This window comes from Argentina anserina, chromosome 5 (genome assembly GCF_933775445.1).
Source record: "Argentina anserina chromosome 5, drPotAnse1.1, whole genome shotgun sequence".
NCBI classification, from domain to species: Eukaryota; Viridiplantae; Streptophyta; class Magnoliopsida; order Rosales; family Rosaceae; genus Argentina; species Argentina anserina.
In genome coordinates, this window is record NC_065876.1 from 9,692,326 (window position 1) to 9,755,486 (window position 63,161).

General features: G+C 36.8%; 4 protein-coding genes, 1 long non-coding RNA gene and 1 pseudogene across 5 annotated transcripts; 2 read left to right on the forward strand and 4 right to left on the reverse strand.

The window, feature by feature from the left end:
- Nucleotides 1-7,372, forward strand: part of LOC126794065 (nardilysin-like) — a 10,224-nt pseudogene extending 2,852 nt beyond the window's left edge.
- Nucleotides 7,373-8,021: 649 nt separating this feature from the next.
- On the reverse strand, nucleotides 8,022-11,804 carry LOC126794050 (monocopper oxidase-like protein SKU5). Its single transcript, XM_050520695.1, has 9 exons — nucleotides 11,481-11,804; nucleotides 11,108-11,217; nucleotides 10,745-11,015; nucleotides 10,503-10,641; nucleotides 9,744-10,110; nucleotides 9,246-9,611; nucleotides 9,074-9,152; nucleotides 8,473-8,672; nucleotides 8,022-8,383 (listed from the first exon to the last, which is right to left on the reverse strand). Exons 1-9 carry the CDS (start codon nucleotides 11,619-11,621, stop codon nucleotides 8,281-8,283), a joined length of 1,776 nt encoding a protein of 591 aa, XP_050376652.1. The 5' UTR covers nucleotides 11,622-11,804; the 3' UTR covers nucleotides 8,022-8,280.
- A 17,965-nt stretch (nucleotides 11,805-29,769) lies between these two features.
- Nucleotides 29,770-34,021, reverse strand: LOC126794066 (acid beta-fructofuranosidase 2, vacuolar-like). The gene is made up of 7 exons (XM_050520713.1): nucleotides 33,384-34,021; nucleotides 32,380-32,388; nucleotides 31,355-32,211; nucleotides 30,832-30,993; nucleotides 30,505-30,740; nucleotides 30,191-30,278; nucleotides 29,770-30,099 (listed from the first exon to the last, which is right to left on the reverse strand). The coding sequence occupies exons 1-7, from the start codon at nucleotides 33,817-33,819 to the stop codon at nucleotides 29,815-29,817; spliced, it is 2,073 nt and encodes a 690-aa protein (XP_050376670.1). The 5' UTR covers nucleotides 33,820-34,021; the 3' UTR covers nucleotides 29,770-29,814.
- A 9,138-nt stretch (nucleotides 34,022-43,159) lies between these two features.
- LOC126794057 (uncharacterized) lies at nucleotides 43,160-48,244 on the reverse strand. The gene is made up of 13 exons (XM_050520701.1): nucleotides 48,171-48,244; nucleotides 47,968-48,067; nucleotides 47,798-47,876; nucleotides 47,458-47,533; nucleotides 47,280-47,363; nucleotides 47,088-47,192; nucleotides 46,454-46,534; nucleotides 46,269-46,333; nucleotides 45,934-46,003; nucleotides 45,769-45,846; nucleotides 45,252-45,349; nucleotides 45,020-45,155; nucleotides 43,160-43,719 (listed from the first exon to the last, which is right to left on the reverse strand). Exons 1-13 carry the CDS (start codon nucleotides 48,219-48,221, stop codon nucleotides 43,573-43,575), a joined length of 1,170 nt encoding a protein of 389 aa, XP_050376658.1. The 5' UTR covers nucleotides 48,222-48,244; the 3' UTR covers nucleotides 43,160-43,572.
- A 2,705-nt stretch (nucleotides 48,245-50,949) lies between these two features.
- LOC126794067 (uncharacterized) lies at nucleotides 50,950-53,029 on the forward strand. Its single transcript, XR_007672116.1, has 3 exons — nucleotides 50,950-51,071; nucleotides 51,534-51,597; nucleotides 52,826-53,029. It is a non-coding gene; the product is annotated as an uncharacterized LOC126794067 (long non-coding RNA).
- A 133-nt stretch (nucleotides 53,030-53,162) lies between these two features.
- LOC126794058 (probable trehalose-phosphate phosphatase F) lies at nucleotides 53,163-58,782 on the reverse strand. Its single transcript, XM_050520702.1, has 14 exons — nucleotides 58,710-58,782; nucleotides 58,515-58,614; nucleotides 55,992-56,119; nucleotides 55,407-55,896; nucleotides 55,182-55,322; nucleotides 55,031-55,102; nucleotides 54,812-54,919; nucleotides 54,666-54,722; nucleotides 54,463-54,564; nucleotides 54,222-54,299; nucleotides 54,045-54,114; nucleotides 53,869-53,939; nucleotides 53,658-53,750; nucleotides 53,163-53,551 (listed from the first exon to the last, which is right to left on the reverse strand). Exons 4-14 carry the CDS (start codon nucleotides 55,698-55,700, stop codon nucleotides 53,489-53,491), a joined length of 1,149 nt encoding a protein of 382 aa, XP_050376659.1. The 5' UTR covers nucleotides 55,701-55,896; nucleotides 55,992-56,119; nucleotides 58,515-58,614; nucleotides 58,710-58,782; the 3' UTR covers nucleotides 53,163-53,488.
- Between the last annotated feature and the right edge of the window lie 4,379 nt (nucleotides 58,783-63,161).

The window sequence follows — 63,161 nt, forward strand, 5'->3', positions numbered from 1 at the left end:
ATCTTTTAATTTATTTAAGTGGTTTTGCTATTGCAGAATCTCTTGATGTTCTTGAGCAGTGGGTTTTGGAATTTTTTGGAGATGTCAAAAAAGGTCCTCAAGTAAAACTGGAGTTCAAGGCAGAAGGTCCAATTTAGAATGTGGGAAAACTATACAGGCTAGATGTAACGACCCCAAAATTTCGAGCTTAAAAACTCAAAATTCTAAAGTCGTTAAACACAAAATAATCTCAAATAAATTGAAATCGTTAAAGTGTAACAGCGGATCAATTCTGAGTTCTCAATACAACTCAGACAACCAATTATTACAACCCAAATTTATAATCCATACATAAAATGGAAATGTAATAATCCTCACAAATCACTCACAAATCTCACAAATAAAATTACACAAATTGTCGCACACAAATCCACGCTAAAACCTCACCACAGTAGGATATGAACGACTTCGAGCCTCTGTAGTCGTCACTCAACCTCCACTAATCAGCACCTGCGGAATTATCCCCTACACCATCGAATTGGTGCACCGGGATTGTAAACACAAACCCGGTAAGCTTATAGCTCGTATGAGTAAAATGACAATACAGTTCGCATATCAATATATACGAAAAATCAAAATCAACAATATAAATGCCCTCATGAGTCAATGGACGGCCCATCTGGTTGTCCCAAAGAAATATGAAATAAAACGCTCATGAGAAATTAAGTAACCCTTCTGGTTACCTAAATGCATTTATAATACGGGTACCAAGAACGCTGGTACACATCTGTTACCCCTCTCGTAATACACCGCTGATATTGGATAGCCACCCGCTACCCAACATCCAAAACAATCTGAGTACCCATGAGCAGATAACCACCTGTTACCTCACATGCAGTACTACGCTGATATTGGGTAACCACCCGCTACCCAACATCCAAAACAATCTGAGTACTCATGAGTAGATAACCACCCGTTACCTCACATGAAGTACTATGGCTGACAGACTAGAGCTCTAACTGTATCGTAACTTTCGCCCGGCCAAGGCTAGGTTCCGACTTGCCAAACATGTACAATAATCTCACATCATATTGTACTAAATCACGTCCAAAGACAAATTAACTTTTTAACAAACTCAATGTTAAACTCACGTACAATAATCACACATCATATTGTACGTTTCAAAATTATGCTCGATATAATCGCAATAAAACTCATAACAGTATATTATATAGGAAACTATATATATTCGTACTTATTTACCATTTATACAATATATATATATAGTTTACTATATCCTATACATGTCATATTTCACAAACACATGCTCAATACACAATTTCTCGTCATTGAAATGACCGTTTCTAATGAATTAATAACAGTACATAACATAATGAACTATATATATATATATATACTTATTACCATTTATACAGTATATGTAGTCCACTATATTGTATACATGTTCGTAATTCATTATTAAATACCCTTGCAAAATATTGAATCACCGCGAGGGTAGATTCGTAAATACGTGAGATTTTACTCACCTTATCGACTCGAGCGTAATTCCACAATTCCCGATGATAATTCCTTTCCTCGATTTAACGATCACCTTGAAAAGATAAGAAAAGCATTTAGAATCGTTTCGTAAACCTTTAAATGCCGAAACAGTAATAATCGGATACTGTTCAGCAATTTTCGGTTTTACGAAGTTACTGTTCAGGGTTACTGTTCACGGTTACTGTTCACGGTTACTGTACAAATATACCATTAATACGTATTTTTTGTACGTATAAGTATTATATACGTATTTCTATACGTATAAATACTATATACATATTTATGTACGTATAAATATTATATATGTATTCCTATACGTATAAATATTAATACGTATTTCTGTACGTATAAATATTATATACGTATTTCTGTACGTATAAATATTAATACGTATTTCTGTACGTATAAATATTATATACGTATTTCTGTACGTAATTCTGTACGTATAAATATTAATACGTATTTTTATACGTATACGTACTATTTAAATGTAAATACAATCTCAGTAAATAAAATTTACTAAATTACCCTTTTACAAATTACTTTTTACATTTACTGAAAGTAATTTATATTTACATTTACCGAAGGTAAAATTTAATTACATTTACCGTAGTAAATAAAATTTACATTTACCGTTACACAGTAAATTACCAAAATACCCTTCTGTCAAAACCGTTCACACCGCCGCACGTGGCGGTGCGTGTGGCACACGCGCCACATCCGGCAGGCCGCGCGTGGGGCCCACGCGCCGAGGCTAACCACGGCGCGTATCACGCCACCGCCACCACCAAACTTCTTCTCTCTTCCTCCGCTACCTCCACACGGCATCACACCATGCTTAGCCCCCTCAACACGCTCCCACGCGCCGCCTAAGGCGACCGTATCTCTCCTCCTTCCTCCTCCGTTTCTCCTCTTCCAATCCACCATCAAAACCTCCCAAAACATCAAATAGCCACACCAATCCATCAATATAGTAAAACCCTTACCTCGACGAAACTCTAGAACCATTGGTGAGTCGCCGGAGATGCACCCATGAAGGAGACAGTTTCTGCCGAATCTTGGGGTAGCTGGTGGAGTTCCGGCGCAGCGTGGGATGGCGTGTCGAGCTCGGGGTTGACCGCAGGAGGCCGTGCGACGCTCGTAGTGCCGGCGGTGTGGCTCACGGACGTGCGGTGGTGGAGATCGGGGAGGGAGAGCGAAAGTTTCGGGAGAGAGTGTCGAGAGGGAGAGAGGGAGAGAGAGAGGGAGGCGGAAATGAAAGGGTTTCCTGTTATGGAAATCCTAGTTAAACAAATTTCCTTTTTATACTAGTTTCCAAATCGGAAACTAACTTCCGACGTGAATAACTTTTACGTACGATGTCCGTTTCGAACGCGTCACATACTCACGAACTCGTATCGACGAGCTCTACAACTTTCATGAAGAAAGTTTTCGCAACCGAGTGACGGAATAAAAGTCGGTAAAACCGTTCGGAAACGTAACGTTTTTCGAATAATCGTTTCTAAAACGTTTCCGTTTTTCGTTTCAAAGTATCGCAACCATCACATTCGTTTTTAAAACAAACTTCACAACTTAAAAGAATTTATATTGAACCAAATATTATTTTGAAATTTAGGGTTATTACACTAGAGGCTGTTAATGATGTTCATATGCTCCACTTAGCATGGACACTTCCATGTCTTCGTCAACATTATTTGAAATGCCCAGATTATTTCTTAAGCCATCTTCTTGAGCATGGTAAAATGATGCATCATTAGATTTTCTTACATTAAAGATTGTCTCTGCAGAGTACAAACTTTTCATATTGGACAAACGGGAGCTTGAATGCTACATGTTTTGTCTAATACTAGTTCCATGGCATCTGTTTATGCTTTCTGCAGTTGAAACTTCCTTTTCATGTCTTGCTTATTTATTTTTATTTTTTTACAATGAGTTTAGTTCTTTTAATTCTTTTGGCTTGCTACACATTACCAAACTGAGCGTTGATGGAGTTGATTCTAATCATTAGGTGTTATGTTTTCCAGAGGGCAGGGGAAGTCTATTTTAAATTCCACTTTACAGTGCATTTCTTCTGGAAAGTTTTAGTTAGTGCTGAACATATCTAGTCAAGTGAATTTAAAATCAATGCTTATTACTTCTCATATGTTATACTTGATGGTTGTCTTCCAGATTTTTGAGATAATTGGGTTGGTGTATCAAGACATTAAATTATTGCATCAAGTATCACCCCAAGAATGGATATTCCGGGAACTCCAGGATGTTGGGAACATGAGCTTTAGATTTATGCAGGATCAGCCTCAGGATGATTATGCTGTAAAGCTTGGAGGTAAATTTTGTTAATTGAAAGTGCATGTCTTTCTCACATGTCTGCATTATAGATCATTATATTGAGTTATCTACATTTATTTCATGCCAACTCTCAAAATTTCTGTATTGCAGGAAATTTACTACGTTATTCAGCAGAACATATTATTTATGGGGACTACGTGTATGAGACTTGGGATGAGAAATTGATAAAATATGTTCTTGGTTTCTTCAGGCCAGAAAACATGAGGATTGATGTGATATCAAAGTTTTCATCTAAGTTAGAAGGTAAGTTTCCTATTATGCAATGAGAATATTAAGGATGTTTCTTGTACATCTTATTCCATCTTTTTGTTTGGCTGCTAGCAATCATATATTACATTTACAGTTTTAAAAAGTGGCTCTAGCAGGTACTTTCAATCTATTCTTATATTCTTCCTTTTTCTGACCAACAATATAACGATGATGTCTTTGCATTATCTAATCTGCTACGTACATACTTATTTGCAACAGTACGTATAAAAGTAGCTCAAGCACTAACATTTTCTTCAACTGTTTCAGATTTCCAGTGTGAACCTTGGTTTGGGTCACATTATACTGAAGAAGATATATCTCCATCTCTGATGAATTTGTGGAAGGATCCTCCAGAAGTTGACAAATCATTGCATCTCCCCCAAAAGAATATGTTCATTCCTGCTGATTTCTCCATCCGTTCAGATGTCTGTTGTCCTGATATTGCATATATACCTTCTCCAAGATGCATACTTGATGAACCATTGGTGAAGATCTGGTACAAGCTTGATAGTACTTTTAAACAACCACGGGTAAATGCATACTTCCGTATAAATCTGAAGGGTGGATATGATAGTGTGAATAGTTATGTTTTGACTAATCTGTATATAGATCTTCTTGAGGATGAACTGAGTGAGATTGTCTATCAGGTAAATATTTCATCTATCAGGTTAAGTTTTTGTTAAAGTACTCTTTTTTTGGGAGCACTGCTTGCATTTCAATCAATTTTGAATATCTCTGCACAGTCTGCAGTCTGTATCCAGGTTGGTTCATAATAAAGACTTGGATGCTATAGTGGTTAATAGATCTAGTAAACCGAGTAAATAGTTCCAGAAAATTTATCATGTAAATCCGGAAATATAAATGTGTTTGGTTATCTAAACTTTTGAAGAACAGGGTCGTCTTCTCTTCTATATCCATTATTCCGAGTTTTTGATTTCACAACAGACTTCCTTAATGTTTAGGATTTCAGTTGTATTATACAACTCATACTTGTAGCGACTCATGACCAAAATTAGTAATTCATTGGTTAATATTAGTCAGTTCCCAGCGACTTTTCTAGAAAAAAATGCTTTAGAAGCTATACAATGACTGAATCCTTTATTTTTCTGTGTGTAGGCCAATGTTGCTGGGCTGGGTACTCAGCTATCTGGATCAAACGACTTTATGGAGTTGAAGGTTTACGGTTTCAATGATAAACTTCCGGCTCTATTATCAAAATTTTTGACAGTAACCAGAAAGTTCTTGCCAAGATATGATCGTTTCGAGGTATGCTAGAATACATTATGTCAGCACTCTACTCTATGTATGGTTTGAGTTTTATCATGTATACACATGAGAATACCTAGTTGGTTTATGGCTTGGTATGACAACCTAACACATAACAGGTTATTAAAGAAAGAATGGAGCGAATGTTAAACAACACCAATATGGATCCTCAGAGTCATGCTTCATACTTGAGACGTCAAGTTTTGTACCATAGATACTATGATGTAGATAAAGAGTTGCAAGCTTTAAACAGTTTTATCTATTTCTGATATGAAGTCGTTTATTCCCGAGCTTTGTTCCCAGGTATACTACACATATGACCAGTTTGTCTGATTCTGACTTATCGACTCCCTTTTCATCCACTTTCATGGCTTACTGAAGAAACTAGAGATACTATCATCAAACATGAAGTTAATTAACTGTTATCTATGTTTTGGATAATTTTTGTAAATAATTAGATAAATTCAACTTAGTGTCTCCTTTATATGCACAGCTTTACATTGAAGGCCTTTGTCATGGAAATTTGTTAGAAGAAGAGGCAATTAGCCTCTCCAATATATTTAGAACGAACTTTACTGTAGAACCACTTCCGATCGGATTGAGGCATAAGGATCATTGTATGTGCCTTCCTCCTTCTGCTAGCCTCGTCAGAGAAGCCAGAGTAAGAACAATTCTGAAACAAACTCTGTAATTCAGGTAAATACAGTCGATACAATTTTCTTGGTTTTCCATCTATACATGTACTTTCTTGTTGATCTCCCATTTTTATGTTTTCACATTGCAGTTATATTTTCAAATTGAAATAGAGTCCACCAGATTGAGAGCATTGACAAAACTTTTTGAAAAAAATTGTCAGTGAACCCCTTTATGATCAACTAAGGTATTTGTTTAAGGCTGAAAGTATTTCTTGCATTTTGAATAGCTAAAGAATCTGTATCTGATAATACCAAATAGGCCAGATAATTATGTTTAGACATATATTCTTATATATGCTCGTGTATTTCTTAAAATAGGACAAAGGAGCAGCTTGGCTATGTTGTGTGGTATGGCCTGCGAGAAATACGTCGTGTATATGGCTTTGTTTTCTGTGTTCAATCATCTGAGTACAACCCAACCTACTTACTAGGGAGAGTTGACAACTTTATAAATGGTGTAGATCAGTTGTTGGTAAGTTCCTTATATCTATAAAAAAAAAAAAAGGAGCATGGCAGGTTCCTTCTAATTCTATATGCTGCTATTTAATAGTTTAAGGGACTGCATAAAATGTGATGATACTAGTTTAAGGTTTTCCCCAATTTGTTTACTAAGCTTTTTAACTGTTCTGTACTATGTACACTAACTACTCGCACCAATTTGACGTGCACACATTTGAGATTTCAGCATGTTTAGCTTTCTAAATCATGCATTCTCAAATTGTTTACACGATGATTGATTCTGCATTGTTGTTGCCATTTGCAGCATGGACTGGATGATGATTCCTTTGAGAATTATAAAGATGAACTGATGAAACCCTCGGGCATGAAACGTCTAGGCTTTGGAATGAGATTACTGGTAAAAGGTACTGTATACTTGTCAATTGTCATACATTCATCCCTGCTAGTCAGGTTAATCCAAGACTGTCATCCCTTAATGCTTGTGCTTCAACACTGATTAATAAATGTTTGATCCACAGGTATTTGTATGACTGTTGAAAAAAGGTAGCTGAAGAGCTCAAAAGCCTTCAGAAGGAGGACATCACTAACTTTTACAAAACGTATTTGCAACAATTATCTCCCAAGTGTCGGAGGCTTGCAATTCGCATTTGGGGCTGCAACACTAATTTCAAAGAAGCTGACGCACCACCGGAGTCTATACAAGTTATTCAGGACCTTGAAGCCTTTAAGATGTCTTCTGAGTTCTATCCTGGAAGGTTAACAAAATTTGAGGACTGTTGAGTCACTTGAGTGTTTGACATTGAGGGTCTCTCTTTAAAAAGGGAACTGTTGCCTCTCATTATAAACAAAGGGCTTTCGTAGCACTCCAAAACGAAAAGGCTTAATATCCAATTTGCTATTCTAGAATTTACTTTAGTGTGTCAATTTACTACTATAGTGTTTATTTCTGTCCATTAATTATTTTGCTATCATTTTGTCATATCAAAGTTTCACTTCTCCCTAAGAAGTAATTTAATTTGAAAATCCAAATAAACAAATTGGTCAATCTGGAAAACCCTATAGTAAATTTTGCTTAAGGTAAGTAAATTGACAAAATTAATACCTAATAAAACTAGGGTAGCAAATAGACATAAATAAAACCTAGGATAGCAAATTGACACCAAGGATATCATATGGTAGCAAATTGGCAATTATGCCAAAAGAAAAACAAATGCTTGGTTTTTATTTCTTGGTTCATGTCGCTGCATTGAATGACAATTTTGTTCATATATACAGGTCCCGGTGTACATTCTGGAGACAGTAAAAACATTTCAGTGTACTTGTTATCTTTTTGCCTGTATCCTTCATTTCTAGACCAAAATCTCCAGGACCACAAAACACAAACCTTGCCAAATTATCAGACCCCGTGACAGCAAAGCCCAAAACCTCATTTCAGAAATTCAAATTACAAAAATTGGATCAAAGGGTAGGAAGTTGCATGAATTGAATTGATGAATTGATTGATAGTCAAACAGTACATGGGTTCTTAGTAATAAAAGAATCATAAATCCCGATCAATTGAAGGAGCCGTGTGGCTCATTTGGAACATACAAAGAAGAAAAGAATGTCATACTGAAGATTTTTATCGACAAGCCTAATCTTACAAACCTAAACACTCAACCACAAACCTCTCACTAAGAACCTAGGCTCCAACAAACATAGACACTCAGAAAAACCGAACCCTTTAATGGAAAATGGGAATTAGAGAGCAGATGATCATCAGTAGAGTGAAGAACACCTTTGGTTGACCAATGGTGAGTGATGCTATCGAAGAGATATCTTCAGGCCTGAAAAAAGGAATCATATAGTTATTAGTTACAGTTACTTAATGCTTGAGAAGGTTTAGTACTAGAACATATGGTTGATGGGCACATACTTCTGCAATTTGCTTAGAGCACCACAAAATAAGGCATTGTCTGGTATGGGCAGCTCAGTTTTGTTAGTTGGTTCTGGATTGACAACCTTGATATAAGTTTCTTGGCCAAGATACCATGAGTCAAGATTTTCAGCTCTAATATTCCAGATTCCAACATTGTCCAAAGAAATCAAGATTGCTGTCCACGCCCCAGGATAAACCTAAATACATACACAATAAGGAGTGAGAGAGAATTCATTCCGATAGAGTAATACCGCAGAAAAGCAATATGGATCAAATTTGCAAGGCTTTGCTACTACTCTACAATTACCCTAGTTCAAATTTACAGTCTCTGTAATCACCTAGTGCTCAGCCATATCGTGCTTATTTGAGGCCATACGATGAGGAAAATCCCATGAAAAATTTGATCTGTGTGTTTTGATTTAAGGGTTTGCAAAACGTGCTTATTTGATAGCTGGATTGAGTAGAGGAAATTTTTGCCAACTGACAAGTATCCTAAAGATTATTACAATTAGGAAGTAAATGTTTACCTAACACACTAGATGAGGTTTGAGGGAGGAACCAACTAAGATTAAAGCAGTTAATTATGTAACAACCATACCTGTATTGTAGAACGGGCTATTCCATCCCACTTATTATATGTCCCCCTACTATTCTCTGTCCACTCACCATAGTCCATCCTGCAATTAATCATTGCATGTTAACAGCACTGAGAGGTATAGGTAACACTTCCACAAGCGTGTTCCATACAAGAAACTTCAAGAAGTACCTACCCCACAACAAAAAATGCATATCCATCCACATGGTAACTCTGCATCTTGGTTTCATTGTTCTGAAGTATGATTTCGATGAATCCTCTGAATGTTCCATTGATCACAGATGTTTCCATTCTGGGTGCTCCAGTAAGTGGTCTTTTTGGGAAGTCAAGCTTATAAACACCCTTCAATTTGTGCTGGTCAGCTAGTCGAATAGGTGTGGCGGGATTTACAAATGAGTTTCCACTTAGGGTTGCTCGGCGTTTCCCATTGATCATTACATGTGGCTTGTTTTTCAACACATAAACATCAGTTACATTGATGGAGCCATATCTAAAAGACCCCTGTGGATTAGGACGTGCACCACTGGCTGATACATTCCATCTGCAAAAGTTGGCAAAGTTTCAGAAAGAAGATTATATGGATGAATTAGTGAGGAAAATGTTCGAGACTGAGTAATCGATATACAATATAAACGATAGTAAATAGAATCTAAAAAACTAATAGAGATCACACCTGATGGATCTGGCCTGGTTCATCGAATAGGTTTTGTCAAATTCGTCACTTGGTGCTGGAGGGAGGGGACCAGCTGCCTTTCCTTTTGAGTTAGAATATCGCAGGATCCCGACTCCAGTAACTTTTTGCCAATGTGATGCGTTCACAAACCTAGCACTTGCTACAATATAGTAATCGCTACTTGCATTCTGATCTGTAGTTAACAGAAATGAATAAGATTGTCCGACATGTATATCTAAGCTCGTATAGTTCTGTTGCACAGTATATGATCCCTCCGACTCCGCTAGAAGCAGATTGTGGTTCTGAATCCTGAAATTTAGAGTAGTTGACACTCCAACGTTGTGTACGCGAAGACGGTAAGTTTTCCCTGGTAATAACAATTATTCCATTGTCATTGGAAGTTTGAGGAGTTCAAATACAATCAATGCAATCACAAATATTTCCTTGTATACAATGCATGCCGACATGTGAAATCAAATGGCAATTCCTTACGCATAGATATGAATTTCGAGCAAAGCTGCTGGACAGCTCAGTCATTTCAGTTTAATTAATTAATTTCCTTATCAAGAAATGGTTTGAAGGTGTTGCGTGTGGGCTGAATTTCTATGCTCTAATAAACTCGAAATGCTAGCATGAGAGAAAACCATATGCATCTGGCCTCGAGACATTCATATGATCAATGAGATGCACAGAACAAATCTAAAGTGTCACCGGAAGCATTCCCAGAATTACATACATAAACAGTTGGCTAACACTCACCTGGGTGTACATCAATAGTTTCATAATCAATGCCATCCGGGACAAGTGTGGTGTTGTATTGGTAAGGGCCCTTCCCATTGATGAGAACACCGTCTGGTATACCAAGGCCTTGCCCTGCATCAAGGGTCTTCCTCAAAGCCTACATTTCAAGAAGGAGTCATCACATCGAGCGTGTTACTCTACCAATATGATATATGTACTAATGTACTTAACAGGAGTTGAGAATTTCACCAAGTACTCACCGTATGGTTTCTTATGTACCAATCACCGATCATAATGGTTATATCCCCATCCGGTGTTGCGAAAGGAATGGGGATTACAGCCCGGTTGTTTATAATAAACCCGCCGTACCCTCCAGATGCTCTCTGGAAATTAAGAGATGGGAAGTAAAAGAAGCTCCCAATCTGATCCTTAACCTGAAAATTGTAAGTCCAATTCCACTTTGGGGGAATTGGACAATTGGTTCCAAGTACTCCATCCTGCCATGAACTACGCCGCTGCTGAATTCCAGCCCTATAAGACAAAATCCAGTGTTAGAAAGACAATCCATACATAACATCAATGTATCTGCTTGAATTCCATAAGCACATTACAACAGATCTTACCAAGTAAAGAGTAGATTCTCGTCCAATTTGTTCCGAACATTAACAAAGACATTGTTGTTAGTAGTCACATTAATAACAGGACCCGGAAACTTTCCATTAATGGCAATAACCTGCAAAGTGATGCAGATACAGAAACAATCACTAGAACCAACCTCAAAAAGTAGTCAAAAGCTCATTGCTTGATATCACTATAAGCTTAGAACAAGCACCATAAGCTCAGATTTCCAAGATACAAGTACATTCAGCGGATCTGAAGCTAAAGATTCACACTTTATGAAATCTAAAGCAAACTCATTTGTCACAAGTAGCTGAAAAACATGAAGAAACAAGCTAGAGAGAGAGAGAGAGAGAGAGAGAGCAGGTAGAACCAGACCTGTTGAGGAACACCAAGAGGAGAAGCAGTGATGTAAGAGACCACAAAATCGTGGTAAAAGGTTGGATCTTCAGCGTAACTCAAGCTCGCAAATAAGCAAATGTGGATGACAAACAGAGTGAAAAAGCTCTTGAAAGCCATCTCTCTGAAACGACTTTTACAATGTGGTGTTTTCACAAAAAAACTTCTAAAGCCCAGTTTCTTTTCCCTTCTTTTGTTTACATTATCAGAAAGAAAGAGAGCGGAAGAAAAGAGAAAGAGAACAGAACCAGAAGTCCAGAACAGAACTAGAACCCCTGAACTCTGAAGAAGTAGCTAGAGAGAGTGTGAGACAGAGAAACGACTCTATTTCTTTGTTACTTGTTTACTTGTTGTATTCTTGTAATGTGTGTTGGATAGTGCCATATTTTCTTGGCTTAATTAAGGGAAAAAAAATAGGCAGCAATGGTTGGTTGGGTTTTGAGGTCTGATCCTAAGCAAAGCTGAGCTAAGCTTTTGTCGGTGACCGGTCACCATTCATGGGTCATCTGAGAGAGAAAAGAATGCATTTTTAGAGACAGAAAGAGAAGAGTGACAGCCAATAGCCAGTTCATTCATACATACGAGCCATGGGAGCTACAGGAGAGAAGCATTACAGTCCCACGCGTATAGGGTTTGGTTTTATCTGACTAGTGACTACTACTCAACTGTTGTCGTCTGGATTTGGATGAAGAAGATAAAAGAGAGAAACCGAATTCAAAGAAGAAAACGATAAATAATAATAACAGTGTGGCAACGTTCAGATCTCTATGAAAGCGCCACATGATTGCCAGCCGCGAGGCACTGCCCCACAATAGGGGACCCCAAAAGAGCATAAATATATGGGTGGTTGGATTAGAAGAACAGCTTGTTACCGTTTGATGATTTCTTGATTCTGGGTTTGACGGGACTTGAACCCCTTTCAAGCTAGGCTGCATGGAATCGGCTGCGGGTACGTAGAAGCGAAGCGTTTGGAAACGCGGAAGTATTTTTTTTTGAATTTTTTTAGAAGCGGGTGCGTATTGGAAGCGTTAGAATAAATAAATATATATATATATATATTAAAAGTGGTCAAAATAGAAGATATTTACAAGAAAAAATATATACATTATGATATTATTAGAGTTATTATTAGAGTTCGTTAAAGAAAGTAAACATCATTCTAAATTTCTAATCCACCTATGAGTCAAAGGTCAGTACTTGTCTGGGTATAGAAACGGAAGAAACTATTTCGTCCTTTTTGTTTTATTTTTTTCAATGATGCAAAAGTGGGTCCATCTCATTACTCAAAATATAAATGAAACTACAATAAACCTCAATTCCAAAGCAGCAATAGTCATCCACCTTAGAATTTGAGCTTGGCGTTGTACCTGATGGTGTTGTCGACTTGTCGGTCCTCATGCGGATCCAGTGAGGGATGGGCATGTTCTGCCTCATCTTCTTCCCCAGCTTCTTCTTGATGATGAAGGTCTTGTGCAACGGCATTTTCGCAGAGGGAGGAGTTCTCTCGGCGACTTGGAGCAGCGGCTTTGCAGGACTATAATTCACTTTTACAGAAACCCTCCCCTCTTCATCTTTATCTTCTCTCCTGCTCTAATTCACTTTTCCAAGTCCTAGAGTCTCAGATTTAGAAGGTAAGAACATATGTTTTGATGTCATGGAGAGTTGAGAATAATTGGAATCGCAATCAAGGATTAGTAATCAAGAATTGGATTCGTGATCAAGACGATTTCGTTCTTGATTGTCAGAGGTTCTTTCCTCAAACCTTATATCAAACCCAGAGGTTCTTTCCTCCGATCGGATTTAGTGGTTGTGTTTTTTTTAAGGCAAATATGCCCACGCTTCCTCCATAACCGCCGTAATCAAGCTTCCGATTTGGAATCGGACGCTTCCGCTGCGATTCGAAAACTCGTTTTCACGGGAACGCGATTCCGCACGCTTCTTGGCGATTCCATCATAATTCCGCTTCGCTTCCGCTTCGAAAGCGCGAATCGTGGGTGAGTGAGCGCTTCCGTACTTCCTAGCTTTCAAGTACCTAATGGTCGTTTGGTTATGATCACAGTTATTTTTGCTGCCTATGATCACTTTTTTTAGGTTAACCAAGGACGGATTGTATGCACCACGGAGTGCAACCACCATCGCATATTTTATTAATATCGAGATGATCTGAGCTATTAATTTATCAAGATAATCCACAGCCATCAGATTTTTTTTTGTAAGTAAGCCTTTAACGGTGAATATTTTGTTGACTACACAACATTGAGATAAATAATTAAAATTTGTAAGTTTTTCACCCAACTTAATTTCGAAGTTTCAGAAAAAAAAACAACACTCGGAGAGAGAGAGAGAGAGAGAGAGAGAGAGAGAGAGAGAGAGGAGAGAAAGAGAGATCGCTCTTTCTTGGTGGCGGCGGCGGCGGTGGTGGCGGCACTGGTCCGACTACGCCTGATGCTGATGATGACCTTTGCCCTTGACGGTGTTTCTTGCGTGTGGTCGGCGGGTGTTTTGCTCGTGAGATCTGAGGTTAGGGGAGTTTGTGGTGATGGTTAGCTCGGCCGGTGTCGGTGTTGCGTGGTCGGAGGCGGCGTGCAAGGCTTGTGTTTGAAGGGGTAGGGGTGGGGATTGCTCATATTTGGATCAGATTCTTCCAATTTTGATCTGGGGAAGGCTTGATGAGGAGGTATGACTGTACTGGTTGCGGTAGTTGTCTGCTCGGCGAAACCAGCGGTAGTGGAGTGGATTGGAGAGGCGGGGATTACTGTGATTTCTCATTAATGAAAAACTGCCACTATTGTTTTTAACCTTCGAGACATGGATGTCCATCATATTTGCAGCACCTTCTCATATGTCATATGAACAATCTACATACATATCATTGTATGATCACTTTCCAGGTTCTTTCTCAGCCATAGCTGATGAGTGATGAAGGTTTGACTTTATGAGTCCCACGTGCCCAACCAATGATGATGGTAAATATTTACTTTATTGTTTTTATCTTGTTTTTCACAGTCCGTCTAATAGACAGAGACTAACAGAAGTTTTTAAAAAATGTCACGTGCCTTAGCACATGCTGCTGGTGCTTGCACACTACTGAAGCACTGAATACACTCTCTCGGAGTGCAGGCACCATTCAATATTTTATTAATATCGAGACAATCTTAGCCTTTGATTAAATCAAAACAAATATCATCACTTGTTAGCCGTCAGATTTCTTTTTCCTTTTTAAGGAAACCATCAGTTTTTTGACGGTCAACGTTTCTTCGTTGACTAAACAAACTCGAATATTTCATACGTTTCGAGGTCTCTCGTTTGGCATTTCCGGTTTTTTTTTGGGTGTGGCCGGACGTGTATTCTATCTTGAGATCTTTAAGATTTTTTTTCGTGAGATGAGAGGTTAGGGGAGCTAGCCGAGAGCCATACATCCTTTTTGAAGGTAGGAGGCCGAGAACCATGCCAGACTTCGTCGATTCGACGGCCTTATACGCCGTGATTTCTTCAATTCATCTTGGGTTAGAATCACAAATGGAATCGAAGTTGAGGGAGACGACGGAGCAGGCACCAAGATTGCACCTTCCATTGTAAATTGACGAATCCAGATAAATTAGGATTTGAAAATTAGGGGAAATCAGAAAAGGGTGGAGTCTTTTTGGGTTTGGATCTAGAATGGAGAATGAGGATTTAAGAATTGAAGAGATTAGTTGTTGGATTGTCATCTTATCAGTTCGTGATTGTGATCTCTTCTAGAAAATAGAAAGGAGGGAGAAGAGGAGTGTTCAATCTTTCTGGTTTGTAAACTGGGTTTTGATTTTATCAAATCAATTTCATCAAGTCAATTTTGTTCAATTTGGGTTTCATCAATGGTTAGATTGCTGGGTTTTCAAATTTTAACATATTAGATTCATCAATTCAATTCCATCAAGTGGATTTCATTCGATCATGAGTTTCGTCAAATCAGTTTGGTTATATGGTTTTGATTCTAACAATTTGTTGACTATGATTTTTCTGGAAAATAGAGGAGAGGAGAGGGGTGAAGCACACAGATGAGAGAAAAACAATTGCGCGCGTGGGCTTTTTGACATTTATGCAAACGGAGACTGGTTTGCACGCGCTGTTTTTTTTTATGGTGCCCGTAAAGCTGCTACTCTATTTGTAATAATTCTCACATATTGAATCTCTTTGCAAAAAGTGTCTTGAGTTTCACTTGTATATCACATATGGAACTAATGGAAGTCAAACTTTTGTTATCACGCATCTTTTTATTAGTTAATTTAACTTTCTTGAAATAGATTTCTCATAATTTATTTTTGAAAGTAAATTGAGAAAATTTGAGATAAACCCAATATCAAAGTTTCCTTCTGAAATTAAACTCACACCCAAATGTTTTTTCAATCTACACCCAAATTCTTTTTATACAAGTCTATTTTGATCATTTTAGTTTGCTTAATCTTAGCATCTATTTATAAATTTTTATTTTACATATCTAATTCAAACACTCCGATAATTTTTCATTACATTAAATTGCTGAAAGATTTGATTTCAAATTTTTCTTAAAAAAACTTTTTTATATCGTTAATATCAAAGTTTCAGAACACAAACACTATGTCGTTATCCATGCAATATGTATGTATATATATTTTCTCAAATCTTTTCATTTTCGTATCATTGTACATGAACTTTGTATGACAATAAACCTTTGTTCTAGGTTTCAACTTTTTATTTTTTTCACTCTCTACTGATACCTAATAGATAGAAGCATGCATATTAGTATAAATTACAAATTCAACCTATGAAAGAGATCTTTGTAATAATAGATACCTAAAAAACATGTTGATATAAAAATTCCTAGAAAATATGTAAACATCCATATAGATACATATCTAATCATTAGGTTGTAATTAAAAATAAAATAAAAACCTACTAACTAGATAGGGGAAAAAACTTATATATATACCTCAAACGTAGATTTCATTGTTGTTCATATGAAATCTACCTATGAAATAGAATGTTTAAATTATTTAAAAAATAGAAAGCTTGTGTCACCATTAAGTAATTTCAATATTGAATTGATTTAAATTTAAAAAGCTTCTGAAATCTAGATACGTAATTTAAGGAATGTTCCATTATTTCTAAATTTATGATGAGTAAAAGAAAAATTGCAATTATTAAAGGACTATGAAAATCTATAATTAAGGTAGTAAATGAGAGCATAATATGTTGATTGATTAATCATCTTTTAATAGTGGCATCTTGTAATTTAGATTTTAAAAAATGGCAATAATTCAATGTATAATGAAGAAAAAAACTATGTGGGTTTCTTTTAAAAAGAATTTTAAAAAATTTGTTGTATAGTGAAATACTCCAAGTAAATTTCATTAATAAGCTTAAGATTTCAATCGCTCTGAATAGCATCCCTTATAAATTCAAGAGCAACACCAAAATATGTTTGGTTTTCATCTTGCCCTAATGCATAATATATAATGTGCCTCTTGGTACAAGGGAAATTCAATAATGAGCATATTGTTGTAATACGATCTAATATCTTATATACTCATGGTCGATAACTCGATATATCACGACTAACATCCTCCAATGCTTTGATTAAAGCCATAAATTATTAAATATACAACAAGAAGATCAGATTTAATGATAATATTATAAAAACATAATACTCCTCCTCCTCTCTTTTCTCTCCCGTCGAGCCACCGTCAAGGTTTTCACCTAGCGTGGGATTTATGAGCCTTTGATTATTTATGGATCATATCAGAGGTGCCTTTGGGCATCAACATCCATCGTCCTCTTTCTCCTTTGTGGGGTGGCTTTTGTATTGTCAAATCCGGAGCCGGTTTCGGAGTTGATAGTGAGATTTCCTAGCTTTGATTTGCAATTATTGGTGGTGGATTTTGGCTCGGAGATTGATGTTGCCGATCAGCCGATCAATGCTTATAGGGTTGGCATTGGTTGTGCCAGTTCTTATGTGGCCAGTTTATATGGTTCGGGTGGGATGACGACGACCTCGTTATGGAGGTTGGTGGTGTCACACCTTCTGGATCTAGTGGTCCCGTCGCCGCAATGATGGAGGCTGCAGATAGAGGTTCCAAGATGCATTCTCCCTCCTCTTGTCTATGTAGTGGCTTGTGTCCAGCGAATCCCGGCGACATGGAGGTGGAGGAGGTTAGTGGCTATTCTAGAGTCAGATTCTACATATTGACTTTGGGCTTCCGGTCTTCCTTGCTACGGTTTCTAAACTGGTTTTGGGGTTCGGCCTTAGTGGTCTATTTTTGGTTCTTTGATTCAATTGTGGGCCAATTTAATTAATTTAGATCATGGGGATACCTCCTCTGCATACGGTGGTTCTGGAAATCTAATAAGTGCGCGTAGTCTTGCATTCAAGGCATTTGGTTACTTGGTTATTTTTGTGGATCACACCATGGTTGTCGACATTGGAACTGTTAGGGTTAGTTCGTTAGACTTAATTTGTTTCGCTTGGTTCTACTTTTGTGCCTACAAGGTGGTGTTTAATGTTCATGTTGACCTTCTACTCTTTAATAGATTGACGACTTAATCGTTTTATTAAAAATGATAATATTATGAATTTGTCAATTAATATAATATGTAGTTTGCATTATTGTTGTTTAATTAATTTTTTCTAATATTTCATTTCATTATTAAACTAATAATTTAACTATTCTCATCGTAATAGTTTATGCTTAGAATTTTTGATAACGAATTAAGGCATACGGAAATTTATATAAACGGATCATCTAAAGATAACCAAAAGAGTTCATGCAAATTCTAATATCCATGATGCTCATACGTTTAAAGTGTTCACAGCAAAAAGTACGTTTTGATTCGCGAAGGCTCGAAAATTTTGGCTACATAAATTGCTTAACCAGGAACAAAGATGAAAATAAAGTAAACTGTAGGGAAAATCTGATTCATTATCAAGAAAACAAACAAACAAAAAAATGTTCATTGGTTTTACCTCGAGATGGCATATAAGCTAGGGTAAGTGGATTTTGACTATGGAGTGAGAAGTAGAGTGGAATTACACTACTAGGGGAGTAGAGATCGCATGAATTGAAAAGAGGGTGGTTGGGGTGGACCTTGTGATTCATTATTAGAGCACTGCTAAAGGCCCTGCCCGTGGACTCGTGGAGCACCTTTTATCATCCCACTTCATAATTTCCCCCTCTTTTTTGTTTTGTTTAAGGGTCTCTTGCCTTGAATTGGAATCTAATTCGTGCTCCTCTCTTTTATTTGTTCATGTCCAAGTGATATATATTTTTTAATCATTGGTCATAATATATTAAGTTGAGTAAGTAGTACAAGAAACAACCCACCGAAGACCGACAATAAGAGAAATCTCTTAAGACTTTCAAATCCAGTGTATGTAACTAGACTCACAAACCTAAAATACACTCACATTCTAAATCAATGAAGTATCATAGCCATATAGTGTTATAAAATTAGAAACGGGTATTAAAAATCAACAACCAAAATCCATAACACTATACCTAACGCATTCAAGCCAATTTAGTTGGTGGAAACATAAGCTCCACCCTCTCTAGTGCCACAACCCTTGCACTATCTTCTTTTGCAGTATGCATAGACGCCTCCACCAAAGCGCAGTTATAAACCAAGAACAAAGTACGCCCAGGGCCAAAGCAAAGCCCACCATCATTAGTAGGCTACGATGGTGCCCCCAAGGACAAAGAAGCCTTAACTGATTTGGACACCACCAGGTCGCACATCCGTGTCACTAACCACAAGCAAACCACCGCCACTGATAGGCACCACATCCTCTGATTTGGACCTCGAGAACATAGGCCCTAACCCAGTAAGTCCTTCACCATCAACGAACCAGAAGTCGTGACCAGAACCTGGATCCGACCCGGCTTCTAGCCACCAGTCACAGACACCCATAAACGGATCTGAACGACCCAAAAACCCAGATCTCACATTCCCACCGAATAAGGTTATATAACCAGAAGAAACTGCTCCACCACCGTCTCGAAACCGGTCAACAGAGACAGGAGGAAAGTAGAAAGCAATGCCTCTCTTTCCAATCCAAATTTTGATACCAAGAGGAATCCGAATTGTTGGACCGCCTCCATGGGTTCCCATGGATCCAGGAGAACGCTCACCACAACCAAGTAATCGGTCGGCTACGTAGCAGAGCTGATAGAGGCAAAAAAAGATAGTTGATCGAGGAATGAATTCGATGGAATTCCAAATCTCATCATTTTCGCAGATGGAGAAAACAAGCGAGAGATAGGCAACGCTACTCTGATTTGGCGATACCGTTGATGGTACGAAGATTTTGCTCCATCGGATATGGAGTAAGAGGCGGCCATGGGGGAATGGCTGAGGTTTCGCTAACCCTACAAGAGAGCGCGGCATTTTTTATGTCCATGTCCAAGTGATATGTCAGAACTCAAAACCATCCATGTATACTAGTCATATGATGATCAGAGAGTAACATAACTCGTTCTAAAAAGAGTGTTTCTTTGTACGAATTAACCAAAGTTCGTGAAGATATTGGTGTGATTATTTGTCCATAATATTAAACCAAATATTGAGGATTGTCATAAATGATTTAGATGGCATAAAATTTTAGCTCAAATATAGTAATTATACTATTGATACAGAATCCTACTCTTTTTTCTCCAATTATTGCTTACCTAAATTTCTCAAATGATTAGAGCATCCGCACCGGCGAGCAGTGGAGGAGCTGGTGCTCGAGCAACGATGGGGACCGATCGAGCAAACCAATTTTTGATCTCGCACCGAACGAGAGATGCTCGCCCAGTCAACCGGAATGGCTTGCTCGCCCCTCCGCTCGAGCAAAGTTTGCTCCGGCGATTGCTCGACTGCCTGGCGGAGCCCACGATACGTGGGTGACGTCAGGCGCGGGTTGATTTTTTTTTTGTTTAGCGCGTGCAATGCACGCGCTAGTAAAAGATATAAAAAATTTAACGAGCCAATGAATGGCTGACACGTGGCTTACTGAATGAGCCAACGGTATAATAGATTTGGGCCTTCTATTTTGAATCAGAAATTTCGATCTAACGGTCAGAATTAATAGGCAACGGTTACTATTTGATCAGAACGGATATAAACTCAAAAAATAGTAAAAAAATCCCAAAATTTTTAAAACTCTCCCAAAAATTTTACTTATAAATACTACTTCAATATTTGATCAACTCACATCAATTTGTGCACAACAAATTTCACATCTTCCTCCATCTCCTCTCTCATTTTGTTTAGCATTTTTTTCCAAAATAATGGGCACCCATTGGCTTCCTTCTGAAGATTTACAAATGTGCATTTCTTTTATCCGTCATAGCATTGATGAATATGACGATAACAAATAAAAGAGGGACAAATTGTGAGAGACAATTCATGGCGATTATATGCAAAATTGGGTGCTAGCACCGGGTAAGAAATCTCTGAAGGAGCCGAGGACCCGAATCGCGCTCGTTTCTCACTACAACAAATTCAAGCTACTCTTGCAAAAATGGGGCGAATGTTTGGCGGCATCACGATAATGTATAGCTAGCGGCACTTCGCTAATGGACGAAGTAAGTACATTGTTTTATCATATATTATAATTTTTATTTAATTATATGAATTAAATTATGTAATTTATATCTAATTTATTTAAATATGTAGCATTGTTTACATTTATTATTTTAATATATCTAATTTTTTACATTATTTATTTTATTTTATTTGTTTAAATATGTAGCATTGCTTACATTATTTGTTTTAATATATCTAATTTGTTACATTATTTGTTTTATCTAATTTATTTAAATTATGTAATTAAATAAGTACCTAATATAAGTTTTTTACATCAGGAACGACAAGCTCAATCATGTTACTATAATGCAAAGAAGAAAAAGTTTACATACTTTGAATGTTGGGAAGTGGTTAAAGATCATCCATCTTTCGTTGCGGTGCTACCTACTACTTCATCTCCATATGCAAGTAGTTACCACGGTACTCCTTCCGCAACTGAATCATCTCCAACCATCAATTTGGATGACGACCAATTGAATGAGACACCTCAAAGCAACACGGCAGCTCCATCGAGTCCACCTAGACCAATGGGAACCAAGGCGGCAAAGGAAGCTAGGCGCCAAAAGAAACAGGGTAAGACTCATATTGAGCAACGGGTGGAGGTTTTGCATACCATTGCAAGTGACCAAACATCATGGCATTGAAGGATGAGTTATATGCTCAGATTCTTCACAATGGTATGAGTATAGAATGAGTGATATTATACGTTTTATAGAAAATTGGTCGAAAATCTTATCAGAAATTTGGTCCAATTATTTTACCGACAGTGACACGTGTCAATTCTCTACTAGTCGAAAATCTTATCGGAAATCTGCTCCAATTATTTTACCGAGAATGACACATGGCAGTAACACCTGTCAGTGATATATTAGTCGAAAATCTTATCGGAAATTTTGGATAATATCGAGTCGATAATGACACGTGGCACATTATTATTGGTTGTAAATATATCTGGTAAAAAAATTAATCATTTCACAACAAGACAAAAGTGAATTGCTCAAGCAAATTGTAAATGGGTGTGTGAAAAAATCGATTTGCTTGAGCAAAATATGAAATCGATTTGTTTGAAGCAAAATTTGTTTTTAGGACCACCTTTTGCTTGAGCAAACCATTTTATGGGTGTGGATATACATTCATTAATACCGTACCGGCCACTATGTGCTTTCTATTATGGTGAATATTCGTTGTTGCTCAACCATACAGGCATACACCCTAACACGTAGTTTCCCCACCATGTGGTTAATCCGTGCATTGATAGTTGATGGATTTTTTAAAACTAAAAGTCGGCTTAATTGTAGCTAAAGATTTGCATAATAGTAATATAGATTGTTAATATCCCTAGGTATCTAATTTATCACTAAAAACCAATAATGTGCATTTTTGTCACACACAACAATTATTTGAGAACCAAGCAAATCGAACGATATTATTACTAATACTGTGAAGTTGTGATAGTAAAAAGTTTTGTACCCACGTACAATCCTCACTCTCTCCCGCTCTGGCCTTCTCGTTATCTCCACAAAAGGGGAAGATATTGTAACCGGTAAGGCAATGTTAACAAGAAATGAGTAGTTTTGACAATCCTAACTTTGAGAATCTTCATGCTCACATCTAGCTAGGCTCGATGGAGATCGAGGAAAGGATTCCAGAGAGGAGGGACCAAGATCGAACGACCATTATAACGAGCTTCCTTCCTCCGATGACTAATATTAGACAAGAAAGCTTGAAATAAGCTTTAGCGTACGTGATTGTGTTGGAGGTATTCAATTTATCTTCAACTTGCGGAAGGAATGTTGTTATTTAATTACGTTTTGCTGGGGGAGGGTTGTCTAACTTGTCTTTGTCACATGATTGAATCATATTCATATAGTTGTCCATCGATCATGCATTTAGTCTAACAAATCCATATCTCAGTTATGTACCGAGAAACATAACAATGCTAGAGGTCGACTAGTTACTTATTGTGATGATGGTAGGATCGATCAAAGGGACAATGCCCCAACGACAACGAATGCATCAGAGTTGGCATGGTGTGTCTCGTATTACCAACTGAAGAGAGACAAGAGACAATGTGGTTTGGGTGGGGATGAATTACGACCTAATGGGCAAAAATGTGAAGTCCAGCTGGAACATTTGCTCTAAACTGGCCCTATGCCCCTAGCAATATTTTTACTTTTGTTTGGTACCATCAAATGGAAAAGAAGGTGGAACACTCAATCGATCAAGTGAGAACTTTCTTTCTGGTATGAATTAGATAATTGATTTTTTTATCCAAAAACAAAACGTAATATTATTGCTGATAAATTAGAAATTTAAATTGCTAAAGAGCATATTGGTGAGGTCATGAAGCCTCCTCCGGTGGCTGCTGCTACCAACACCACCGATCGAACTCGGAGCGCGGCATTATCTCGAATCGCCAAGTCATTTGGTGCTTAACTGTTCCAGAATAAGGGAGATGAGCTGGATGCAAGAGGGCAGAGGGATCAACAAGGCAAAACTGAAATGAAGCATCATCTTCCAGCGTGCCACTAAAGACTTTTGAACAAAACTTGCCAGCATCCAAACTCCAAAGAAAGAGAGAGGATGATAATATTTCTAATGTGAAAAGAGAGGATAAAAAGAGTCGGCTAATGGTAGATTATGTGCACAACTACACATTCAATGGAACTATAGAATCAGAGTTTTAATATACGTGGACACAATGAGCAAGTTTCAAAGATTCGTGATGCATTTCATCAATAGATATTAATTTTCTCCAATACCTTAAATCATACAATGATAGCATCAAGATTTACAAGGCTGATGAGTGATAACCCTTTGAAACTAATTATATATATCACTGACATAATCGATACATATTTAATGATGAATTAATTTTTATTACTCTTTTGAATTTCAGACACAAAATTAGTTCACCCTTTAAATTTTTATTTTAAACAGTTTTCTCCTTATATTTTGAATGAACATTAGATTAGGACAAAATTTAATTTTTCTCTCTGATTGTGATTATAATCGGTTAAGTTTCGGACAAAATTTATCAAAATAAGTCTTCAAATCATATATGCAAAATCAAAACATAATTCCTAGCAATTTTACAACAAAACTGAAGCTTTGAAAATAAGTTTCGTAATATCATTATCTATATAATTCATATAAAAATCTATATTTTGTCATAATATAAAGTTCATTCAAAGTATAAGGGGAAACTAATTAAAATAAAAATCGAAAGAGTGAACGATTTTACATCTAAAATTTAGAAGGATAAAGTGAAATTAATTATTTAATGACTTCAATAAGAAGCTGGTGAAAGATTTGGCATTAGCATGCTAGATGGATGAGAGAATAGCCAAATGGTATATTGATTGATTGTTTAATTACACAGAATTTGTTCTATATATAATCCAACAAATCACCCCCTCAAATCACGCCCGTGATTTCCTCCTTGAATCACGCTAACACTGCTTCTCAAGTTGGCGCATACACATTAAACATGCCCAACTTGCTAAGTAAGTCATAAAAGACATTCTTAGACACTCATTTTGTGAGCATATCGGCAAGTTGCTCTTCTGTATGAACAAAAGGAAAACTAATTATCTTCGTGTCTAGCTTCTCCTTTATAAAAGACGATCAACCTCCACATGTTTTATACGATCATGTTGCACATGATTATGTGAGATATCAATAGCTGCCTTGTTATTACAGTACCGTTTCATAACACACTTAGTCTTAATACCCAAATCTTGTAGCAAATTTCTAAGCCATAATAATTTGCACTCTCCCTGAGCCATACCTCTGTATTATGCTTCAGCACTAGATCGAGCTACCACTTTTTGTTTCTTACTCTTCCATGTAACAAGATTACCCCCAACAAAGGTAAAGTATATTGATGTGGATCTCCGATCTGTAATATTTTTAGCCCAGTCTGCATCTGTGAAGCCACAAACCTCAAGAATATTATTGTGATTAGAGAACATTACTCATCTCTCTAGAGCTGACTTCAAGTACCTCAAAATCCTTATAACAACATCTATGTGGTCCACACTAGGATTATGCATGAACTGACTCACTACACTTACTGCATACGCAACATCTGGTCTGGTATGTGATAAATAAATTAGGCGTCCAACTAGCCTCTGATAACGAGGTTTTTCAGTAGGCACTTGATCTGGATACTCTGCTAATCGATGGTTCTGCTCAATAGGAGTATCAATGGGAGTGCAATCCAACATACATGTCTCTGTTAGTAGATCAATGATGTACTTCCTTTGACACAGATAGATACCATCACTTCCATGGGCTACCTCAATGCCCAAGAAGTACTTGAGTGTACCTAGGTCCTTCATCTCAAACTCTGTGGCTAGCTGTTTCTATAATCTATCCACCTTAACAATATCATTCCCAGTAACTATCATATCATCAACATATATAATTAGGACTGTTACCTTCCCTTGTTGATGTTTGAGAAATAACGTGTAGTCTGAATTACTCTGTTTATAGCCAATTTTCCTCGTAAATTGTGAGAATCTTCCACACAAGCACGAGGTGACTGTTTAAGACCATATAAAGACTTTCGCAATCTGCATACAAAATTACTTGGAGAAGTGGCCATATATCCAGGCGGAAGATCCATGTACACTTTCTCTGTTAGTTCTCCATGAAGGAATGCATTCTTAACATCAAATTGTCTAAGTGACTAGTTTAAGCTAGGAGCAAAAGAGAGCAATACCCGAATAGTGTTTATCTTTGAAACAATGGCAAATGTCTCATCATAGTCTATGTCATATGTCTGGGTGAACCCCTTTGCCACTAGACGTGCTTTATACCGGCTCACTGGCCCATCTGGATTATGCTTCACTGTAAACACCCAACGACATCCCACAACCTTCTTGCCATGTGGTGGAGATATAAGCTCCTAAGTATCATTCTTTTGTAATGCCTCAATCTCTTCTTCCATTGCTTTCCTCCATTTTGGATCTTCCAATGCATCTTGCACTTTGTTAGGTACTAAAACAGTAGATATTTGATTCATAAATGACCATATGACTTAGACAATATTTTGGTATATATAAAATTTGCCACACGATACTTTGCTTTAGGCTGAAGGGTATGTTCATATTTTTTTGTTGGCTGACCCCGAGTAGACCTATTTGGCAAAACATATTGTCTACTATTAGCCTCACTAGTATTAGTCCCAATAAAATGACTAACCTCATATTAGTGATCTTCTATACCAGGAGAGCATTGGTTAGTTAGATAAACAACAATATGGGAGACATGAGAGATAGTTGTGTTGTCATCTTCTGGTTCCTGAATCTCCGAAGTGACTACACCAGAATCATCCAGTGGTGCCTGTGTAGTTGACATAATGGTAATCTCAACGAAGCCTGTCACCATATGTACTGGCTCACTTGTCTCCCCCTCTCCATGATATAACTCTTCAAAATATGAATTCTCCTCCTGAAAAGCAGTATCATAAGAGGTAAAATAGCCCATGTCCTAAAAAAAAGTAACATCCATAGTGACATAGTACTTCCTGGTAGGTGGATGATAGCACTGGTACCATTTCTGATATCCTTCATATCTAACAAACACACATTTAACTGCCCGGGTATCCAACTTAGACCTCTGATGTTGTGGAAGATGGACAAAAACAACACAACCGAAAACACGGGAATAAAGAGTAAGAAAAGAGGGTAATGAGACATGAGATGCAAGCACCTCATATGGAACTTTTCCCTGAATGACACGAGATGGAAGACGATTAATGAGGTGGGCGGAAGTTATGACAGCATCACCCCAAAGGTATTTAGGCATATGAGCACTAAAAAGAATACACCGAGCCATATTAAGTAAATGACGATTTTTCCTTTCAGAAACGTCATTCTGCTCATGTGTGTAAGGACACGTTGTTTGATGAACAATTTTGTGTGTGTTAAAGAACTCCTAAAAGACATGATTCACATATTCTCCCCCCCCCATTATTAGAATGAAGAACTCTAATTGTGAGATTATATTGGGTTTGGACAGTGGTATAGAAGGCTTGAAAGCCGAAAAAACCTCATCTTTGGTTTTAAGAAGAACAATCCATGAAAGACGTGTGCAATCATCAATAAATGACACATAATACCGCATTCCGGACATAGTAGACTCTTTGGAGGGTCCACAAACATCAGAATGAATTAATTCAAAATGAATAGTACTTTTATTAGAAGTACTAGGAGAATAAGTAGATCGATTACTCTTATCCAAACACATGTCTCACAACGTAAAGAAGACTCATCCACACTAATAAACAAAATAGGCATGTTTTTTTTCATAACACTAAAAGATGGATACCTTAAGCGACGATGCCATAACCAAACTTCACTTACCTTGTCAGAAGTGGAGATTAAAGCGGTCTGAGACTGTGCCCTTGGTTTCTCCCTTACATATGTCTGATCCAGATCAAACAACCTGCCCCTTAGATACCCCCGACCAATGAACTCCCCGGTGAGAAGATCCTGAAATATCACATACATAGGAAAAAAATGTCACAAAACACTTAGCGTCAGTGTTCAATTATAAGACAGAGATCAAATGATGAAATAAAACATGTACATATAGCACATTGTGAACCTCTATTGTGGGAGTAATACGAACTGACCTTTTTCCTAACACGGGGAATGCCTCACCATTAGCATGAGTAACATAGGGTACTGGTGGAGGAGACAATATGGTAAAAAAGATTTGTCAGAAGTCATATGATCAAACTCACCAGAATCAATAATCCATGTATCAAAACCAACAAAGTTAGAAATATGTAAAGCCATACCAATTTTACCACGACCAGCTATGGATGCGGTAGGTGTTGATCCTTCTGCTGTATGATGATCATGTCCAACCACACCATAGATATCCAGTTCCTGGATGAATTGAATAGTTGTCTTCGCCTTGGGACGATAATTAGGCCTCTTAGGCCTAAAGTGTGGATACAACTTCCAACAGGTCGCACGAGCATAGTTAGTATCATGACAATAAGAGAAAGGAGGGCGGGGTTGATTCCCGAAGCCTGGTGATGGGCCTTGCTGATGAAGTGGAGCCAAAGTGGCTAGCGAAAGGGATGGTGTTGGAGATCTAGCATGAACAATAAGGCTGGAAACTACAACTTGTGCCTGATGAAGACTCTCCTGCTGAGACTCATCCTTACGAATATATGTGAAAGCGGTGATTAGGCTAAGGGGTTCGATCTTTCTGAGCAATTCTCCTTTACTGTTATGCTTTGCATCAAGATATTTTCAGGAAATGGTGAACTCGCTCAAGCTCATTCTCTTTTTGGTACCAAACAATATCCTCCTGATTCTTGATCATACAAAGATGTTTCATATCAATCCCAGCCCAAATATTTTTCAATTTGGTGAAATATTGCGCCACCTGTTTCTCATCCTGTTGCATTGCCAAAACTGTGCACATTAACTCATGAACCTGTATGAAATCAGAGTCATTAGTATATAAGTCTTCTAGTGTTTGCCATATTGCCTGCACAGTGGTACATGCCTCGACCAGATCAATGATCTCGTCATTCATGGCTTTCTACAAGACTGACATGACAAGACCATCATCGTCGTCTCACTTAGTGTAGGCAACAATATCATCTTCACTAGGAGCCATAGTTACTCCGGTTACATGCCACATCTTGTGCATGCCTCGAAGATGAGCGGCCATAATTATCTTCTATTTATAGAAATTGGTCCCATTGAGTTTGGCACCCCTAAAAGAACCATTTTCAGAATTCTTGACAGATACTTCAAATTGTGGAACGTTATTGATCTGAGAACTCTCTATGTCGTTTCCATAACCCATTGAAAATCAAAAATTCAGGATTGATGCAGTGAAAACACAAAGAAAAAACGGATTTGAACTTGTATTAGGTGCACCTGCATTGACAACCAAGACCACAGAATTCGGGTCGGACCGGGTCGGGTCGAATGTGGGCCGGGTCTGAGGACACCCAAAGCAGAGGGCAGCGGCAAAGGACGAGTGGACGAGGGCTGCGATGGCGGACGACGTCCTCGTCGTCGAGCTACTGCTACGGCTCAAGGAGTCGCGAGCGGCGTCCGTTTCGTCGTCGCTGCTCCAATGCTCTTTCACAGCCAAGTCCGTGCTTCCACGGTGGGGGACGCAGCTGCCACACAATACGGCATCATCGTCGGCGGCAAGAAGGAGCAGTTCCACGGCAAACAAAAAAACGCCACAAACCCAGAAAAAAACAGAGGCTTTGATACCATGCCAAATGGTATATTGATTGATTGTTTAATTACACCGAATTTGTTCTATATATAATCCGACAAATCACCCCACAAATCACGTCCGTGATTTCCTTCTTGAATCACGCTAACAAGAATTAGAATACCATTCTCGTGAGACGTTTTCTAGTTAGTAAAACCCGTGCTGACAGCTATTACAGGACCCGAGTATATGAAATCCTACTGACTTTGAATTTTCACTATAGTTCATATGCATAACAGTAACTGGTATATAAAGTAAAAATGATGTGTTTAAGTTTGTTTCATTGTCTGCTTCTTTCTTTTTGGCCAGGGATCGTAACTATAAATAGCTTGGACGGTTGTAGAAGGATCAGTGCAGATTTGAACTCCATGGTATCAAAGAATCAAATTGCAGAAACTTGTATTGAACTCTTCAACAAAAAGAATTAATGTTTCATACTACTATCCGCGGACCAAATCAATGACCTTTCTTATCTTACAAAATATAAAGTTAAAAAAAGCCCGAATGGGACGAAGAATTTAATAAATATTGTAACCGGGGTGAAGCTGGCATGACTTGCTGCATCAGGTGAAAATGGGTGTATGAATGCAGAGTTCATCTGCCATATCTGGAGTGAGGCAGTGACACTGGTGTCAGTAGCATTGTTGAACAAAAAGAGCCTTGCAGCTCCATAGATTGCACGAGTTGGGTAGACTCTCGTTGTTATCGTTGTTCGTCCACCTTGAGCAAAGCTTTCGATTATTGAATGATCAACCTGGCGTGGAATACATATATGATTAGAGATGGTCATGAAATTTGATGATTTTGTTATCCACGGTAAAATAAGCAAGTTTGAATCCACTTACCAGTATTCTCACAGATAGCTTTTCACCTTTCAGTACTGGAACATAGCTACCACTAACTTGTTTAACAACATCACTTGCCACAGAAGACCTATGACACAAGGAGAAAACATGTTTTAGATCAGCAATTCAATATTACAACCAACTGATAAGTTTCACTCTCAAAACATGCTCCATACGTAAAACATTACAACTATGAATTTAAACAATTTACTATGGTGGGATAATCGTGTTTGAATGTTTTGATTTGGCGATTGATAGTATAAAAACATAACATGCAGCATTCTAAATATGAAGAAAAATTTCTTTATACGCACCTTGTTTGATCAGCACAGAAGTAGGTACTGACAGTGCCACCAGATCCTTTGAGAACATAAAAGTAAATAGGAGTGCGCTCAGAGAGGCCATCGTCTGCAAGAACAAGAAGACCAAAGGGTCCTAACGCACCGCGTTTGGCAGCCCCACCACTAGTTTCGCAACTGAACTGCTCGTTGGATTCAGCTGTGCTCTCTAGAACCCTCTGATCCAACTCAAACTCCACGACAATGTCCAACTGTAACATTCATGCCAATCAAAATTTAAGCCAAGATGTGATTTAACTCCAACTGTGACATAACATTAAGAACAGCATACAGAATGCAGACCTGTGTGGCTGTGCCAACATCAAGTGGTAACACTGTCCCTGCCTTGACTTGTACCCTGTCGAAGTTCTTCTTGTTCAATCTCAATTTCTCGATCTCCTCCACTGGCCATTGAAGTAGATTGCTACCAGTCTTTTGATCAAACAACACTGTTCTTGGAATTCCCTGTTCAAATTATTCACAAGAAATTGTTACTCTACCAAAAGAACACGGGTGTAAAACTAAAGTGAAATGTTCTGTTTCTAGACAGTTCAGTAACACAAGATGCCTATGTGACAGTTAAGTGACACAGTGCAGCAACATAAGCACCTTATATATCGCAAGTGAACATTATTAGAGTTACGAAAACTTTTGCCAAAACTTGCTCATTATTAGGGTGCACTAGCTAGTTAAAACAAGTGATGTTTAGACAAATGAAATACTGTCATATTATTTAGTGTTGAAAATTGTACTATTTTTTCTTGGTGTTCTAGCTAGCTCTAGCATTTCTTGAACTATTAAGCAAAAAAGAAACCGATCGATGTACCTGAAGAGATGCCCAACCCTTCTGGACATCAGCATTCTCACTATCGGACTCTCCAATCCAACCCCACAACACCCTTCTCTGCTTGTTCTGATCATAGAAGGTCTTGGAAGCATAGAACTTCCCATAATCATACCTAATCCCAATCCCAACATCAATCTTTGGATTATCAGGAACCCATTTTCCAGTCTTCTCATTATAACTCCCCAATGCATAGTAGTCATTCCTATCATCATCGAGACTAGTCTTCATCACATGCTTCACATCAGCCCCATTCGCAGAAGTCTCCAACCCCTTGTCACTAGTTTTCGACACCGGATAAAAATCGATACATTCCCACATTCCAGTCCCAGGCACAGCATGAAGCACACCATCTAGTTGCTCATACCTAATAAAGTCCTTGGTGTCATATACCAAAGATATGCCAGTTTTGTTAACCTTGGAACCAATTGTAATCCTCCATTTCCCTTCTTTAGTGTACCAAGCTGTAGTCGGATCTCGGAAGTCCTTGATTCCGATCCCGGGAGGGGGGAATAGAACAGGGTTCCCGGAGTACTTGGCCCACTTGGTGAGGAGAGGGTCATTGTGGTCAGCAGGGTAAGCGAGGCATTGGACCTGGACTGACTCATTGGTTGAACCAGTGTAGAGCATGACAATTTGATCATTTGGGAGTATTGTAGCAGAACCAGTCCAGACTCCATTGATGTCATACCATTGATCAGCTACCATAGCTAGAGGAAGGTGAAGCCAATGGATCAGATCTCTGGATACTGCATGACCCCATACTATGTTTCCCCATATTGCACCTTTGGGATTGTACTGGTAGAAAAAATGGTACCAACCCTTGTAGAATAATGGACCTGTACAACAAAATTTGATGTCACAAAGTGGCAAATTATAATCTATACTGTCGATCCTGTTTTATTTTGAGACATAAGTATGCTAATAATTTTACACCAGACAGATTACATCATAATGAAAACCCTAATCAAGAAAAACATTGTTGAGTGATGTATGAAGAAACGTACCGTTGGGATCTGGAGCAGCAAGAAGAGGATTACCGAATCAAGTCCATTGCAATTGACAAGGATAATCACGGAAAACAACCAAAATCAATAATGTAGAAAATAATTGAAATTCAATGTATGCATAAAGTAATATATTTCACGAAAAAGGACGTGTCTGAAAAATATGTTTGTTATCTCTTATGACTCAAAGCCATCACTTCATGGTGGCCAATAAGTTTGTACAAGTCCGCCGATACTTTTCTCAATTAGTTGGCCAAGTTTTTTGTCATAGCTAGAGAGGGTAGAATATATTTTTTAATCGACAACTATAATAAAACCATCATTAAAAATTTAACATGAGTCAAGTATTAAGGAAGAAAATTTAGAACGTACTTCTCCTTTTAGAGTCATAAGAGATAACAACATTGGGTACATAATAAATATAATTAAATTAATTTTAGATTTAAATACTTAGACGAGCTACGGCTTAACATGAAGCTCGACAAAATGTTATTCGAAAAAAAACATGCAAACGTGAAATCTTGGAGAGAGTTTGGGAAGGACATTTTAAGATTTTGAAAAGTAGATCACTTTGTTCATGACCACTGCAAATGGAAGAATCATTCATCTTTATTCAACTAAATGAGTGATGAAAAACCAAGTACAAATGTCTTCCATTAAGCAACCCACATGCTTAAATTAACACTCCCATCTCATTTCTGACCCAATACCTAACAAATTCAACACAAACAAATCATTTTGTCCTAGAAAATCATTTATCTAGTGCCTCTAGATAAATGAAAAAAAAAAACAAATGATGAAATGGCAGGGAAATAAAGGAAGGAAGAACAGTAAATTAACGATCTAGCTAGGATGATGGAGTTTGTTCTAGCTAGAGCCGGATTACGAGAACTTCCAAGTTAAATTGCATATCAATGTATCTATTTCAAAACTGATTGAATCGAAATGTAAGCATTCGGATTCCCTACCAAAATGAATAGATATATGCAACGTTCAAAACATACCATTCATCCAATTCTTCTCCGGCTGAAAATGGAAAGCACTTCTCTGCCACGACAGCATGCTATTATTCCACGGAAAAACCGGCGTGTCTGACCCGACGCCGCTGCTGTACAAACGGCTCGACTTCTCCGACACTCCGGCTGACATTCCACGTGTCACCGCCTGCAACTTCTCGGCCTTGGTCGCAGTATCCTTCGTCGGGGAAGTAGTCAATGACATTGGCTTATCACTCATCCTGTGGTATGCATTCCCCTCCTTGCCAGTATGCCCTATAATGACCACCAACAATGAAACCATTATAACCGCGGCGAACATGGCCAGAACCTCCTTCACGTGTATTCGCCGGATCCCCGGGGACGAGGATCCGCCTTGGAGAGGAGTGTAGGCAGTGGGAAGGACATCGGGGTCAGACGGAAGCAAAGGCCTTCTGTCTGCCATGGGATTCAGGCCTTAGTTTACAAGTTATGATCTGAAAGAAGAGAAGAACCGGGTTGTTATATACTCGCCAGAGATTAGTAGATGTTCTTGGATTTCATAATTTTGTATGAGTTGGGGGGGTCGTAGTTTCAGACAAGGTGCATGTGTTCCATGTATATAAAGAACGAGGAAGACGAATGTAATTAGGTTTTGAATATTAGAGGGAGGGACAAGCGGACAAAGAAACTTCTGGCCGGTTTGCTGAAGAATTGGACAACAGAGTTTGAAGCTGGCTTAGCGAGTCTTGTGGTAATTAAGCTACTGTCAAATCAAATATTTGTACATTTAAGATTCATGAACTTTTGGCCTCTGAATGGAAATGACATTTAACATTTTGTTCTTGATTAGGAATAAGAACAGTGATATAGGGAAACAAATTTGCTGACTATTTTTCATTTGCGCACATTGTGTTCACCATTCTAAACTCATGTCATGTGTTTTTTCTCAATTCATATTTAGATAATAATTAAGCAATTTGACACGTGACATAAGTTTAGAAGGGCGGACACAAAGTGGGCAAATAGAGGGTGGTCAGAAAATTTGTTTCTAGTGATATATGTCCTTATAAATTTAGGCCTTAAAGGCTTTAATCTTATGCAACATCATTATTAAGTAAAAATACCATAAAATTCTTTCAAATCTAATGGTTATTATTTATTTTTTACATTTGATTTCATTTTTCCTTTAATGAAATTTGATTAATTAATGATAATTTCTTACTTCTTTAGTTACAAAGATCTAATAAATTTACTAGTTAGTGCAACTGTGCAAAGAAATAACATTTTCATAAATAAAATACGATTTCAATATGAATTTTGTTAGAATTACACAATATATTTAGTGCAAATTATATATTTTTTAGATGATTTATATATATGGCCCTTATATATGTGTATATTCATATGTATTCACATATTCAAAAAAAATGCATTAAAAAAATGTAACCACAATTTTTTTTTCGGGAGTTTATTTTTTATTTTTGTAATCGAAGAAAAAAAAGTTGAAGGAGAAAATTGTATTGAGGAAAAATAGAACTCAAATATATAGAATAAAATATGGTTGTTATATATTTTCAAAAAATAATAATAACCATTAGATTTGGAAAGGATTTGATGGTCTTTCTACTTAACAATGATATTGTATAAATTTAGAAGGGATATGATGTGTTTATGTGACTAGGCCTATAAAATGGGCAGGGCATGGCCGACCTAGCCTTAAAAAATGAAGTACTACTAAAAACAAAATATTAAAAAGTAAATATGGATGTAAATATGAGAAAAACAATAGTTAGGAGTTTCTCTTCACCACTAGATATGCTTCAATCACCCCAAAACAATGTCAATAATTATAGATGAATGCACTTACAGTTAAACCAATGTCGTTAGGTCATTAACGTTATTACATTCTCTTACTTGTCATATTAAGCGAAATGTCGGTATCGACTTAACTAAATTCTCAATTATTTGATCTATGAAATGTCGGTATGTAGACCAAAATAATTAAAATTATGAAGTTCTAAGAACGTTTAAGTAACAATAAAGAATCTAAGGTCAATGTCGGTAGCCTTAGATTACTAAGGAATCATTTCACACAAGTACCTGCAGAACTTGTTATCTCTCACAGAATATGCAACTATATGTCGGTCATATACATATTCAAGATAATAAAACCCTAAAACATGCATCAAAATATCAACTCAATGAGGCATGCAATAGAATTATCAATGAACAATTAGTAAAGAAATTCTCATCTAAAATTATATAAATCAATTGGAGTTTGAATCGAAGACATATCTAGATCTTTGATTAGCCCCTAACTATAAAGGAATTTAGTTACACATAATCTTGAATAAAATCATAAAAGAATACATGAGAGATGAATTAAATGAGAAGAGACCGAACTTCCTTTTTCTTGTAGAAGTTTGATGAGATTTTAGCACATTGAGGAGATGTGGGTTATATCTTGAGGAGATTGAAGGTGACTTCGCTTCGGCTCTTCCTGTTTGTCTTCTCTCATTTCTCTTCTCTTCTTCTCTCTATTTTTTTTATTCCCTCTCTCTCTCTCTCTCTCTCTCTTTCTCTTTCTCTTAGTTGGTTGTGGAAAAATAGTGTGTATGGAGATGGTGGTGATTGATGTTTTTATAGAGGAGAATGATGGTAAAAAGTAGAGAAAAGTGAGATATAATGATGTAGTGAGTGAGGTGGTTGGTTATGGAATAAGTGGGTGATAAAGGAGGAAGTGGGTGATCATGGAAGAAAGTGGGTGATCGTGTAGGAAGTGAATGACCATGGAATGAAGTGGGTGATCATGGAAGAAGTGGGTGATCATGTAGGAAGTGAATGACCATGGAATGAAGTGGGTGATCATGGAAGAAGTGAGTGATGGCTAGGTAATGATAGACCTAGAGGTGATGATTACACCCAAAATCAAATCAGATTTTGGTAGGTGTAGATTTTTTGACAATGGGAAGCCATGATTTTGTGAGAAAGAGAGAAAAATGGTGTAGTTAATTCTCAACTAAAAAGATGAGATCCAGTTGTGATAAAACAATGTGTTGCTCATTCCTTACTCCTCCATAAAATTAGCCCGAAAATACATGGCACCACCAAAAATAGTGGTGCTCGAAAAATTGCCGGAATTTCATATTATTCTTTTCTTATCAAGATATTCGAGTTAGGAATGAGATTTTCCTCTCTTTCTTCTCTCTTCTTCTTTATTCCACTTCAAAATACCTAAAAACAAATAAAGTTAATTAAAATATAAAAACATTACAAAATAGCTAAGTAAAAGGAATAATTAACACAATATAAGTCACATATTTATGTGACTATCAAAATACTCCCCATTTAACTTTTGCTAGTCCTCGAGCAAAACACTAAACTAAGACTCTGGAAAGACTCAACAATAACACAGACTACAAAACTCTAATGCCCTTAACACTTTGTCTCAACAATATCCCTAACATTGCAATACCAAGATTACATAATATTTCAGTTCAATCCGCTGAATTTCGAAAGTTAATGTCAATACATGACACACATGCAACATATAGGACGAATACATTTAATCATGCTGAATATGAAGTTATAGCATGCAATAAACAAGTTAAGATTCAACCTCACATGGGTACGCTATAAGTGTTTCTCTCAACATATGTCTAAGGTTTTCACTAAACTCAATTACTTGCCAAATGGACCGAACCATATGCTTTACTTTTGTGACTTATCTCCACATATCAAAGACGGCGTATCTTGAGGATCAAAAATGACTTTATAAGGTTGTAATGAGGTTAAGTTCATAGGTTTATAGAATAAAAGGGATATGGAATTCAAACAAATTCTAAAACCTAGTCGACCATCAATGAAGAGACTTTTTTTAACTTTACAACCCTTGAAGCATCTTCACTATTGAATTCTTCCAAATATATCACCATTGTGACCGAATTCATTTTGTTGGGCATTCATTTCATCTACAATATTCATATTATCTACAGTTAACCTGTGGTATAAGCTAAACATCACAAAAGTGTGGAAGATTGAGTTTGAATGTGCAACTCTTACAACTTCCATTACATCACAAAATGTTTTACAACTTGAACAAATAGAACTGAAAAACTCTCTACCTCACTAACTACGTGGACTGTCTCAAGTGAAGAGTGCTCACCCCCTATCTGCTAGACAACCGTTGATACCTCAACCTTGCTGCCCCTCACCTGCAATATCAACCACTACACCATGGATTGGTGCACCGGGTTGTAAACAAACAAACCCAATAAGCTCTAAAAGCTCGTATGAGTAAACTAAAACTAACACAACAATAAACATGCACCAAAGATAAGATGTCACCATAAAAATCAGCTTAACAATGAATAACTTGAGTTTCACACAACGCAGTGAAAGAAAGTCAACGCTCTCCACTACATCCCTATATCCATAGGTTAGCTAACATTAAGTTATCCCCTATGTGTTACCCACACCTAGCACAATTACATGGGTTCGCCAATACGAAGTCATCCCCGATACAACGATCCACTTAACACACTTATATGAGTTCATCAACACTAAGTCATCCTCCATACAAGCCAAATCCAACACCTACGCGTGAAATCACCAACACTAACTCATCCCACATGACGCACCCGACACAATAGAGTCTAACAAACTCTTCCCATTAGATCGGTCAAACCCGATGATTGTCTCTACATCAGTAAGGCAAAGGTCTAAACTCAACTCCAACTCTACTCAATATCATCTTCCTCTCTTAAGAGGAACATACCAGTCAATGAAAACTTCATCAATGATGTTTAACCATTCAATATTCAACACCAAAATTCACATCAATATTACATACACATGTATAATTAAGCTATATTATAACAACCAATCCTATAACCACGTAGATGTTTCATATTAAAAACACAAGAACTTAGGACAATATAATATAACAACCTATATAAGCATATTATTATTACCATTAATATACTTATATAAGAAACTATAATGTAGCAACCACTTCAATTACTAACTTAAATTTTCACAATATAATCATATATTCATAACACGATATACGATAACCATGCTAACATGTTGAATTAACATTACCAATCGTTGATCACATTAACAAGGTATATTCAATTTATAAGCACCTCCAACAAGCAAGTACCACAAGTCCATATAACCACTATGTAAACACATCATTATCTCCATTAAAATACATATTTTTCATGAACATGCATAAATGTAGCCACTCACCTCACTAACAATAACTTTGTATGAGAAATTATAAGAGTCATTTTTATAAAGAAAATCATTTTCACTTACCTATGAACCGTTGCCGAACAAGTTCATATGATTTAAAAACAAAAGACATTTTTCTCCAATAATTCTCATAAATTAGGACAACAATGACAACGTAGTTCACGAAAGGATTTACTCACCTTTTTGCTACCGTAACACCTTTAATATCACCAAATCAAGTATCAAAAGCTCACAAATCAAATGTCTAAGTGAAACCATTTTAACTTGGTAAATAAAAAAACAATTTAATATAAATAATTTCGACACTTAACTCTTAAATTGTCGAGAGGCAATCTCCCTCCATGACCTACCAAGGTAAATTCTTATGAGCACTACACCCTTATATCTATCATAAGCATCTTTAAACCAAATCAAATTTAGTCATATATACTTACGAAGACATCAACCAACACAACAAAAATCAACCCAAATATATACAAATAATATATGTTCACACTCATATCGACGAGTACATCATCATGGAGTAAACCATTACTCCAAAACCTGTTAGACGCACCGCCAAGCGCCACCACCCCAACTTGATCAAAACTTCACGATGTCAACATCAAAGTGGTAGATCATAATGAGGTGAACATTTCCATACCTGCAACACCACCTAATTCGTCAAAATATGACCGGAAAGTCACCGGAAAGCCGCTGCAACCTCAACACTTCAACGCCGATGCTACAACATTATAACCCAATGAAGGTCGTTGCAATCACCTCCAGAGGGAGGAGAAAGGTCAAAGGGGACGAGCTTCAGGCCTCAGAGTCGTCGGGAAAAGCAACAGCTCTGGTGGCACTGTGTGCAGTGGCTTGTGAGCGACGTCACGTCGCGCATAGCTGTCGGCACGTCGTGGGCCGTGGCTCAAAGAAAAGGGAATGGAGAGACGCTTCCAATGTGACAGGCGACGTCCCAAACGGTGGAGAACGGAGGGAAAGAAAATTTCGGAAGAGAGAGAGGGAGAGAGAGAGAGAGAGAGAGAGAGAGAGAGAGAGAGAGAGGCGGCATTCTCCTTTTTCAATTTTTTTGATTTTTCTTTCTAGGGTTTTCTCTTTTCTATCCCTATTTTACCACTTCCAAAAATGCCCCATAACGTTTTGATTCATAACTTTCACATACAGTCTCCGTTTTATATGTGTTATGTGTTAACAAACTCGTATCGTCGAGGTCTACGACTTTCATGAAGAAAATTTCCACAAATTTCTTATGGATTTAAAAGTCACATTTTGGTCAACGAAACTTAAACGTTTTTCGACTTTTTACTTCTAGAATCACTTCCTTTCAAAAGAATGACTAAAGAGAGCGCGTGAGATGAGAATTCCCCCAAATCTCTACTCAGGTAATTTTTATCAACTTGATTATTGTTCTTTAGGGTAATTTAATATCAGAGTATTTTGATATTTCAATAATTCAATAATTTATAGAATAAACAGAGTAGGCTGTGGTGGCAATAGCCGCACCCTTATTTTTCACATGACAATTGAGCCAGATTTCCTTTCATTTTCAAGCGTCTTGTGTATTCCGTTAGGTATAAATCCAAGTCAGATTAAACACCATCAAGACATCAATTAACTCAACTCCTCAACATTCAATCAAAATTTGAATGGGGCATGGAAACTATTAGTAAAATAAAAAAGTTGGAGTAAAAAGTTAATTTAATCATTGATAAGCCCTACTAATTTGGGAGGGTTAGAGACTTGATTAAAGATAGATTAACTGAGTAAGATGTATCACATTTAAGAGCCAAATTAAGTGATGGCTTAACTTATAAAATGATTTAGGGTTCACATTTTAAACCGATTGACAATGGATGGAGTGACCCAAACTCCTCTTAACACGCCCATACAAGTGTGACGAATTTTCAAACCATATACGTGGACAACATTTTGAGTGACATAAAATCCGTGCGACCATTTTGGCTTCACACATGAAAGTGGATAACTCACTCTGATACCATAATAAAGTGATTTGAGGTTCATATTCAAAACCAATTGTTAATAAATAGAGTGACTCAAACTCTTATAAACCCATAGACTAGGTTTTATTTTTCCATGTGAGATGTATACTATCAACATTAACCATATATTAGTCTTTTCATTTGCTCCAAAAGACATGGTTGAGCAGTTCAACTTAACAAAGATTGGTGCTGCAGATTCAGATGTGGATTAAGAAGGCGACATCTGCTAAACTACTGATTGCAGATTTGAAAAAAAAACAAATTATCGAGTAGGATCATCCGTGGCCTATATTCATATATATCCAGTTCATTATTGTCCCTAACATGGTGACTCAGCAGCTTGCTTAAATTCATTGTTCTCCTCGGCCAATATCAATGCCACATTATAGAGTTTTGTCTCAAACTAATAATGATGCATTGTTGTGCAAAAAACAAAATGAATAAAAACACAACCACCCAAACCAGATCGCAACCCTTTTGTAGTTTTGTAATTAGTTTGCTGCATGATTAATTGATTAGCATTTTTTGAGGTTTTCCACATGCAAATGCGGACCCCCATATGCTGATATGCTGGAGCTAGCTTAAACCACATGCAACTGGCTCCACGAAAATAGAGTACCAAGGGATTTGGAAATCCAAAGAATCACAAAATGGAGCTGTTGATCGATCCCCCTTTGAATATACGTACAATTGGATTATTAACCATGTTGTTCAGTTCTGTCAAATCACAGTTCGGAATTGTTGGAACCTCCAACGTCCTTTTTATTCCGTTTGTTCTCCTTTCTTTCTTTCGAGTGCAAAAAGAGAGTAGATAAGAATTCATCAGCTGGCCCTCTCATGTCTCTTAATTCGAATCTCCATGTGTGAGTTTCATACCTTCTCGGCATCTCATGAGTCATGACAGGATAAATATCCATTTCTATACCACAACGATTGAATCCATCTTCCTAAGATAAATACTAAGGCAACTAAGCTATGATACAGATGAAAGATCCCCAAGTGTTCGTGTCAAAACTCAAAACACTTCATAAATTGAGATATAAATTCTAATCAGCGACAGATTCGAATATGAATTTACAAAAACAAAAACAAAAGGTGTATACTGATCGCCTACCAATGACTTGATCATTAATTGGCATAAAGGTTATTTTGTTTCCATCACTATTATGAGAATGGAACAAACTAGTTGTCGAGAATCACCGGAAGATAGGGCTGGACTTGGTTCGGTCCGGGCCGAAATTTTGGTATAACTGACCCAAAGTCTGGAAATTTTCAGTTCGGGCCGGTTCGGGTCTTCCAATAGTCATGATTGACCCAATCTCGAATAATTGGTTCGGGCCGATTTTCGGTTTTTTCAGGCCTAAAATTGTCTTGGCCAAAAAATTCTTCTCTGGTAAAAATCAATCTTTTTCTAGGTTTTGATGTAGTGAATTGAGATGAGCTGATAAAGACATGAAATGTTGAATGATCAAAATTAAGGGGGAGATCGAATAAGAAAGAGAAGAAGTGATGATGAGATGAACTGAGATGAATTGACGAACTGATAAATAATAAGGTAGAGATTGGAATTACTAAATAAGTCTAGAATATGAGTTTGCGACTTTGTGGATTACTAAGTAACACTTAATGTCTGAAGATTGAGTATGAGAAAGTGAAAGGAAATGAAGGCAAAAATGCCAATTTGCACCATAAACTTGGCAATAATTGTTAATTTGCATCTCGAACTTGCATTTAAATTTAATATTTTTCATCTAATTTTAAGTCACATGTCATGCATTTGAGGGGCAGTATTGTCATTATATAATTATTCATATTTAATAATGAAATAAATTAATAAAATTACTTAAGAGGAACACTTGCTACTATATTTTATTATTATTTTAAAACATATATTAATAAATTTTACGTGATATGATATGTTAAAAGATATTAGAAAAATATAAATAGATATATAGAAATTTAAAAATAAATGTGTACATATAAAAAAATATATATATACACAATACACTATTTGAATGAGTGGGTATGTTGATTATATAATTCAAAGTAGGGTTAAGTATGTAGAAAAAAGATGTAAATAAATAATTTGATTAAAAAAATAATCCTCTTTTTTTTTATAAGCGTAGAGAGGACCAACATTCTCCTACTAAAATTTATTGAAAGGAAAAAAGATACAAAGAAGAATAAAGAATAACAAACACAATTATCCCTTGACCAACTAAGAAACAGTTAATGAAAACGAAAATTAAGAAATCCTAATCGATCTCTATTACAGTGACTCATATAAGAATATTTTATTTGTTTTTAAGAAAAATATAAATAGAAAATGACAATATTACCCCTTATGTGCATGACATGTGACGCAAAAAATTGGATAGAAACAGTTAAATTTAACGGATGAGATGCAAATCGGCAAATTTTACCAAATTTAAGAGGTAAATTGACTCAAATGCAAATTCATGGTGCAAATTAACAATTTCAGCCAAATTTAGAGTGTATTTTGCCAATTTTGCCGGAAATGAATAAGGGAGTCTTACAAGACTTTAAACATCGTAAAATTTTTCTTTCAGGGATCCTGAAATGAGCATAAATAACTGAATTGGTAGTCCAGTAATTGGAAACCTGCTTTGGTACTGCTCTTGAAATCAGATGAATACCACCTTGGGAATTTTCTGACTTTGTCACCATGGCATCTATTATAAAAAGGGAAGGGTGAACATCATTACAGGACGAGAGAACTATAGCTTCACCAGCATGCCCATCTCATGTCTATTAACAAGTTCAGATAAACTGATGCACGTCTTCATGACAAAATCAAGTACCTCAGTGAGATCAAGTGTTGCTGGCATATAGACATTACAAAGACAGATGAGGGGAAAAAGGAAAGCATGAGCCGAACTGGCAATTCACTCTTATTCCTGGAAAGCAAGATCCACAGAGCAACAGACGAAAGCTCTTCACACGTTTGGTGGTGGCCAAAGTTTACCAAATAATTCCTCAACACGATTTGCTTGATTAGCGTAACCATCCAGTCCACTGGCCAGAAGCTCCACGGCTGCAGGTCCCATGGCTGATGCAAATGTTAATTGGTCCCACTTTACAAGCTGAAAACAAGAAGATTGGTGTTTAAAAAAAAAAAGATTAGCCATTCAGTTGGGTAAACTAATCAGTCGAGATAATTTCAACAAAGAGGCCTATCAATGAACCAAAGATTCAGGCCTAAAAGCAACCATAATCATTTCAGAACCCCAAGAATTGATTCAGGAATGCAAGATTAATACGAGCAATAAGTGCTTGTTGTAAAATTAATGTTTGTAAGGTTGAAATGCTTTTATTAGCCACATAAAGGCTATAGACTTAGTAGACTACTGGTCAAGACAAGCAAAAGTATGCCACATGTGTTAATGGTATCCCCAAGGGCAATAATGCAATATATTAGTGAAGAGCTCAATGAGGTCACGTATCTGTCCTATGTGCGCTGCATGTATGTAGAATTTTTAAACTTATGCAATCTGAACTCTTTCTTACCTAAGAGGAGAAAGCAAGCAGTACTGCATACATATTGGCATATTGCCATCAGAATGACAAGAATGGTGGTGCTAGTCAAAGGAGGTATTGAGTGGTCTCATACTATCATTGAAACCAAGGCAGAGAATATGAGACATCTGTCGAAGTGGTTGCAGGCTAGGTGATCAAAGTGGTTACATTAGAGACAGTAAAGAGGGGTTTTGAAAAAAAAAAAAATTGGGATCAGAGGTCATGCTAAGGAGTTGATAAGGCAGATGGTGGAAGAAGTGGTGGCCTCGTGGTGGAATGGATATTGTGTTTACCCTTTTGCTTTATAAAAGATGCGGTGATATGGCATTTTAATGGTGTTTCTAGCCGATTTAGGGAGTCAATGATTTCTCATTTTCCTAGTAATAATAGTAATGGATGACCACATATAATGCCTGAACTGATAATATTTTCTTTTTGTCTGCTTCTTAACTTCAAGATACTATAATGGGTAACTAAGCATGCTCATCATAAGTTTGGCAAGTCCTGTAAAGAAAATAGTAAACACTAATGCTGAAAAATTAGCATGACTAACATACTTGGTCATTCTTCTCAACAAAATAGAGACATTAACCATTATATCTCATTTAGTTCATGAAGATTTGTTTTTGCTTCTTTTTTAAGAGATCAAGATTGAAGTACCAATAGAAGTACGTGTAGAAAATAAACAGGGGAATATGTAGATCTGAGTCATCATATTGCCTCCCATGGGTTATAGTAATCTTCAAATTGTATATGTGATTGTTTGAGGTTCAATTTATATGTTATTCACCACTTGTAACATTTAGGTTATAACGAGAACCTCCTGATCAAAGACAAAACACAAAAATCAAGAATAGGGAAGGCTACCTCTTTGTCATTGAAATTGTACTTGGCAGCAGATTGTGGAGATAGCCTCCTGACAAAAGAGTACTTCTCTTCAGGAGTAGTGGCTGTTTCTTTGAGTGATTGCAATACCTTCAGTGGTGCAATAATGTAGTCGACACTAAACGAGTACCGGAGAACATGACAGAAAGATCACTCATTAAGTTGTATGAATTTCCTGCAACATAAGATCAAGAAGTGAGTGTTGTAAATTTACCCAAGGAGACTGAATAAGTCCTGCTTATTGCGGACTGCTGCTGCCATCAACTTTGACTTGTGTCCATATTTGTGAATGTAGTTATATGTCTTTGTCACCTGCAACATAAGAAAATATCTCAAATGGGAGTTTTGTAGTCATTATCATTGTAAAACAGAAGACTCCTTATTTTAGTTTCTTCAACCATGATCTCCCCATCAAAGCCATGTCACTTGAATAATCCTGTACATAACCAGAATTGAACACATCCAAGAGGGACTTCAATACGTGGTGGGGTTATTTGCAATAAATGCTTAAAGTTTGATGATAATGGTGTTGAGGTTTTGGTAGATGACACTATAACTGGAAAAACAAAAGGAACAAACTACAGTGTACAAACCAGTTTTATATTTGATAACTAATCATAACTGAGAAGCATAATGATTTCACAACTTAAAACACCAAATTTTTTCCGTTAGGACTACGAAAAACAGCAAGGTGTAATTACAAAACCATAGATGGGACCTCTACAACTTACCAGGGCCAGTGCAGGATCCTCTCCTCTTTTCAGAGCAGCCTCTATCTCAGGGTCACCAGAATGGTTTCGAGACCAGTCCTAAAATGATAAATATGCCTTTAACAATCAAGATACGTCAAACTGTCAAAGTAAGAAAATTTATACAAAATTGACAAACAAATTTACCCTAAGACGGCCAACAAAAATCTGAATAACAGAAGCGCCGGCTTGTGCAGCAGCTGCAGCTTGAGCAAAGCTGAAGAAAAATGATCAACCACATCACCATGCGGTCCAAACACAACCAGAGAATAAAAATGGAGAGAGAGAGAGAGTAAAAACTGTAAAATATCTTCTTCTTTTTTTGTAAAAGTTTGTTCCTGATTAATGAAGCACATAATATTTCAATCATGAATCAGTAATAAAGCCACTAAATTTGCTTCTTATGTCTCAGAATTATTCACTAAGAATTGATTATGAAACTGATTGTCATGCCTCAAGCAGTTGGTTAAAAGAACCTTTACCTGTACACAAATGTCAAATGCGTCTGTATTCCTTCAGATTCTAGTAATCTAGAAGCCTCTATTCCCTGATTACAAGATCAAGAGCTACAGGTGATGTGGACAAAAAGATAAATACATTCATGCTCCGTATAGTGTCAAGGCCAACTCAAAAGTTCACTACAGATATAATTTTATCTGGTACTTACTTGCCAAGTTGAAGGAATTTTGAACAGCAAACGCTCAGGAGGAACATCAACTCTATCGTAAAGCTTCAGCAGATTGTGCACCTGCATATTTAATAAAAACCAATTGTCTCAGAGAGCAATTCAGACAACTGAAGAAACTCCAGTAGCATAAAGTGAGAGGGATACCACAGGAAGACTAGCAAAATTTTCGGAAAAAGCAACAAAGTAAGCAACATATGAGTGATATTTCCATATTATTCTTTCCCCACATATCTTCTGCATCCAATTTTTAAATTTTTTTTAACCAAAGAAAAATGAAAGAGTGGCAGAGGAAAAGAGTGTCCTGCGAAGACAAAGCCACCTAAGTTACAAACTTTTTAGTCCATAGATATCATGGGGGATATGAAAATCCAATGCAGAATTATTGCATCAATTATGACAGGCCTCAGTGAAATAATTAAAAAAAAAAGGGCGTTATCAAAAAATAAAAATAATAAAAGGGAGAAACTGGTCAACTTATCATTTTGCAAAAGTATCTGAATGCACATTCACAATATGAGCTTGAGCATCGGTAATTACATATTAGATTTCCAATGTTTTATCATCATTTATAAAAAGCAAAGATTAAAATTGATTTACAAAGAATAGCCAGTACCTTCCTAATAATCCCATGAGTGTCATAAGCAAGACGTGCATCCACCTCAGTGGACACTCGGCCAGGAACTAGTTTTGCCAAGTCAGCGCCAACATTGACTAAAGCCTACACAACCAGCACATAATCATGAACAACATGATCAAGCTAACAGCAAATACACGTTACAAATGATTATATTACAAGACAACCAACCTTGTTGAAGAAACACGACAACCTCAATTCGGAGTTCTCGTGCTTATTACACTCCGAATCCGCCAGCGCCATATCCACGGCATTCTACACCCAAAAAAGTACCATGAATGACTACCTATTATAAAGTAAACACAGTTTTCACCAGCCAAATTTCATTTCCCGAAGATAATATGCTTACTCTAAATATGGTATCAGGAAGACTGCATATACCCAAGAGTAGAGCAGAGCTCACAGTGGCAGCAGTTGGAGGAAACCTATTTTACAAAACAATCAGTAAACTAATCCTCCATTCAATTGCGAAAAATGCATAATTTAATGTTCATTTTCAGCTTAATCAAACAGTACAACAAAAAGAACGGACATTCATAAACAGATTAACCGAAAACAGACAAGTGAACATCCAGTCACTCTCATCAACTCACTAGCAGATACATTATCATCACCATTTCAAAAAAAAAAAAGACTTCAGTTGCATAACAAAATCATAAAAAAAAAATTTAAACTTTATTAAAATTTACCTCTCGAAATCATCGAAAATAACGGTGTCAGGAACGATCTCACTGAAGCTAGATACGGCGTCCAATTCAGTAGCCGATCCTGAACATCAAAATGATCAAATTAAGTCAGCAACCATTAAAATGTTTAATCAATTTCAAAAAAAAAAACTGAGGAGTGAGTGAGGAGTGACCAGTGTCGACGGCGGAAGCGCGGATGAGAGGAAGTGATCGGCGGGAGGTGAAGAGCAGATTGGAAGGTGCGGATCCAATACAGAAGCTCAGCTTTCTTCCCTGCACACGCACTCACATTAATATAATGAAATTAAATCTCTAAGGCTTTCAGAGTTGGGAGGTTGAATTAGGTGAGTTTGAGAGAGTGGGAGTGTGTGTTTACCTGGAAGGAGGAGATGGCTGAGAAAGGCGGAGCTTGCAAGGACACTGACATGTTTTTCTCTCTCAAAACCAGAAAATCAGTTGGAGTTGAAGTTATGGGTGATGTGCGTCTTTTATATTTGAGTATTTTTCACCAACAGTCCCTCAACTCTGGTGTACCTACCAATGTGATACCTCAACTCTTAATCGTACCAATGTGATACCCAAACTCTAGTATTGCTATCATTGAAGTACTTCCGTCAGTTTTTTTTCAACTTCTCCGTCATCTTGGTGACGTGGCAAGTACGTGAGGCCCACAAAGAGGGTTAAAAGACAAAATTAACCCCATCTGAAAGAAACAATGTTTTTCCGGCCCTTTACCTTGAGAAAGACACCCAACAATTCCAATTTTGGCGCCAATTTTCCCTCCATACTCCTTAATTTGTGTCTCTTATCTAAACTAAAGAACTACCGCCAACCAGTCGACCACAATCTGATAAAATCTAGATTAATCTCATTTTCTATTTTTACCCTAGCACTTGTTAAACTAACAGAATAAATATAGAAATTTATATGGAACATCTCATTTCCACAATCTCATAAGAATATAGAAACACATAACTTAACGAAATTCAACTACATGTGTTAAGTACCATTAGTTGCCACCTTTTATGTTGATCTGCCATGATTTTTGCTTGTAAGAACTAATGGTACTTAAACATGTAGTTGAATTTCGTTAAGTTATGTGTTTCTATATTCTTATGAGATTGTGGAAATGAGATGTTCCATATAAAATTCTATATTTATTCTGTTAGTTTAACAAGTGCTAGGGTAAAAATAGAAAATGAGATTGATCTAGGTTTTATTAGATTGTGGTCGACTGATTGGCGGTAGTTCTTTAGTTTAGATAAGAGACACAAATTAAGGAGCTGGGAGAGAAAATTGGCGCCAAAATTGGAATTGTTGGGTGTCTTTCTCAAGGTAAAGGGCGGGAAAAACATTACTCCTCTCAGATGGGGTTAATTTTATCTTTTAACCCTCTTTGTGGGCCTCACGTACTTGCCACGTCACCAAGATGACGGATAATTTTGAAAAAAACTGACGAAAGTACTTCAATGATAGCAATACTAGAGTCTGGGTATCACATTGGTACGATTAAGAGGTGAGGTATCACATTGGTAGGTACACCAGAGTTAAGGGACTGTTGGTGAAAAAAACTCTTTATATTTATACTTAATCATTATGGTGTGCTCTTTTTTATTTTTTTGGTATGAAAAATGAGGGAAATTTTATATACATCCCACTAAATTCTTAATACACTCCATTAACCTTACTTTTATATAGGGAAATTCAAATACGAGGAATGTATCAAGAGGTTTGTAGAAAGGATATAAAATTTCTTGAAAAATACACTCATTTTCTGTGAAAAATACATCAGTGGAGATTCCCATGTGTTGATATAAAAGTAATTAATCGTAGACTTAGTTTGATTTGATCTCAAATTTATCTAACTGAAAAATATTTTTGAGTAAGTTTTTACGAAACTTTGGTTGATTTTTATTAACAAAAGAGAAAATCGTACCTAATATATAGTTAAATTTTAATGAGTTATGAAAAAAATCAAAGGGTTATGTTTCGCCTTTGAAGCATTTTCTTTGTATGTCTGAACGCTTCGGCCTAACAGAATGAGTAATGAGTAATGACGAGAACAAAAGATCATGAGTTAACCCCCCTCAAAAAAAAAAATCATGTTCATGACTTGATATTGAGGGAAATATTTTTGGTGCTGTGCTATTGCCTATAATCTTTCTTAAACAAAGAGTTGAAGTTAGCTAGCCTTGATTTCATGTGTTCCTTTAGAAAATTATTTACCCTTCTTCTTTTTCATAGGTTTCATAAGGGATCAGATAAATGGATATATGTGAAGACAACGAAGAGAGAATCATTGAGTTGAGGTAGATGAGATAGGGACAAGTTCGATTGTATTGTACTCTCCGCTACCCAGAGGACGAAAACATCTTAGACCAGTCACCTTGTTTCATTCATTGTAGTTATCAAGTACAGTGGGCCTCTGTGAATTTCATACTATTGATCTGGACCCTTCACTCCTCAGTGAGTCAAAGCTTGAACTTGTAGGTCAAGTCCTATTTTCATACAGTATGGATCATGAAACTATATTACAAGCAACATGATTGTAATACAACAATTTAGCGAGAAGATTGTAATAACTCGAATTTTTAGAAATTAAATGTCGAGTATTTTCAAAGTGTTAAACTTGTGAAATTAATTCAAGACGACAATTGGAGATTTGTGACATTTCGAAACGAAAACGGAAACGTTCTCGGATCGTTTAATTAGAAAACGTAACGTTACCGCAACGTATAGATCGACTTTTATTCCGTCGCTCGGTTGCGAAAACTTCCTTCACGAAAGTCGTAGAGCTCATCGATACGAATTCGTGGACACGTCAGGCGTTCGAATCGGACGTCGGACGCGAAAGTTATTAACGTCGGACACGAAAGTTATTAACGTCGGAAGTTCGTTTCCGATTTTGGAAATAGTATAAAAGGAAGGAGAGGAGATTAAAAATCAGAAAATCAGATTTTTCTAAAAATCAGCTCGGGTACTGTTCACCGAGCTCGGGCACTGTTCACCCGACCCAAAAACCTTCTCCGACCGATTTCTCCACCATCCGACGTCGCCTCGTGTCGTGCCACCTATCAAACTGACGGGCTCGACGAGCTCCATCTTTTGGGCTACGCCTTGCACTCCGGCGACAACCACATACGGTGTAGCAACCGCCGGAAGTTACTGCTGTGGCGGCGCCGCCTCCTCCGGCCACCATGGCTCGAGATTCTTGGGGGGTTTTGCTTGTCTCAGTCCCAGCAACATTCCCACAAAAGGAATCGAGCCAAATCGAAGTGTAAGTACCCGAATCAAAATTTCAATTTCTAGGGTTTGTGAATAGTGCCGATTTCATGTTCTTCGTTGTTTGGACTGTTTAGACTCGGATTTAGACCTTGGTGTCAACTAGGAAGTTGTTGGAAATGTTGTTTTAGGTTGTGGTGGTAAAATTTGGTGATGATTGGTGGCGGTCGGTGAACAGTAACGCTGAATGAATAGTAACTCCGCATGAATAGTGATCTGTAACAGTAAATGTGAATAGTGATATGTAACAGTAACTGTGAACAGTGTCATGGTAAAACAGTAACTTTGAACAGTGTTTTAGTAAAACAGTAACTGTGAACAGTGGTTTAGTAAAATCAGTGATTAGTAAACATTAACAGTGTTCCGTGACCAATGTTTTATGAACAACATTTAGCTGTGCTGAACTCGTCATCTGATATTTTAAGTATCATTTTCTAAGCATTTATCGTGCTATTAGGTAACTGACGAAACGAGTGAGGAAATTACTTTCAGGGTCGTGGAAGTTGCACGCAGGAAAGAAGGTGAGTAAAATCTCACTTATTTACGAATCAACCCTTGGGGTGATTCAAGATTTTGCAAGAGTTTTTAATATTGAATTACGACACGTATACAATATAGTGGATTACATATATATCGTATAAATGGTAATAAGTACATATATATATATAGTTTGCTATATTATATACTGTTATGAATTCATTGGAATTGGTCATTTCGAATAACGAGAATTAAATATTGAGCATGTGATTTGATTTTTGTACAATATGAGGTGTGATTATTGTACGTGGTTTTAACATGAGTTTGTTAAAATGTTTTGTCTTCGGACGAGTTTTTTGTCTTCGGACGTGTTTATGAAATATGACATGTATATGATATAATGGATTATATATATATTGTATAAATGGTAAATATGTACATATATATATAGTTTGCTATATAATATACTGTTATGATTTTATCGTGATTTATGTCATTTCGATGACGAGATTTATATATCGAGCATGTGATTTTGAATTGTACAATATGATGTGAGATTATTGTACGTGATTTTAACATTGAGATTGTTAAAATGTTGATTTGTCTTCGGACATGATTTTTGGTACAATATGATGTGAGATTATTGTACGTGATTTTAACATTGAGATTGTTAAAATGTTGATTTGTCTTCGGACATGATTTTTGGTACAATATGATGTGAGATTATTGTACGTGATTTTAACATTGAGATTGTTAAAATGTTGATTTGTCTTCGGACGTGATTTGGTACAATATGATGTGAGATTATTATACGTGTTTGGCAAGTCGGAACCTAGCCTTTGGCCGGGCGAAAGTTACGATACAGTTAGAGCTCTAGTCTGTCTGCCGTAGTACTGCATGTGAGGTAACGGGTGGTTATCTGCTCATGGGTACTCAGATTGTTTTGGATGTTGGATAGCGGGTGGCTATCCAATATCGGCGGTGTATTATGAGAGGGGTAACAGATGTGTACCAGCGTTCTTAGTACCCGTAATATAAATGCATTTGGGTAACCAGAAGGGTTACTTAATTTCTCATGAGCGTTTTATTTCATATTTCTTTGGGACGACCAGATGGGCCGTCCATTGACTCATGAGTGCATTTATATTTGTTTGATTTCTGGATTTTCGTATATATTGATATGCGAGTTATATATTTTCATTTTACTCATACGAGCTGTAAAGCTTACCGGGTTTGTGTTTACAATCCCGGTGCACCAATTCGATGGTGTAGTGGATAACTCTGCAGGTGTGGATTAGTGGGAATTGACGTACCGCTCAGTGGACTTGAAGTTATTTATCTCCAGCTGGTGTGAGGATTTTGTGTGACTATCTTGTGAGTTTGTTGTGAGGATTACGCAATTCCATTGTTATAATATTGAATTATAATTTGGGTTGTAATAATCGGTTTGACTGAGTTGTATTTTGAACTCAGAGATGACCCGCTGTGGCATTTTAAATGATTTCGATTCGTTGAGATTGTTTGGTGTTTAACGATTTTGAAATTTTGAGTTTTTATACTCGAAATTTTGGGGTCATTACAAAGATTGCTAGCATCCGTCTTAAAAGTATGTTGTTTGCTGCTTGAGCATGCTTTATTCACGCTGATAATGCTTTAAAGCAAAATCTGATACTTCACAGAGATTACTGTTTGGTGACAATGAGCAGCCAACATTGCCTGAACAATGTCTTCCCGGATATATAACTTTCATCAGACCAAACATCATAGCATGAAAAGATTCTTTTTGTAAGCGAAAAAGAGATGAAATAATTGATCAGCACTGAACTGAGACTATTGACAAACCAGCTGGCTTTTTAACAGCCTGAGAGTTGTTCTTGAGTACAGGATTCAAAACCAACAGCCTATAATATATTCAAATCACTAAGTGCTCCATTTTCAAGCTCTATTGAGTTCTTCCTGTTCCTTCCAGCTCACCAAGGCCTTGAGAAATTCCATCACCTGCAAAATTAATAAAGTCCAAATCTTCGGTTAGATCAGATGAATACAGTGTGTATGTGCACGTACAGCGATAGTATCATATTCGAATATGGAAGAGAGAGTAAACCTCTGCTGGTTCTCTGAGAGAATAGAAGGCACTGGTTTCTTTCGGAGTAGGAGATACCAGAATTCCATATCCTTGATTCCTTTTCTTTAAGACCTGAAACAGTGAAGGAAAGCTATCTTAGTACCACATACAGTACTGTGTACATGAATGTTACACAAGTCGCGGTGAAAATAATAAGATTTAGTTATTGTGGTATTTGTATATTACGTACCTTGAATGCATCTTCATCGGTCGTATCATCACCAATATATATTGAAAGCACATCATCCCTACTAGTTAGCCCTACACAAGGAGAAATAGTACATCAGTTTCAATTCAAACTATAGAACCACTTAGGTGCTCTGTGCACAACTAAAATTGTCATTTCTTTTCAGAGAGATTTAGTACCGAGAGATTCTAACAGAAATTCAACTGCTTTTCCCTTGTTCCAGTCAATTACAGGGCGGACCTCTAAAACCTGGAAAATACAAACAAGGTCAAGCACGTCCAAAAGTCTTTGTCAGGTAAAAAGAATTATTTCAACCTATCTATCAAGAATTAATACAAAAGGAAAACTGGTTTTACCTTCCGCCCATGAGTTAATCGCAGACGAGGGTAGTCTTTTAAGATATCATGAACACGTTGACCGATTATTGACCAATTCTGTAGTCAGAAGATAAGCCAAAACCCCAACAAAACAGGTGAGTAAACTCTTGCAAGGTTTTCTATTACAGTAATCCAGCCAACAGGTAAGCCAGCAAGGCAGCAATGAGATGTACACTGCAATATTAGTTATTTAAGCTATATGAAAGAACTTATTTGGTACCTTCTCATCTACATTACGATAATGTACAGAAGCACAAAACTTGTGATTTTCGACTTTTGCACCTTTGATTCCCTTAGTGTTTTCGACAAGGGTTCTAAAAACCTGCACAAAAAGAGCAGCAATCAGTCAATGTCCTGGTATGAATGCCAAATGTACTGTTGATGTTAATCATTTATGAAAAATATGAAATGAAAACTATTTACCTCGTCGATCATAGGTAAAAACTCTTTAGCAGGTTGGAAAAGCTTTACCTCTTTGCCCTACCATATCAAGATAGAAATAAATAAATTGTTGAGTTTGTTGTCAAAATCTTGAAGGGTAAAACCAGGACTTCACACTGAAAGATTACCTGTTGGTCAGTAGAATTCAAACTGTTTGTATTAGTGACAGGACCCATTATGTCCATTCCATGACTACCAGCATAGTAAAGTTCTGTTAGTCCTACCAATTCGTAAACCTGAAACATAAACACCCTGCTTGATCAGGCCTGTCGCAACCATATAAAGAGCAACTAGACAAGATAGTATTAAGTGTGAGTGATATATGCAAACTAAAATATTAATGATACCTTATCACGGTTTCTTCCACTAATGATTGCAGTTGGAAAATACTTAGCAACATTTCTTACAGCCTCGCGCATCTACCATTAATATCTATGATATCAGAACATTAAGAAAAATAATTCGAAGTGCTTTCTACAACAAAGATGCAATTCTTACATCATCAGACATCAAAGCACGATCAGGGTCATCAACTATGGGTGAAAGAGTCCCATCATAATCTAGAAACACCGCTATCTTCTTGTTCCTTGCAAAGTTAGTAATGCGCTCGAAAAAATTGAGTGCTGATGGATGCTTAAGCTGCTCATTACAGAGAAAATAAGTTCAATATGCAAATATATTAGGAATAACGAACAGATACATCAAAGAGAAGCAGCGAGATACCATCCAACAGAGGTAAGCATTATCGTTATCATCTGAAGCAACCTCAACAGCGAAATCATTATTAAGCTTCTTTCGGGGAGGTGAAGATGATTTCATGGCATCAAGCCAACCGTTGGACCGAACATCATCAAGCTTTCCTGGTTTTTTCCTTGGAATTGTGATATACTTGCCAGAGAATGGTGTTGCTTGCTGTGAATATGGCAATAAACTAGAATGGATGCCTAGTCTTGATTTACTAATAGTAGAAGCAGGATCAGTGAGAACTGGAGTAGCATGGTTTGTCTTCAACTCCATCGGATCCAGATTGGTTTTTTATTACAAAGTACAATCACAGTTATATAGGTTGGTTAAAGTAAACTCTCAAAAAGAACTATGCTCCAAAACTGAGATTCTTTTACCCAACTCTCTTGTCTATGAAGAACCACCTCTTTAACGTTTTCTTGTCACAGCTGGTGGGTGAGCAGTCCATTAAGCACAGGCTTCCTCAAAACTGTAGACGGCATTATTGTATCAAATGCAAAGACACAGTAAACAGCTTCAGAACATCAATGTGTAAAAAAAAAAAAAAAGGCGTTTGGTGCACACCTTCTCATCCCCAGAATGACATTGCGTCAGTAGGAAATTATCAAGAAGCATCCGTGGGAGAAAGATTTTTGAAGAAAAGACTTGTGCTTGCAAATATCACAGATACTCAGATAGTACCAAAGCTCTTCCTGCATAACAATTAAGTTTAGCTAAATATCTGTGAACGCAAACGAAGTTATGTGCTTCAACTGCATTTCTCACAATCACTAGTGGTAGACTTAACACAGTTCAAATTGACTGGCGGCACAAACACTCCTAAACTCATTGCTGAATAATATTAACATTGAGATTTCAAGTTATGCAGCAAGGAACAACACTAGAAGGATTTACTAGATCCATAAGATTCACACACATGTGACCCTTTACAACACCAAACTAAAAAAGAAACAAAGTCAAACTCGTTGGACAGTATCGAACGATAAGTAAGGACACACCTAATTTAATACAGATTCCTGTCATAGTTTAATGATTCACATCTTTAGATATATGTTTACTACCTGTGAGTTTAAATAAGGCTATACTTATACAAGAACAATAGTGTAGAACAGGTGTAGTGCTAGCTTATTTCAAACTACCACAAACACAAGTTTTCTTCACTTTCAATCAACTAACAAAACGATCACTGAACAGAGGTGATAAAATTTCCTATTAACTTGACATCAAATGGAAAACCAGCAATTTTCTCAGGCTAACCAGATTGCTAGATCCTCAAAACTATCTATCAAAAGAGAACAATTTGAGGCAAAGTGTTATCTTCTATTGTTCTCTTAAGAATGACAACGGATCTCTGCTACAGAATTTGATACAATAACAGATGGCTTCTCTTGAAAGAAACAAAATATTTACCAGGAGAAAGCACTCAACATGAATCCGATTTCACAACACACTCCAACTTTTAAAAAAATCAGACTCTTATACTGTCAGAAGGATACATATCAATTACTTGGAGTGAAATGTTTATGACCTATAATTAAAACTATTCCAACCATCAGTGTATTATCTTCTTATCTACATTCAGAACACACATCTGGTGTCATTTCTTATTATTTTTGTAGGTGTTCTCTTTATGTGTAAACCAAATTCAATTTGTCCATTAGCAAAACCACTTGATGAAGCATTATAAATATACATATAGCTTCTTCTTTTTTTTCTTTTTTTTTTCTCTGAAATCAATATACATATACGCGCTACTAAAAAATCATGTTTCGGGTTTATATGACATTAAATTTAGTGTTAAGAGTTCAATTATATTCCAGATCATAATCACAATGATCACAGTGATAAATCATAGTAATTTAGTGTTTAATCATTTTTATTTGTGAAAAGAAAGTGTTTAATCATTCTAGAAATTAGATTACTGACTCATAGCGTCATACAAATTCATCTCATCCTTAAATTCTACACTAATTCCACCATTAGTGTAGAGGAGTTTAATGATATAGATACAATATAGTCACAACAAAAGCTATTGGGTCATAAGGATCAAGCTATAAGAAGTGAACAAATACGATCCGATAATTGAATTACATATGAAGGGATGAAGACCCCAATGATAATCAGATTGCATGTATAATAATATATCAGTCTTTTCAAACATGATAAAATTAGTTGCTTTTCACTTTGAAGCAGATCTAAGAACTCATATCATTCACAGTAGCTAGCTTGAGTCAAACAATAATAAAAAGACAAGACACCACAACTACCAAAACGAACATATAAACTTAATCCCCACCAGAAACAAAGAAAATTAAATAAAGATTCAGAACGTGCAAAGTTTCCGAGTCATCACCAGAAAGAAAGGGATTGCTTAGAATAACTAGCATGACAAAACATGATATAATAATTATTCAATAACATATACAACAGCTAGAACCCAGAAATGCAAATAGAAATGGAGCTTCTCAAAGTCTATGAAGACTTTCCTGCATTTCTTTAATGGGTTACATCAAGGTAATTAAAATTAACGTTGTGAAAATCAAACATCTTTTCTTCCTTGCTTACAGCAACCGACAGATTATAGATTCATAGTAAAATAAGGTAAAACAACCATCTGGGATGTCCAGTCATTATCTTTGATCCATATCCTTATAAGCATTTACACATGTCATAACTCTGCCGATTAAACCTCCTAATTATTCATAAAAACAAACACGAATGTATGAAAAATAAGTGATCATACAGAAACCATTTATGTATATGATAGACGGTCCCAAAACAAACAATACAAACATTGACAGAAAATAATGGTCCCTGGGCCAACCATTCATGCAACAACTTTAAAAGGTCCACCATTTTTGTTTAAAGATCTGATTCATCTGAAGAAAAATAAATCAACAGAATGCCAAAGGTTTTGGTTATGATGATGAACCAAAGAAGATTCATCACGAAATCTAATACGTGATGATCGATTTCCCTCGCTCCAGGGGTAATTCCCTGAGGAATCCGAACAGCATTGGCATATATAAGATAACAACGAAATCACAGACACAAAGGAATGAGAGACTTCAGAAAATCGTATATAACCTGATTGAGAGCTAGGAATCGAAGCCTTCACTTATTTCTTTTTTCTTTCTATCAACAAAGATGAGCTAACAAGATCTTGAATCAGGAAAGAATCCGAAACCTGGGAAACAAAAGAGGGACCGACATTCTTCAGAAACCAATGAGAATCAGAGAGGAAATATGGGGAAAAGAAGACGAGAGAAGGAGAATGAAAACCTCGCAGAGAAAGCTGGAAAACCCTAATAATGGCGAGAGGGGAAGATACCGGATGTTAACAGAAAGAGAGAAGGGAAAGGGAAGGATCGGAAGGCGGAAAGTTCGGGTATTTATAGAGGTTTTGAGAGCCCAAAAAACTCACAAACAAACAAGTGAAACAACCACACTAGACGTGTTTAACAAGGAAACCTATTTGGTTGTTGAAATGGGAAACACCACACCAAAAAATTTTATTCATTTAAATATCATCATGCATATAGAAAATTAGGTTAAATATAATTTGATTATGGCTCAGTTAATTCGATTTATCATGATTCACCAGATAATTTCTAATATGTCTGGAAGGGAAGCACGTGAGTATCTCGTTCACTAAATTGGTTGTTTCTTAAAAAGTGTGCTTTTGACATATTTATCTGTCAAGTCAATTTTTAGCGAAAAATAAACATATCATACATACGATTCTCTTATTTGTGCAAATCAACAGTTGTCCCAAAATAATGTTCAATAAGCTTCATGAGAATATAAAACGCATACTTCAGGGAGAAATTGGGGTGTATTTCACCAAATAAATAAACATATCATACCTACGATTTCCCTATTTGTGCAAATCAACCGTTGTCCCAAAATAATGTTCAATAACCTTCATGAGAATATAAAACGCATACTTCTGGGAGAAATGGGGGTGCATTTCACCAAATAACTCGATGGCGAAGCGGTGGTTTCCATATTACCTCTAGTGTAGGTCTACCTTAGCTTTGGTTAGTGCTCTTGTCCTTCCCTGCAGTATCAAGTGAATGTTTACCCCCTTTTCCATGTTGATTGAGGCTCGATATTCCCTCAAAAGAAATTTCTCGAATCATGGCCGATATGTACTTCTCACATACGATTGAAGGAAAATATCGTTTGTTCTCAATTATTTTAACATATAATAATTCGAGTAATTTTTAGATCGACATACATAAATAATTCGTAATTTTAACCCATTGTATAATTGGTTGAGCACTGTTTACATGTTAAAAGGATACTTTGAATCTGATCATTTGCTTGTATTTATTTTATTTTCACTTTTTTTTTTTGGTCAGATACTTTATTTTCACTGAGCAAACAAATGAACATCTCACTTAAAAAAAAGCTAAACAAATGAATCGCTACACATTTTCGTGAGAATTAACCAAAAAAACAAATTCATTTTCGTGGGAGACGAGGGCCACCTCTGAAAAGGTTGATCGCTTTTCTCTCGCAATTCACAAAGCCGCGCGAAGCTCGTGCCGGGAGTCACGCGCTACATGACCCACCGGAGCCGTCAAATCGCCGTTTGTACTGCCACTAGGTCAGGTGACTCGGAGTGGGACCCATTCAGGAAAAGTAACAATGAAAGCGAACAAGTGGTCGCTGCGGTCCAAAAACCCCGTTTTGCTGAATTCTACGTTTTTTTATGATTCGGGTTTTCACCGATAAATATTGGAGACCTTCCAAAAAATGTCATAGATGTTACCATGCTATGTATGTCAAAACATGTGATCATGGGACTGAGTTGAAGGCTATGAAACTTGCAACTAGACGTTTCAAAATACTACTTGGTAGACAAAGAGAACAAAAGAAAAATGTGAGGTAACAATTAATCTATTTCACTTATCAATTTCAATTGCCCCCAATCCCCCATCACATTTTTGTCACAAACTACGTTTAAGTCAAATAATGAAATGAGAATGGGGGAATGAGGTCAAAGTACTAAATAGGTAGCTAGTTAATATGTGATTCTATAAATTAAAATAAATAATCAAATATTTTATATTACGTGACAAATAGTATTGTTCGGCTCATAAATTTATGTGTTTAACTTAGTCTCATCACTCACGTGTTAAATTTGAAATATAGTTCGGTAGTAAAAATGAAATCAGAGAAAAACGAAATAAAGAAAAATAGGGAGAGGGGAAGGAAGTGGTTCCTTCAAATGTATCATCTCTTTTCCTTGCATTTATTACTCACAACACTACTTTGTAACAACTTTCTGGATGATAACTATTTTAGGAACGGAAAACATTATGTTCCCCTTCACATGGGAAAGACAACAAAGAAATGTTAGACGAATTCTTTAGGCTTTGTTGTTTAGCATGTTGTGCATAAGCGACGAACAATCACACATATGGGTCCAATAATGCCGATATTCAACTCACTTTAGCCACCTGGTGGAGTTCGGGTATGGAATTTACACAAAATGCCTCAACATTAGTGTGTGTGGTATTAATCCTTATAATTCAAAAATGACTCTTCACATTTTTTAATGTGGGATTTCAAATGGCTCTAATCTTACCCAACATTTTTCCAACAATCTCCACTTTGGCGTGATTCGAGTCAGCACCAATTGTCTCACGATCCGAATAACTCCACATTGGTCACAAGCATTCAATTCCAAATCTTGTGATCCTAATCCAAACGTGGGCTCCAACAAATTCGATCATACGAACCAAGTCACAAGTGTAACTTGGGCTCTAATACCAATTAGTGTGCGGAAGTGGCCAACAATCCTACACACGGGTCCAATAATGTCAATACTCCCTCCCCCCCCTATTTTAACCACCTGGTGGAGTTCAAGTATGAGGTTTTACACAAAAGACTTCGACATTAGTGTGTGTGGTTTCAATCCTTATAATCCAATGATGACTCTTCACCATTTTTCAATGTTGAATTCCAAACGGCTCTAATCTAAGCCAACATTTTTTCCAACAATCTCCACCTTGACGTGATTAAATCCATTACCAATTGTCTCACGGTCCGAATAGCTCCACCTCGACCACAAGTATTCAATTCTAAATCTTGTGACCTCAATCCAAACGTGGGCTCCAACAAATTCGATAATACGAGACACCGAGTCTCAAGCGTAACTTGAACTCTAATACCAATTGTTGTACTGAAACGACCAACAATCTCACACACACGAGATCAATAATGTTAATACTCCCCCCACTTTAACCACCAAGTGGAGTTCGGGTATGTGGTTTTACACAAAAGACATCGACATTAGTGTGTGTGGTGTCAATCCTTATAATCCAAGGATGACTCTTCACATTTTTCAATGAGAGATTCCAAATGGCTCTAATCTAAGCCAACATTTTTTCCAACATAGCAATATTAAGTAATATTAGAAAATGAAACTTGATCATTTGTACAGAAACTCTCATGTTAATTTGCTCATCTAGCTAGTGCTCTTCGTTGTGTTTGTTGCTGCGGCAATGAAACTCTAGGTGAAGAAATTCGGCCTTCTTCCTAATACATGTTAGTGTTTAGTAAATTTGATCAAGTGTACAATTGAAATTTTTTACGAAGTCAGGCAACAATTTAGGTATGATACAGCCAAGTGATGGCTCGTTTTGCTATAGGAAAACAGTGATTAACTAGTAAAAGGATTATATATGTAACCTAACTACATGATATATATTCTAGTAACTCCAGCTAATTCAAATCCTTAGTTTTTGCGTATTGGTGAAAGAAATTACAACAAGCTGCATATTCGGGATTGCATAATCAAATACACGTTGGTCGATCAAAGTGTCATTCTATATAAGATGCTCTAACCATACACAGAAGTTAAGGCCTGTATAGAAGTTAACGGTGTTAGCCCTTCAATACGTTGATGAGGCAAGAGCCAAATCAACTACTGAAACTATATTGATTTGGTGAGAGATATTCCCAATAGATGTATTGAATAAGTAAATAAAACTAGCTAGTGATGAGTTGCTTTCACTTGTTCTTTCGTTTCTTAGGGGTGGAGTTACAATAATTCGACCATGAACTTAGATGCATGGCATATTTGTTGTGAGAATCGCAACAAGACCATGTATGATGTATTTTGAGTTGATGACCACATACAAGACCATGATTATTTGGAATCAACTGTAGAATTTGTTATGTGGAAGTTGCTATTTGCTAATAACATCATAGTTAAGTTTGTAGTGTTCATGAACATGATTGTCCTCGCTTATTTGAAAATCCTATCTAACTTGAATAGGACTAAGATATAGAGGAGGGTAGTAAATTCAAAAGAGTTGAATGGGGATTATACTCAATTACTCATGGGTTGGAAATGATGTTTTATTGCATGTAATCCTTGCTTGCAAAGGGTTAATTATACTTTAAAAGAGAGACACGTACACTAAAAATGTAGACTCATTCATTGGATTGATTGTTTGTGATGTTAAACATCAAACGTGACTCGTTGTCCACCATTGTACATATATTGTGTTTAATTAATATGTTAAATTATAATCACAAAAGATATCAATATGAGCCATGTCATTCATTTGTAAGTTATATCTTAACAGTCACTTGTAAATCTTTTTAGACTTGAGAATGTTGGTACTTGGTAGAAGGGAGAAAAACATGCTTTATTGTTGATTGGTCATTATTATAGTGAGACATGTTGTAAAGATAACGTGCTTAAAACTCTACTTA

Excerpts from the sequence above, each read along its gene's own strand:
- LOC126794050 (XM_050520695.1), bottom strand. The coding sequence starts at position 11,621 with ATGGCTTTCAAGAGCTTTTTCACTCTGTTTGTCATCCACATTTGCTTA. Across the intron at positions 11,218-11,480 it reads CTCTTGGTGTTCCTCAACAG|GTTATTGCCATTAATGGAAA; the intron begins GTCTGGTTCTAC and ends ATCACTTTGCAG. Across the intron at positions 10,642-10,744 it reads GGTACATAAGAAACCATACG|GCTTTGAGGAAGACCCTTGA; the intron begins GTGAGTACTTGG and ends CTTGAAATGTAG.
- LOC126794066 (XM_050520713.1), bottom strand. The coding sequence starts at position 33,819 with ATGGCAGACAGAAGGCCTTTGCTTCCGTCTGACCCCGATGTCCTTCCC. Across the intron at positions 30,994-31,354 it reads AGGGTTGGGCATCTCTTCAG|GGAATTCCAAGAACAGTGTT; the intron begins GTACATCGATCG and ends TAATTTGAACAG. Across the intron at positions 30,100-30,190 it reads AGCTATCTGTGAGAATACTG|GTTGATCATTCAATAATCGA; the intron begins GTAAGTGGATTC and ends ATTCCACGCCAG.
- LOC126794057 (XM_050520701.1), bottom strand. The coding sequence starts at position 48,221 with ATGTCAGTGTCCTTGCAAGCTCCGCCTTTCTCAGCCATCTCCTCCTTC. Across the intron at positions 47,534-47,797 it reads ATTTTCGATGATTTCGAGAG|GTTTCCTCCAACTGCTGCCA; the intron begins GTAAATTTTAAT and ends TTTGTAAAATAG. Across the intron at positions 45,156-45,251 it reads GACTTATTCAGTCTCCTTGG|TGTCGACTACATTATTGCAC; the intron begins GTAAATTTACAA and ends GTACTCGTTTAG.
- LOC126794058 (XM_050520702.1), bottom strand. The coding sequence starts at position 55,700 with ATGGAGTTGAAGACAAACCATGCTACTCCAGTTCTCACTGATCCTGCT. Across the intron at positions 55,323-55,406 it reads ATGCTTACCTCTGTTGGATG|CTTAAGCATCCATCAGCACT; the intron begins GTATCTCGCTGC and ends TGTAATGAGCAG. Across the intron at positions 53,751-53,868 it reads CCGATGAAGATGCATTCAAG|GTCTTAAAGAAAAGGAATCA; the intron begins GTACGTAATATA and ends TCACTGTTTCAG.